General features: G+C 47.7%; 1 long non-coding RNA gene across 1 annotated transcript; it reads right to left on the bottom strand.

Annotated features, from left to right (window-relative positions):
* Positions 1-45,277: 45,277 nt before the first annotated feature.
* On the bottom strand, positions 45,278-47,071 carry LOC116410560. The gene is made up of 3 exons (XR_004222478.1): positions 47,033-47,071; positions 46,494-46,577; positions 45,278-45,379 (listed from the first exon to the last, which is right to left on the bottom strand). It is a non-coding gene; the product is annotated as an uncharacterized LOC116410560 (long non-coding RNA).
* Positions 47,072-58,156: the final 11,085 nt, after the last annotated feature.

The following is a 58,156-nucleotide window of genomic DNA, read 5'->3' as shown; positions in this document are numbered from 1 at the left end:
CAAATTATTGTTTTCATCCTGCAGCTTTCTGACTTCTGTCTCCTCTGAGATTTCTCCTGCGGTTCAAGATCGTCTCACATTCTTGGCTGCCAATTATAAAATATTGCAACAAACCATGACAAAGCTCAGGCCGATTTCAAAAACTTATCCGATCGAAAACGAAGGGGTGACTTAAATTTAAGTTTGAGATTGTGTTTGGTTGTCAGCAATGAATTTAAAGTTGTCATGTCCTACTAAGAAGCTTGGTCAACATTTTTGGGACCTTTTCCTATCATTCGTCAGATTAATGCAGTGACTTTCCAATTGAAACTGCTGGCTTCTTGGCGCATTCATCCAGTTTTCCATTCAGCTCTACTCAAACCCGTGGTCCCAAATGTTTTCCCAGGTCGGTATTCTCTTCCTCCTTCTCCAGTCATTGTGGATGGTCAAAATGAATTTGAGGTGAGAGTAATTCTGAACTCTCGAATTAAAGGCAGACAAGTATTGTATTTAGTCAAATGGAAGGGCTATGGTCCTGAAGAAAACTCTGGGAACCATTATCCAACATCCATGCACCACAGCTTCTGAAGGAATTTCACAGGAAACATCCTGGCAAACCGAATGCTATTACTTCTCTTTCAAGGAGAGAGGATTGGAAGTGTATCAAGGAGTCAGAACCAGCAGTGCAGAGAAGGGAAATGGACAGACACAGTGAAAGTTACACATAGCTATAAACCCAGTGAGAATGAGGAATGAATAGATATTCGGGAGTTTTACCAGGAGTCAGTACCAGCAGTGCAGAGAACAGAACGGGACAGGTGAGAATGAGGTGAGAATTCGGGAGTTGTATCAGAATTCAGAACCAGCAGTGCAGAGAAGGGAAAGGGATAGACAGACACAGTGACAGTTACACATAACTATAAACCCAGTGAGAATGAGGAATGAATGGATATTGGGGAGTTGTATCAGGAGTCAGAACCAGCAGTACAGAGAAGGGAAAGGGATAGACAGACACAGTGACAGTTACACATAACTATAAACCCAGTGAGAATGAGGACTGAATCGATATTGTGGAGTTGTATCAGGAGTCGGAACAAGCAGTGCAGAAAAGAGAAAGGGACAGACAAACACAGTGAGGGTTACACATAACTATAAACCCAGTGAGAGTGAGGACTGAATCGATATTGGGGAGTTGTATCTGGAGTCAGAACCAGCAGTGCAGAGAACAGAACGGGACAGGTGAAAATGAGGTGAGAATTCGGGAGTTGTATCTGGAGTCAGAACCAGCAGTGCAGAGAACAGAACAGGACAGGTTAGAATGATATTGGGGAGTTGTATCAGGAGTCGGAACAAGCAGTGCAGAGAGCGGAAAGGGACAGACAAACATAGTGACAGTTACACATAACTATATACCCAGTGAGAATGAGGACTGAATTGATATTGTGGAGTTTTATCAGGAGTCGGAACAAGCAGTGCAGAAAAGAGAAAGGGACAGACAAACACAGTGAGAGTTACACATAACTATAAACCCAGTGAGAGTGAGGACTGTATCGATATTGTGGAGTTGTATCAGGAGTCGGAACAAGCAGTGCAGAGAAGAGAAAGGAACAGACAAACACAGTGAGAGTTACACATACCTTTAAACCCAGTGAGAATGAGAAATAAATGGATATTGGGAAGTTGTATCAGGAGTCGGAACAAGCAGTGCAGAGAAGAGAAAGGGACAAACAAACACAGTGAGAGTTACACATAACTATAAACCCAGTGAGAAAGAGGACTGAAACGATATTGAGGAGTTGTATCAGGAGTCGGAACAAGCAGTGCAGAGAAGAGAAAGGGACAGACAAACACAGTGACAGTTACACATAACTATAAACCCAGTGAGAATGAGGAATATATTGATATTGGGGAGTTGTATCAGGAGTCAGAACCAGCAGTGCAGAGAAGGGAAAGGGACAGACAGACAGACACAGTGAAAGTTACACATAACTATAAACCCAGTGAGAATAAGGAATGAATTAGTATTGGGAAATTTTGTCAGGAGTCACAACCAGCAGTGCAGAGAAGTTGAAGGGACAGAAAGAGTGAGAGTTACACAAAACTATAAACCCAGTGAGAATGATAAATGAATGGGTATTGGGGAGTTGTGTCAGGAGTCAGAACCAGCAGTGCAGAGATGGGAAAGGGACAGAAACAGTGACAGTTACACATAACTATAAACCCAGTGAGAATGAGGAATGAATGGATATTGGGGAGTTGTATCAGGAGTCAGAACCAGCAGTGCAGAGAAGGGAAAGAGACAGACACGGTGACAGTTACACATTACTATAAACTCAGTGAGAATGAGGAATGAATGGATATTGGGAAGTTGTATCAGGAGTCAGAACCAGCAATGCAGAGAAGGGAAAGAGACAGACACGGTGACAGTTACACATAACTATAAACTCAGTGAGAATGAGGAATGAATGGGTATTGGGGAGTTGTGTCAGGAGTCAGAACCAGCAGTGCAGAGAAGGGAAAGGGACAGACACAGTGACAGTTACACATAACTATAAACCCAGTGAGAATGAGGAATGAATGGATATTGGGGAGTTGTATCAGGAGTCAGAACCAGCAGTGCACAGAAGGGAAAGAGACATACACGGTGACAGTTACACATAACTATAAACCCAGTGAGAATGAGGAATAAATAGATATTTACGAGTTGTATAAGGAGTCAGAACCAGCAGTGCAGAGAACGGAAAGGGACAGACACAGTGACAGTTACACATAACTATAAACCCAGTGAGAATGAGGAATGAATAGATATTCTGGAGTTTTACCAGGAGTCAGAACCAGCAGTGCAGAGAACAGAACGGGACAGGTGAGAATGAGGTGAGAATTCGGGAGTTGTATCAGAAGTCAGAACCAGCAGTGCAGAGAAGGGAAAGGGACAGACAGACACAGTGACAGTTACACATAACTATAAACCCAGTGAGAATGAGGACTAAATCGATATTGGAGAGTTGTATCAGGAGTCTGAACCAGCAGTGCATAGAAGGGAAAGGGACAGACAGACACAGTGACAGTTACACAAAACTATAAACCCAGTGAGAATGAGGACTGAATCGATATTGGGGAGCTGTATCAGGAGTCAGAACCAGCAGTGCATAGAAGGGAAATGGACAGACAGGAACAGTGACAGTTACACATAACTATAAACCCAGTGAGAATGAGGACTGAATCGATATTTGGGAGTTGTATCAGGAGTCAGAACCAGCAGTGCAGAGAAGGGAAAGGGACAGACACAGTGACAGTTACAATAACTATAAACCCAGTGAGAATGAGGAATAAATAGATATTCACGAGTTGTATAAGGAGTCAGAACCAGCAGTGCAGAGAACAGAACAGGACAGGCGAGAATGATATTGGGGAGTTGTATCAGGAGTCAGAACCAGCAGTGCAGTGAAGAGGTAGGGACAGACAGACACAGTGACAGTTACACATAACTAGAAACCCAGTGAGAAATACGAATGAATGGATATTGGGAAGTTGTATCAGGAGTCGGAACAAGCAGTGTAGAGAAGAGCAAGGGACAGACAAACACAGTGAGAGTTACACATAACTTTACACCCAGTGAGAATGAGGAATAAATGGATATTGGGGAGTTGTATCAGGAGTCAGAACCTGCAGTGCAGAGAAGAGAAAGGGACAGACAAACATAGTGACAGTTACACATAACTATAAACCCAGTGAGAATGAGGACTGAATCGATATTGTGGAGTTGTATCAGAAGTCGCAACAAGCAGTGCTGGGAAGAGAAAGGGACGGACAAACACAGTGAGAGTTACTCATAGCTATAAACCCAATGAGAATGAGGTCTGAATCGATATTGTGGAGTTGTATCAGGAGTCGGAACAAGCAGTGTAGAGAAGAGAAAGGGACAGACAAACACAGTGAGAGTTACACATAACTATAAACCCAGTGAGAATGAGGAATAAATTGATATTGGGAAGTTGTATCAGGAGTCAGAACCAGCAATGCAGAGAAGGGAAAGAGACAGACACGGTGACAGTTACACATAACTATAAACTCAGTGAGAATGAGGAATGAATGGGTATTGGGGAGTTGTGTCAGGAGTCAGAACCAGCAGTGCAGAGAAGGGAAAGGGACAGACACAGTGACAGTTACACATAACTATAAACCCAGTGAGAATGAGGAATGAATGGATATTGGGGAGTTGTATCAGGAGTCAGAACCAGCAGTGCACAGAAGGGAAAGAGACATACACGGTGACAGTTACACATAACTATAAACCCAGTGAGAATGAGGAATAAATAGATATTTACGAGTTGTATAAGGAGTCAGAACCAGCAGTGCAGAGAACGGAAAGGGACAGACACAGTGACAGTTACACATAACTATAAACCCAGTGAGAATGAGGAATGAATAGATATTCTGGAGTTTTACCAGGAGTCAGAACCAGCAGTGCAGAGAACAGAACGGGACAGGTGAGAATGAGGTGAGAATTCGGGAGTTGTATCAGAAGTCAGAACCAGCAGTGCAGAGAAGGGAAAGGGACAGACAGACACAGTGACAGTTACACATAACTATAAACCCAGTGAGAATGAGGACTAAATCGATATTGGAGAGTTGTATCAGGAGTCTGAACCAGCAGTGCATAGAAGGGAAAGGGACAGACAGACACAGTGACAGTTACACAAAACTATAAACCCAGTGAGAATGAGGACTGAATCGATATTGGGGAGCTGTATCAGGAGTCAGAACCAGCAGTGCATAGAAGGGAAATGGACAGACAGGAACAGTGACAGTTACACATAACTATAAACCCAGTGAGAATGAGGACTGAATCGATATTTGGGAGTTGTATCAGGAGTCAGAACCAGCAGTGCAGAGATGGGAAAGGGACAGACACAGTGACAGTTACAAATAACTATAAACCCAGTGAGAATGAGGAATAAATAGATATTCACGAGTTGTATAAGGAGTCAGAACCAGCAGTGCAGAGAACAGAACAGGACAGGCGAGAATGATATTGGGGAGTTGTATCAGGAGTCAGAACCAGCAGTGCAGTGAAGAGGTAGGGGACAGACAGACACAGTGACAGTTACACATAACTAGAAACCCAGTGAGAAATACGGAATGAATGGATATTGGGAAGTTGTATCAGGAGTCGGAACAAGCAGTGTAGAGAAGAGCAAGGACAGACAAACACAGTGAGAGTTACACATAACTTTACACCCAGTGAGAATGAGGAATAATGGATATTGGGGAGTTGTATCAGGAGTCAGAACCTGCAGTGCAGAGAAGAGAAAGGGACAGACAAACATAGTGACAGTTACACATAACTATAAACCCAGTGAGAATGAGGACTGAATCGATATTGTGGAGTTGTATCAGAAGTCGCAACAAGCAGTGCTGGGAAGAGAAAGGGACGGACAAACACAGTGAGAGTTACTCATAGCTATAAACCCAATGAGAATGAGGTCTGAATCGATATTGTGGAGTTGTATCAGGAGTCGGAACAAGCAGTGTAGAGAAGAGAAAGGGACAGACAAACACAGTGAGAGTTACACATAACTATAAACCCAGTGAGAATGAGGAATAAATTGATATTGGGGAGTTGTATCAGGAATCGGAACAAGCAGTGCAGAGAAGAGAAAGGGACAGACAAACACAGTGAGAGTTACACATAACTATAAACCCAGTGAGAATGAGGAATAAATTGATATTGGGGAGTTGTATCAGGAGTCAGAACCATCAGTGCAGAAAAGAGAAAGGGACAGACAGACATAGTGACAGTTACACATAACTATAAACCCAGTGAGAATGAGGACTGAATCGATATTGTGGAGTTGTATCAGGAGTCGGAACCAGCAGTGCAGAGAAGAGTAAGGGACAGACAAACACAATGAGAGTTACACATAACTATAAACCCAGTGAGAATGAGGAATAAATTGATATTAGGGAGTTGTATCAGGAGTCAGAACCAGCACTTCCGGAAAGAGAATGATACAGACAGACACGGTAACAGTTACAAATAACTATAAACCCAGTGAGAATGAGGAATGAATAAAGATTAGTAAGTTGTATTAGGAGTCAGAACCAGCAGTGCAGAGAATTGATAAACACAGACAGATAAACACAGTGACACTTACACATAACTATAAACCCAGTGAGAATGAGGAATGAATAGATATTCGGGAGTTTTATCAGGAGTCAGAACCAGCAGTGCAGATAACAGAACGGGACAGGTGAGATCGAGGTGAGAATTCGGGAGTTGTATCAGGAGTCAGAACCAGCAGTGCAGAGAAGGGAAAGGGACAGACAGACACAGGGAGAGTTACACATAACTATAAACCCAGTGAGAAGGACGAATGAATGGGTATTGGGGAGTTGTATCAGGAGTAAGAACTAGCAGTGCAGAGAACATAAAGGGACAGAGAGACACAGTGACAGTTACACATCACTATAAACCCAGTTAGAAAGAGGAATGAATGGATATTGGGATGTTGTATCAGGAGTCGGAACCAGCAGTAAAGAGAAAGGGACAGACAGACACAGTGACAGTTACACAAAACTATAAACCCAGTGAGAATGAGAAATGAATGGGTATTGGGGATTTGTGTCAGGAGTCAGAACCAGCAGTGCAGAGATGGGAAAGGGACAGAAACAGTGACAGTTACACATAACTATAAACCCAGTGAGAATGAGGAATGAATGGATATTGGGGAGTTGTATCAGGAGTCAGAACCAGCAGTGCAGAGAAGGGAAAGAGACAGACACGGTGACAGTTACACATTACTATAAACTCAGTGAGAATGAGGAATGAATGGATATTGGGAAGTTGTATCAGGAGTCAGAACCAGCAATGCAGAGAAGGGAAAGAGACAGACACGGTGACAGTTACACATAACTATAAACTCAGTGAGAATGAGGAATGAATGGGTATTGGGGAGTTGTGTCAGGAGTCAGAACCAGCAGTGCAGAGAAGGGAAAGGGACAGACACAGTGGACAGTTACACATAACTATAAACCCAGTGAGAATGAGGAATGAATGGATATTGGGGAGTTGTATCAGGAGTCAGAACCAGCAGTGCACAGAAGGGAAAGAGACATACACGGTGACAGTTACACATAACTATAAACCCAGTGAGAATGAGGAATAAATAGATATTTACGAGTTGTATAAGGAGTCAGAACCAGCAGTGCAGAGAACGGAAAGGGACAGACACAGTGACAGTTACACATAACTATAAACCCAGTGAGAATGAGGAATGAATAGATATTCTGGAGTTTTACCAGGAGTCAGAACCAGCAGTGCAGAGAACAGAACGGGACAGGTGAGAATGAGGTGAGAATTCGGGAGTTGTATCAGAAGTCAGAACCAGCAGTGCAGAGAAGGGAAAGGGACAGACAGACACAGTGACAGTTACACAAAACTATAAATCCAGTGAGAATGAGGACTGAATCGATATTGGAGAGTTGTATCAGGAGTCTGAACCAGCAGTGCATAGAAGGGAAAGGGACAGACAGACAGAGTGACAGTTACACAAAACTATAAACCCAGTGAGAATGAGGACTGAATCGATATTGGGGAGCTGTATCAGGAGTCAGAACCAGCAGTGCATAGAAGGGAAATGGACAGACAGGAACAGTGACAGTTACACATAACTATAAACCCAGTGAGAATGAGGACTGAATCAAAATTTGGGAGTTGTATCAGGAGTCAGAACCAGCAGTGCAGAGATGGGAAAGGGACAGATACAGTGACAGTTACACATAACTATAAACCCAGTGAGAATGAGGAATAAATAGATATTCACGAGTTGTATAAGTAGTCAGAACCAGCAGTGCAGAGAACAGAACAGGACAGGCGAGAATGATATTGGGGAGTTGTATCAGGAGTCAGAACCAGCAGTGCAGTGAAGAGGTAGGGACAGACAGACACAGTGACAGTTACACATAACTTTACACCCAGTGAGAATGAGGAATGAATAGATATTCTGGAGTTTTACCAGGAGTCAGAACCTGCAGTGCAGAGAAGAGAAAGGGACAGACAAACATAGTGACAGTTACACATGACTATAAACCCAGTGAGAATGAGGACTGAATCGATATTGTGGAGTTGTATCAGAAGTCGCAACAAGCAGTGCAGGGAAGAGAAAGGGACGGACAAACACAGTGAGAGTTACTCATAGCTATAAACCCAATGAGAATGAGGTCTGAATCGATATTGTGGAGTATTATCAGGAGTCGGAACAAGCAGTGTAGAGAAGAGAAAGGGACAGACAAACACAGTGAGAGTTACACATAACTATAAACCCAGTGAGAATGAGGAATAAATTGATATTGGGGAGTTGTATCAGGAATCGGAACAAGCAGTGCAGAGAAGAGAAAGGGACAGACAAACACAGTGAGAGTTACACATAACTATAAACCCAGTGAGAATGAGGAATAAATTGATATTGGGGAGTTGTATCAGGAGTCAGAACCATCAGTGCAGAAAAGAGAAAGGGACAGACAGACATAGTGACAGTTACACATAACTATAAACTCAGTGAGAATGAGGACTGAATCGATATTGTGGAGTTGTATCAGGAGTCGGAACCAGCAGTGCAGAGAAGAGTAAGGGACAGACAAACACAATGAGAGTTACACATAACTATAAACCCAGTGAGAATGAGGAATAAATTGATATTAGGGAGTTGTATCAGGAGTCAGAACCAGCACTTCCGGAAAGAGAATGATACAGACGGACACGGTAACAGTTACAAATAACTATAAACCCAGTGAGAATGAGGAATGAATAAGGATTAGTAAGTTGTATTAGGAGTCAGAACCAGCAGTGCAAAGAATTGATAAACACAGACAGATAAACACAGTGACAGTTACACATAACTATAAACCCAGTGAGAATGAGGAATGAATGGACATTGGGAAGTTCTATCAGGAGTCAGAACCAGCAGTGCAGAGAATTGAAAGGGACAGACAGACACAGTGTCAGTTACACAAAACTATAAACCCAGTGAGAATGAGGACTGAATTGATATTGGGGAGTTGTATCAGGAGTCAGAACCAGCAGTGCATAAAAGGGAAAGGGACAGACATACACAGTGACAGTTACACATAACTATAAACCCAGTGAGAATGAGGACTGAATCGATATTGGGGCGTTGTATCAGGAGTCAGAACCAGCAGTGCATAGAAGGGATAGGGACAGACAGACACAGTGACAGTTACACATAACTATAAACCCAGTGAGAATGAGGACTGCATCGATATTTGGGAGTTATATCAGGAGTCAGAACCAGCAGTGCATAGAAGGGAAAGGGACAGACAGACACAGTGAGAGTTACACATAACTTTTAACACAGTGAGAATGAGAAATAAATGGATATTGGGGAGTTGTATCAGGAGTCAGAACCAGCAGTGCAGTGAAGAGGAAGGGACAGACAGACACAGTCACAGTTACACATAACTAGAAACCCAGTAAGAAAGAGGAATGAATGGATATTGGGAAGTTGTATCAGGAGTCAGAACCAGCAGTGCAGAGAAGGGAAAGGGACAGACAGACACAGTGACAGTTATAAATAACTATAAACCCAGTGAGAATGAGGAATGAATGGATATTGGGGAGTTTTATCAGGAGTCAGAACCAGCAGTACAGAGAAGGGAAAGGGACAGACAGACACAGTGACAGTTACACATAACTATAAACCCAGTGAGAATGAGAAATGAATGGATATTGGGAAGTTGTATCAGGAGTCAGAACCAGCAGTGCATAGAAGGGAAAGGGACAGACAGACACAGTGACAGTTACACATAACTATAAACCCAGTGAGAATGAGGAATGAATGGATATTCGGAAGTTGTATCAGGAGTCGGAACCAGCAGTGCAGAGAAGAGAAAGGGACACACAAAAACAGTGACAGTTACACATAACTATAAACCCAGTGAGAATGAAGACTGAATCGATATTGTGGAGTTGTATCAGGAGTCGGAACCAGCAGTGCATAGAAGGGAAAGGGACATACAGACACAGTGACAGTTACACAAAACTATAAACCCAGTGAGAATGAGGACTGAATCGATATTGGGGAGTTGTATCAGGAGTCAGAACCAGCAGTGAATAGAAGGGATAGGGACAGACAGACACAGTGACAGTTACACATAACTATAAACCCAGTGAGAATGAGGACTGAATCGATATTTGGGAGTTGTATCAGGAGTCAGAACCAGCAGTGCAGAGATGGAAAAGGGACAGACACAGTGACAGTTACACATAACTATAAACCCAGTGAGAATGAGGAATAAATTGATATTGGGGAGTTGTATCAGGAGTCAGAAGCAGCAGTGCAGAGAACATAATAGGGACAGACAGACACAGTGAGAGTTACACATAACTATAAACCCAGTGAGTATTAGGACTGAATCGATATTGGGGAGTTTTATCAGGAGTCAGAACCAGCAGTGCAGAGAACAGAACGGGACAGGTTAAAATGAGGTGAAAATTCGGGAGTTGGATCAAGAGTCAGAACCAGCAGTGCAGAGAACAGAACAGGACAGGTGAGAATGATATTGGGGAGTTGTATCAGGAGTCGGAACAAGCAGTGCAGAGAACGGAAAGGGACAGACAAACACAGTGAGAGTTACACATAACTATAAACCCAGTGAGAATGAGGAATAAATTGATATTGGGGAGTTGTATCAGGAATCGGAACAAGCAGTGCAGAGAAGAGAAAGGGACAGACAAACACAGTGAGAGTTACACATAACTATAAACCCAGTGAGAATGAGGAATAAATTGATATTGGGGAGTTGTATCAGGAGTCAGAACCATCAGTGCAGAAAAGAGAAAGGGACAGACAGACATAGTGACAGTTACACATAACTATAAACTCAGTGAGAATGAGGACTGAATCGATATTGTGGAGTTGTATCAGGAGTCGGAACCAGCAGTGCAGAGAAGAGTAAGGGACAGACAAACACAATGAGAGTTACACATAACTATAAACCCAGTGAGAATGAGGAATAAATTGATATTAGGGAGTTGTATCAGGAGTCAGAACCAGCACTTCCGGAAAGAGAATGATACAGACGGACACGGTAACAGTTACAAATAACTATAAACCCAGTGAGAATGAGGAATGAATAAGGATTAGTAAGTTGTATTAGGAGTCAGAACCAGCAGTGCAAAGAATTGATAAACACAGACAGATAAACACAGTGACAGTTACACATAACTATAAACCCAGTGAGAATGAGGAATGAATGGACATTGGAAGTTCTATCAGGAGTCAGAACCAGCAGTGCAGAGAATTGAAAGGGACAGACAGACACAGTGTCAGTTACACAAAACTATAAACCCAGTGAGAATGAGGACTGAATTGATATTGGGGAGTTGTATCAGGAGTCAGAACCAGCAGTGCATAAAGGGAAAGGGACAGACATACACAGTGACAGTTACACATAACTATAAACCCAGTGAGAATGAGGACTGAATCGATATTGGGGCGTTGTATCAGGAGTCAGAACCAGCAGTGCATAGAAGGGATAGGGACAGACAGACACAGTGACAGTTACACATAACTATAAACCCAGTGAGAATGAGGACTGCATCGATATTTGGGAGTTAAATCAGGAGTCAGAACCAGCAGTGCATAGAAGGGAAAGGGACAGACAGACACAGTGAGAGTTACACATAACTTTTAACACAGTGAGAATGAGAAATAAATGGATATTGGGGAGTTGTATCAGGAGTCAGAACCAGCAGTGCAGTGAAGAGGAAGGGACAGACAGACACAGTCACAGTTACACATAACTAGAAACCCAGTAAGAAAGAGGAATGAATGGATATTGGGAAGTTGTATCAGGAGTCAGAACCAGCAGTGCAGAGAAGGGAAAGGGACAGACAGACACAGTGACAGTTATAAATAACTATAAACCCAGTGAGAATGAGGAATGAATGGATATTGGGGAGTTTTATCAGGAGTCAGAACCAGCAGTACAGAGAAGGGAAAGGGACAGACAGACACAGTGACAGTTACACATAACTATAAACCCAGTGAGAATGAGAAATGAATGGATATTGGGAAGTTGTATCAGGAGTCAGAACCAGCAGTGCATAGAAGGGAAAGGGACAGACAGACACAGTGACAGTTACACATAACTATAAACCCAGTGAGAATGAGGAATGAATGGATATTCGGAAGTTGTATCAGGAGTCGGAACCAGCAGTGCAGAGAAGAGAAAGGGACACACAAAAACAGTGACAGTTACACATAACTATAAACCCAGTGAGAATGAAGACTGAATCGATATTGTGGAGTTGTATCAGGAGTCGGAACCAGCAGTGCATAGAAGGGAAAGGGACATACAGACACAGTGACAGTTACACAAAACTATAAACCCAGTGAGAATGAGGACTGAATCGATATTGGGGAGTTGTATCAGGAGTCAGAACCAGCAGTGAATAGAAGGGATAGGGACAGACAGACACAGTGACAGTTACACATAACTATAAACCCAGTGAGAATGAGGACTGAATCGATATTTGGGAGTTGTATCAGGAGTCAGAACCAGCAGTGCAGAGATGGAAAAGGGACAGACACAGTGACAGTTACACATAACTATAAACCCAGTGAGAATGAGGAATAAATTGATATTGGGGAGTTGTATCAGGAGTCAGAAGCAGCAGTGCAGAGAACATAATAGGGACAGACAGACACAGTGAGAGTTACACATAACTATAAACCCAGTGAGTATTAGGACTGAATCGATATTGGGGAGTTTTATCAGGAGTCAGAACCAGCAGTGCAGAGAACAGAACGGGACAGGTTAAAATGAGGTGAAAATTCGGGAGTTGGATCAAGAGTCAGAACCAGCAGTGCAGAGAACAGAACAGGACAGGTGAGAATGATATTGGGGAGTTGTATCAGGAGTCGGAACAAGCAGTGCAGAGAACGGAAAGGGACAGACAAACATAGTGACAGTTACACATAACTATAAACCCAGTGAGAATGAGGACTGAATCGATATTGTGGAGTTGTATCAGGAGTCGAAACAAGCAGTGCAGAGAAGAGAAAGGGACAGACAAACACAGTGAGAGTTACACATAACTATAAACCCAGTGAGAATGTGCAATATATGAATATTGGGAAGTTGTATCAGGAGTCGGAACAAGCAGTGCAGAGAATAGAAAGGGATAGACAAACACAGTGAGAGTTACACATAACTATAAACCCAGTGAGAATGAGGACTGAATCGATATTGAGGAGTTTTATCAGGAGTCGGAACAAGCAGTGCAGAGAAGAGAAAATGACAGACAAACACAGTGAAAGTTACACATAACTATAAACCCAGTGAGAATGAGGAATAAATTGATATTGGGTAGTTGTATCAGGAGTAAGAACCTGCAGTGCAGAGAAGAGAAAGGGACAGACAAAAACAGTGAGAGTTACATATAACTATAAACCTAGTGAGAATAAGGACTGAATGGATATCGGGGCGTTGTATCAGGAGACAGAACCAGCAGTGCAGAGAAGGGAAATGGACAGACACAGTGACAGTTACACATCACTATAAACCCAGTGAGAATGAGGAATGAATAGATATTCGGGAGTTTTATCAGGAGTCAGAACCAGCAGTGCAGAAAACAGAACGGGACAAGGGAGAATGAGGTGAGAATTCGGGAGTTGTATCAGGAGTCAGAACCATCAGTGAAGAGACGAGAAAGGGACAGACAAAAACAGTGACAGTTACACATAACTATAAACCCAGTGAGAATGAGGAATAAATGGATATTGGGGAGTTGTATCAGGAGTCAGAACCTGCAGTGCAGAGAAGAGAAAGGGACAGACAAACATAGTGACAGTTACACATAACTATAAACCCAGTGAGAAAGAGGACTGAATCGATATTGTGGAGTTGTATCAGGAGTCGGAACAAGCAGTACAGAAAAGGGAAAGGGACAGACAAACACAGTGAGAGTTACACATAACTATAAACCCAGTGAGAATGAGGACTGAATCGATATTGTGGAGTTTTATCAGGAGTCGGAACTAGCAGTGCAGAAAAGAGAAAGGGACAGACAAACACAGTGAGAGTTACACATAACTTTAAACCCAGTGTGAATGAGCAATAAATGGATATTGGGAAGTTGTATCAGGAGTCGGAACAAGCAGTGCAGAGAAGAGAAAGGGACGGACAAACACAGTAAGAGTTAAACATAACTATAAACCCAGTGAGAATGAGGAATGAATAGATATTCGGGAGTTTTATCAGGCGTCAGAACCAGCAGTGCAGAAAACAGAATGGGACAAGTGAGAGTGAGGCTAGAATTCGGGAGTTGTAGCAGGAGTCAGAACCAGCAGTGCAGAGACGAGAAAGGGACAGACAAAAACAATGACAGTTACACATAATTATAAACCCAGTGAGAATGAGGATTAAATGGATATTCGGGAGTTGTATCAGGAGTCAGAACCTGCAGTGCAGAGAAGAGAAAGGGACAGACAAACATAGTGACAGTTACAGATAACTATAAACCCAGTGAGAATGAGGACTGAATCGATATTGTGGAGTTGTATCAGGAGTCGGAACAAGCAGTGCAGAGAAGAGAAAGGGACAGACAAACACAGTAAAAGTTACACATAACTATAAACCCAGTGAGAATGAGGACTGAATAGATATTGAGGAGTTTTATCAGGAGTCGGAACAAGCAGTGCAGAGAAGAGAAAATGACAGACAAACACAGTGAAAGTTACACATAACTATAAACCCAGTGAGAATGAGGAATAAATTGATATTGGGGAGTTGTATCAGGAGTCAGAACCAGCAATGCAGAGAAGGGAAAGGGACAGACACAGTGACAGTTACACATAACTATAAACCCAGTGATAATGAGGAATGAATGGATATTGGGGAGTTGTATCAGGAGTCAGAACCAGCAGTGCAGAGAAGGGAAAGAGACAGACACAGTGACAGTTACACATAACTATAAACCTAGTGAGAATGAGGAATGAATGGGTTTTGGGGAGTTGTGTCAGGAGTCAGAACCAGCAGTGCAGAGAAGGGAAAGGGACAGACATACACAGTGACAGTTACACATAACTAAAAACCCAGTGAGAATGAGGAATGAATGGATATTGAGGAGTTGTATCAGGAGTCAGAACCTACAGTTCCGGAAAGGGAAAGGGACAGACATACACAGTGAAAGTTACACATAACTATAAACCCAGTGAGAATGAGGAGTGAATGGGTATTGGGAAATTTTGTCACGTGTCACAACCAGCAGTGCAGAGAAGTTAAAGGGACAGAAAGAGTGAGAGTTACACATAACTATAAACCCAGTGAAAAAGAGGAATGAATTGAAATTGGGGAGTTTTATCAGGAGTCAAAACCAGCAGTGCAGAGAAGGGAAAGGGACAGACAGACAGACACAGTGAAAGTTACACATAACTATACAACCAGTGAGAATGAGGACTGAATCGATATTGTGGAGTTTTATCAGGAGTCGGAACAAGCAGTGCAGAGAAGAGAAAGGGACAGACAAACACAGTGAGAGTTACACATAACTTTAAACCCAGTGTGAATGAGCAATAAATGGATATTGGGAAGTTGTATCAGGAGTCGGAACAAGCAGTGCAGAGAAGAGAAAGGGACAGACAAACACAGTAAGAGTTACACATAACTATAAACCCAGTGAGAATGAGGAATGAATAGATATTCGGGAGTTTTATCAGGAGTCAGAACCAGCAGTGCAGAAAACAGAACGGGACAAGGGTGAATGAGGTGAGAATTCGGGAGTTGTATCAGGAGTCAGAACCAGCAGTTCAGAGACGAGAAAGGGACAGACAAAAACAGTGACAGTTACACATAATTATAAACCCAGTGAGAATGAGGAATAAATGGATATTGGGGAGTTGTATCAGGAGTCAGAACCAGCAGTGCAGAGAAGAGAAAGGGACAGACAAAAACAGTGAGAGTTACACATAACTATAAACCTAGTGAGAAAAAGGACTGAAGGGATATCGGGGGGTTGTTTCAGGAGTCAGAACCAGCAGTGCAGAGAAGAGAAAGGGACAGACAAAAACAGTGACAGTTACACATAATTATAAACCCAGTGAGAATGAGGACTGAATCGATATTGTGGAGTTGTATCAGGAGTCGGAAACAGCAGTACAGAGAAGAGAAAGGGACAGACAAACACAGTGAGAGTTACACATAACTATAAACTCAGTGAGAATGAGGCATGAATAGATATTCGGGAGTTTTATCAGGAGTCAGAACCAGCAGTGTAGAGAACAGAACGGGACAGGTGAGATTGAGGTGAGAATTCGGGAGTTGTATCAGGAGTCATAACCAGCAGTGCAGAGAACAGTACGGGACAGGTGAGAATGAGGAATGAATGGATATTGGGGAGTTATATCAGGAGTCGGAACAAGCAGTGCAGAGAAGGGAAAGGGACAGACAAACACAGTGACAGTTACACATAACTATAAACCCAGTGAGAATGAGGACTGAATCGATATTGGGGAGTGATATCAGGAGTCGGAACCAGCAGTGCAGAGAAGAGAAAGGGACAGACAAACACAGCGAAAGTTACACATAACTATAAACCCAGTGAGAATGAGGAATGAATAGATATTCAGGATTTTTATCAGGAGTCAGAACCAGCAGTGCAGAGAACAGTACGGGACAGGTGAGAATGAGGAATGAATGGATATTGGGGAGTTGTATCAGGAGTCAGAACCTGCAGTGCAGAGAACAGAAAAGGAAAGACAGACAGACATAGTGACAATTACACATAACTATCAACCCGGTGAGAATAAGAAATGAATGGATATTGGGGAGTTGTATCAGGAGTCGGAACCAGCAGTACAGAGAAGAGAAAGGGACAGACAGACACAGTGACAGTTACACATAACTATAAACCCAGTGAGAATGAGGAATGAATAGATATTCGGGAGTTGTATCAGGAGTCAGAACCAGCAGTGCAGAGAACAGAAAGGGACAGACAGACACAGTGACAGTTACACATAACTATAAACCCAGTGAGAATTAGGAATGAATGGATATTGGGGAGTTGTATCAGCAGTAAGAACCAGCAGTACAGAGAAGGGAAAGGGACAGACAGACACAGGGAGAGTTACACATAACTATAAACCGAGTGAGAATGAGGAATGAATAGATATTCGGGAGTTGTATCAAGAGTCGAAACCAGCAGTACAGAGAAGAGAAAGGGTCAGACAGACACAGTGAGAGTTACACATAACTATAAACCGAGTGAGAATGAGGAATGAATAGATATTCGGGAGTTGTATCAGGAGTCAGAACCAGCAGTGTAGAGAACAGAACGGGACAGGTGAGATTGAGGTGAGAATTCGGGAGTTGTATCAGGAGTCATAACCAGCAGTGCAGAGAACAGTACGGGACAGGTGAGAATGAGGAATGAATGGATATTGGGGAGATATATCAGGAGTCGGAACAAGCAGTGCAGAGAAGGGAAAGGGACAGACAAAAACAGTGACAGTTACACATAACTATAAACCCAGTGAGACTGAGGACTTAATCGATACTGGGGAGTTGTATCAGGAGTCAAAACCAGCAGTGCAGAGAAGGGAAAGGGACAGACAGACAGACACAGTGAAAGTTACACATAACTATAAACCCAGTGAGAATAAGGAATGAATGAGTATTGGGAAATTTTGTCAAGAGTCACAACCAGCAGTGCAGAGAAGTTAAAAGGACAGAAAGAGTGAGAGTTACACATAACTATAAACCCAGTGAATATGAGGAATAAATGGATATTGGGGAGTTGTATCAGAAGTCGGAACAAGCAGTGCAGAAAGAGAAAGGGATAGACAAACACAGTGAGAGTTACACATAACTATAAACCCAGTGAGAATGAGGACTGAATCGATATTGTGGAGTTGTATCAGGAGTCGGAACAAACAGTGCAGAAAAGAGAAAGGGACAGACAAGCACAGTGAGAGTTACACATAACTATAAACCCAGTGAGAATGAGGACTGAATCGATATTGTGGAGTTTTATCAGGAGTCGTAACAAGCAGTGCAGAGAGGAGAAAGGGACAGACAAACACAGAGAGAGTTACACATAACTTTAAACCCAGTGTGAATGAGCAATAAATGGATATTGGGAAGTTGTATCAGGAGTCGGAACAAGCAGTGCAGAGAAGAGAAAGGGACAGACAAACCCAGTAAGAGTTACACATAACTATAAACCCAGTGAGAATGAGGAATGAATAGATATTCGGGAGTTTTATCAGGAGTCAGAACCAGCAGTGCAGAGAACAGAACGGGACAGGTGAGAATGAGGTGAGAATTCGGGAGTTGTATCAGGAGTCAGAACCAACAGTGCAGAGAAGAGAAAGGGACAGACAAAAACAGTGACAGTTACACATAATTATAAACCCAGTGAGAATGAGGACTGAATCGATATTGTGGAGTTGTATCAGGAGTCGGAAACAGCAGTACAGAGAAGAGAAAGGGACAGACAAACACAGTGAGAGTTACACATAACTATAAACCCAGTGAGAATGAGGACTGAATCGATATTGTGGAGTTGTATCAGGAGTCGGAACAAACAGTGCAGAAAAGAGAAAGGGACAGACAAACACAGTGAGAGTTACACATAACTATAAACCCAGTGAGAATGAGGACTGAATCGATATTGTGGAGTTTTATCAGGAGTCGTAACAAGCAGTGCAGAGAAGAGAAAGGGACAGATAAACACAGAGAGAGTTACACATAACTTTAAACCCAGTGTGAATGAGCAATAAATGGATATTGGGAAGTTGTATCAGGAGTCGGAACAAGCAGTGCAGAGAAGAGAAAGGGACAGACAAACCCAGTAAGAGTTAGACATAACTATAAACCCAGTGAGAATGAGGAATGAATAGATTTTCGGGAGTTTTATCAGGAGTCAGAACCAGCAGTGCAGAAAACAGAACAGGACAAGGGAGAATGAGGTGAGAATTCGGGAGTTGTATCAGGAGTCAGAACCAGCAGTGCAGAGACGAGAAAGGGACAGACAAAACAGTGACAGTTACACATAATTATAAACCCAGTGAGAATGAGGAATAAATGGATATTGGGGAGTTGTATCAGGAGTCAGAACCTGCAGTGCAGAGAAGAGAAAGGGACAGACAAACATAGTGACAGTTACACATAACTATAAACCCAGTGAGAATGAGGACTGAATCGATATTGTGGAGTTGTATCAGGAGTCGGAACAAACAGTGCAGAAAAGAGAAAATGACAGACAAACACAGTGAAAGTTACACATAACTATAACCCAGTGAGAATGAGGAATAAATTGATATTGGGGAGTTTTATCAGGAGTCAGAACCTGCAGTTACGGAAAGGGAAAGGGACAGACAGACAGACACAGTGAAAGTTACACATAACTATAAACCCAGTGAGAATGAGGAGTGAATAAATATTGGGGAGTTGTATCAGGAGTCAGAACCAGCAGTGCAGAGAAGGGAAAGGGACAGAAAGAGTGAGAGTTACACATAACTATAAACCCAGTGAAAATGAGGAATGAATGGATTATTGGGGGAGTTCTTCAGGAGTCCAGAACCCAGCAGTGCAGAGCAGGGAAAGGATGCAGAACACGTGTGACAGTTACACATAACTATAAACTCAGTGAGAATGAGGAATGATGGGTATTGGGGAGTTGTGTCAGGGAGTCAGATACCAGCAGTGCAGAGAAGGGAAAGGGACAGACCAAACACAGTGAGGAGTTACACATACCTATCAACCCAGTGAGAATGAGGACTGAATCGATATTGTGGAGTTGTATCAGGAGTCGGAACAAGCACTGCAGAAAAGAGAAAGGGACTGACAAACACACGTGAGAGTTTTACACATAACTATAAACCAGTGAAATGAGGACTGAATAGTATTGTGGAATTTTATCAGGAGTCCGGAACAAGCAGTGCAGAGTAAGAGAAAGGGACAGACAACAACAGTAAGAGTACACATAAATCATAAACCCAAAGTGAGAATGAGGATGAATAGATATTCGAGTTTTTAATCAGGAGTCAGAACCAGCAGTGCAGAAAACAGAACGGGACAAGGGTGAATGAGGTGGAGAATTCGGGAGTTGTATCAGGAGTCAGAACCAGCAGTTCAAGACGAGAAAGGGACAGACAAAAACAGTGACAGTTACACATAATCATAAACCCCGTGAGAATGAGGAATAATGGATATTGGGGGAGTTGTATAGGAGTCAAAACCTGCAGTGCAGAGAAGAGAAAGGGACAGACAAACATAGTGACAGTTACACATTAACTATAACCAGTGAGAATGAGGACTGAATCGATATTGTGGAGTTGTAATCAGGAGTCGGAACAAGCAGTGCAGAGAAGAGAAAGGGGACAGACAAACACAGTGAGAGTTACACATAACTATAAACCCAGTGAGAATGAGGAACTGAATAGATATTGTGGAATTTTATCAGGAGTCGGAACAAGCAGTGCAAGAGAAGAGAAAGGGACAGACAAACACCAGTGAGAGTTACACATAACTTTAAACCCAGTGTGAATGAGCAATAAATGGATATTGGGAAGTTGTATCAGGAGTCGGAACAAGCAGTGCAGAGAAGAGAAAGGGACAGACAAACACAGTAAGAGTTACACGTAACTATAAACCCAGTGAGAATAAGGAATGAATGGGTATTGGGAAATTTTGTCAGGAGTCACAACCAGCAGTGCAGAGAAGTTAAAGGGACAGAAAGAGTGAGAGTTACACATAACTATAAACCCAGTGAAAATGAGGAATAAATGGATATTGGGGAGTTGTATCAGAAGTCGGAACAAGCAGTGCAGAAAAGAGAAAGGGACAGACAAACACAGTGAGAGTTACACATAACTATAAACCCAGTGAGAATGAGGACTGAATCGATATTGTGGAGTTGTATCAGGAGTCGGAACAAGCACTGCAGAAAAGAGAAAGGGACTGACAAACACAGTGAGAGTTACACATAACTATAAACCCAGTGACAATGAGGACTGAATCGATATTGTGGAGTTTTATCAGGAGTCGGAACAAGCAGTGCAGAGAAGAGAAAGGGACAGACAAACATAGGGAGAGTTACACATAACTTTAAACCCAGTGTGAATGAGCAATAAATGGATACTGGGAAGTTGTATCAGGAGTCGGAACAAACAGTGCAGAGAAGAGAAAGGGACAGACAAACACAGTAAGAGTTACACATAACTATAAACCCAGTGAGAATGAGGAATGAATAGATTTTCGGGAGTTTTATCAGGAGTCAGAACCAGCAGTGCAGAAAACAGAACAGGACAAGGGAGAATGAGGTGAGAATTCGGGAGTTGTATCAGGAGTCAGAACCAGCAGTGCAGAGACGAGAAAGGGACAGACAAAAACAGTGACAGTTACACATAATTATAAACCCAGTGAGAATGAGGAATAAATGGATATTGGGGAGTTGTATCAGGAGTCAGAACCTGCAGTGCAGAGAAGAGAAAGGGACAGACAAACATAGTGACAGTTACACATAACTATAAACCCAGTGAGAATGAGGACTGAATCGATATTGTGGAGTTGTATCAGGAGTCGGAACAAACAGTGCAGAAAAGAGAAAGGGACAGACAAACACAGTGAGAGTTACACATAACTATAAACCCAGTGAGAATGAGGACTGAATCGATATTGTGGAGTTTTATCAGGAGTCGGAACAAGCAGTGCAGAGAAGAGAAAATGACAGACAAACACAGTGAAAGTTACACATAACTTAAAACCCAGTGACAATGAGGACTGAATCGATATTGTGGAGTTTTATCAGGAGTCGGAACAAGCAGTGCAGAGAAGTAAAAGGGACAGACTAACACAGTAGAGTTACACATAACTATAAACCCAGTGAGAATGAGGACTGAATAGATATTGAGGAGTTTTATTAGGAGTCGGAACAAGCAGTGCAGAGAAGAGAAAATGACAGACAAACACAGTGAAAGTTACACATAACTATAAACCCAGTGAGAATGAGGAATAAATTGATATTGGGGAGTTGTATCAGGAGTCAGAACCTGCAGTTACGGAAAGGGAAAGGGACAGACAGACAGACACAGTGAAAGTTACACATAACTATAAACCCAGTGAGAATGAGGAGTGAATAAATATTGGGGAGTTGTACCAGGAGTCAGAACCAGCAGTGCAGAGAAGGGAAAGGGACAGACAGACAGACACAGTGAAAGTTACACGTAACTATAAACCCAGTGAGAATAAGGAATTGAATGGGTATTGGGAAATTTTGTCAGGAGTCACAACCAGCAGTGCAGAGAAGTTAAAGGGACAGAAAGAGTGAGAGTTACACATAACTATAAACCCAGTGAAAATGAGGAATGAATGGATATTGGGGAGTTGTATCAGGAGTCAGAACCAGCAGTGCAGAGCAGGGAAAGAGACAGACACGGTGACAGTTACACATAACTATAAACTCAGTGAGAATGAGGAATGAATGGGTATTGGGGAGTTGTGTCAGGAGTCAGAACCAGCAGTGCAGAGAAGGGAAAGGGACAGACACAGTGACAGTTACACATAACTATAAACCCAGTGATAATGAGGAAAGAATGGATATTGGGGAGTTGTATCAGGAATCAGAACCAGCAGTGGCAGAGAAGGGAAAGAGACAGACACAGTGACAGTTACACACAACTATAAACCCCAGTGAGAATGAGGAATGAATGGGTTTTGGGAAGTTGTGTCAGGAGTCAGAACCAGCAGTGCAGAGAAGGGAAAGGGACAGACATACACAGTGACAGTTACACATAACTATAAACCCAGTGAGAATGAGGAATGAATGGATATTGGGGAGTTGTATCAGGAGTCAAAACCAGCAGTGCAGAGAAGGGAAAGGGACAGACAGACAGACACAGTGAAAGTTACACATAACTATAAACCCAGTGAGAATAAGGATTCAGATAGGAGGAGTCAGAACCAGCAGTGCAGAGAACAGAACGGGACAAGTGAGAATGAGGTGAGAATTCGGGAGTTGTATCAGGAGTCAGAACCAGCAGTGCAGAGAAGAGAAAGGGACAACAAAAATAGTGACAATTACACATAACTATCAACCCGGTGAGAATAAGAAATGAATGGATATTGGGGAGTTGTATCAGGAGTCGGAACCAGCAGTACAGAGAAGAGAAAGGGACAGACAGACACAGTGACAGTTACACATAACTATTAACCCAGTGAGAATGAGGAATGAATAGATATTCGGGAGTTGTATCAGGAGTCAGAACCAGCAGTGCAGAGAACAGAAAGGGACAGACAGACACAGTGACAGTTACACATAACTATAAACCCAGTGAGAATTAGGAATGAATGGATATTGGGGAGTTGTATCAGCAGTAAGAACCAGCAGTGCAGAGAAGGGAAAGGGACAGACAGACACAGGGAGAGTTACACATAACTATAAACCGAGTGAGAATGAGGAATGAATAGATGTTCGGGAGTTGTATCAAGAGTCGAAACCAGCAGTACAGAGAAGAGAAAGGGACAGACAGACACAGTGAGAGTTACACATAACTATAAACCGAGTGAGAATGAGGAATGAATAGATATTCGGGAGTTGTATCAGGAGTCAGAACCAGCAGTGTAGAGAACAGAACGGGACAGGTGAGATTGAGGTGAGAATTCGGGAGTTGTATCAGGAGTCATAACGAGCAGTGCAGAGAACAGTACGGGACAGGTGAGAATGAGGAATGAATGGATATTGGGGAGATATATCAGGAGTCGGAACAAGCAGTGCAGAGAAGGGAAAGGGACAGACAAAAACAGTGACAGTTACACATAACTATAAACCGAGTGAGACTGAGGACTGAATCGATACTGGGGAGTTGTATCAGGAGTCAAAACCAGCAGTGCAGAGAAGGGAAAGGGACAGACAGACAGACACAGTGAAAGTTACACATAACTATAAACCCAGTGAGAATAAGGAATGAATGAGTATTGGGAAATTTTGTCAAGAGTCACAACCAGCAGTGCAGAGAAGTTAAAAGGACAGAAAGAGTGAGAGTTACACATAAATGAATAGATTTTCGGGAGTTTTATCAGGAGTCAGAACCAGCAGTGCAGAAAACAGAACAGGACAAGGGAGAATGAGGTTAGAATTCGGGAGTTGTATCAGGAGTCAGAACCAGCAGTGCAGAGACGAGAAAGGGACAGACAAAAACAGTGACAGTACACATAATTATAAACCCAGTGAGAATGAGGAATAAATGGATATTGGGGAGTTGTATCAGGAGTCAGAACCTACAGTGCAGAGAAGAGAAAGGGACAGACAAACATAGTGACAGTTACACATAACTATAAACCCAGTGAGAATGAGGACTGAATCGATATTGTGGAGTTGTATCAGGAGTCGGAACAAACAGTGCAGAAAAGAGAAAGGGACAGACAAACACAGTGAGAGTTACACATAACTATAAACCCAGTGAGAATGAGGACTGAATCGATATTGTGGAGTTTTATCAGGAGTCGGAACAAACAGTGCAGAGAAGAGAAAGGGACAGACAAACACAGTGAGAGTTACACATAACTTTAAACCCAGTGAGAATGAGCAATAAATGGATATTGGGAAGTTGTATCAGGAGTCGGAATAATGGGTATTGGGGAGTTGTGTCAGGAGTCAGAACCAGCAGTGCAGAGAAGGGAAAGGGACAGACAAACACAGTGAGAGTTACACATAACTATAAACCCAGTGAGAATGAGGACTGAATCGATATTGTGGAGTTGTATCAGGAGTCGGAACAAGCACTGCAGAAAAGAGAAAGGGACTGACAAACACAGTGAGAGTTACACATAACTATAAACCCAGTGAGAATGAGGACTGAATCGATATTGTGGAGTTTTATCAGGAGTCGGAACAAGCAGTGCAGAGAAGAGAAAGGGACAGACAAACACAGTGAGAGTTACACATAACTTTAAACCCAGTGTGAATGAGCAATAAATGGATACTGGGAAGTTGTATCAGGAGTCGGAACAAGCAGTGCAGAGAAGAGAAAGGGACAGACAAACACATTGAGAGTTACACATAACTTTAAACCCAGTGTGAATGAGCAATAAATGGATACTGGGAAGTTGTATCAGGAGTCGGAACAAGCAGTGCAGAGAAGAGAAAGGGACAGACAAACACAGTAAGAGTTACACATAACTATAAACCCAGAGAGAATGAGGAATGAATAGATTTTCGGGAGTTTTATCAGGAGTCAGAACCAGCAGTGCAGAAAACAGAACAGGACAAGGGAGAATGAGGTGAGAATTCGGGAGTTGTATCAGGAGTCAGAACCAGCAGTGCAGAGACGAGAAAGGGACAGACAAAAACAGTGACAGTTACACATAATTATAAACCCAGTGAGAATGAGGAATAAATGGATATTGGGGAGTTGTATCAGGAGTCAGAACCTGCAGTGCAGAGAAGAGAAAGGGACAGACAAACATAGTGACAGTTACACATAACTATAAACCCAGTGAGAATGAGGACTGAATCGATATTGTGGAGTTGTATCAGGAGTCGGAACAAACAGTGCAGAAAAGAGAAAGGGACAGACAAACACAGTGAGAGTTACACATAACTATAAACCCAGTGAGAATGAGGACTGAATCGATATTGTGGAGTTTTATCAGGAGTCGGAACAAACAGTGCAGAGAAGAGAAAGGGACAGACAAACACAGTGAGAGTTACACATAACTTTAAACCCAGTGAGAATGAGCAATAAATGGATATTGGGAAGTTGTATCAGGAGTCGGAATAAGCAGTGCAGAGAAGTAAAAGGGACAGACTAACACAGTAAGAGTTACACATAACTATAAACCCAGTGAGAATGAGGACTGAATACATATTGAGGAGTTTTATCAGGAGTCGGAACAAGCAGTGCAGAGAAGAGAAAATGACAGACAAACACAGTGAAAGTTACACACAACTATAAACCCAGTGAGAATGAGGAATATATTGATATTGGGGAGTTGTATCAGGAGTCAGAACCTGCAGTTACGGAAAGGGAAAGGGACAGACAGACAGACACAGTGAAAGTTACACATAACTATAAACCCAGTGAGAATGAGGAGTGAATAAATATTGGGGAGTTGTATCAGGAGTCAGAACCAGCAGTGCAGAGAAGGGAAAGGGACAGACAGACAGACACAGTGAAAGTTACACGTAACTATAAACCCAGTGAGAATAAGGAATGAATGGGTATTGGGAAATTTTGTCAGGAGTCACAACCAGCAGTGCAGAGAAGTTAAAGGGACAGAAAGAGTGAGAGTTACACATAACTATAAACCTAGTGATAATGAGGAAAGAATGGATATTGGGGAGTTGTATCAGGAATCAGAACCAGCAGTGCAGAGAAGGGAAAGAGACAGACACAGTGACAGTTACACACAACTATAAACCCAGTGAGAATGAGGAATGAATGGGTTTTGGGGAGTTGTGTCAGGAGTCAGAACCAGCAGTGCAGAGAAAGGAAAGGGACAGACATACACAGTGACAGTTACACATAACTATAAACCCAGTGAGAATGAGGAATGAATGGATATTGGGGAGTTGTATCAGGAGTCAAAACCAGCAGTGCAGAGAAGGGAAAGGGACAGACAGACAGACACAGTGAAAGTTACACATAACTATAAACCCAGTGAGAATAAGGATTGAATGGGTATTGGGAAATTTTGTCACGTGTCACAACCAGCAGTGCAGAGAAGTTAAAGGGACAGAAAGAGTGAGAGTTACACATAACTATAAACCCAGTGAAAATGAGGAATGAATGGAAATTGTGGAGTTGTATTAGGAGTCAGAACCAGCAGTGCAGAGAAGAGAAAGGGACAGACAAAAACAGTGAGAGTTACACATAACTATAAACCTAGTGAGAATAAGGACTGAAGGGATATCGGTGGGTTGTATCAGGAGTCAGAACCAGCCGTGCAGAGAAGGGAAATGGACAGACACAGTGACAGTTACACATAACTATAAACCCAGTGAGAATGAGGAATAAATAGATATTCGGGAGTTTTATCAGGAGTCAGAACCAGCAGTGCAGAGAACAGAACGGGACAGGTGAGAATGAGGTGAGAATTCGGGAGTTGTATCAGGAGTCAGAACCAGCAGTGCAGAGAAGAGAAAGGGACAGACAAAAACAGTGACAGTTACACATAATTATAAACCCAGTGAGAATGAGGACTGAATCGATATTGTGGAGTTGTATCAGGAGTCGGAAACAGCAGTACAGAGAAGAGAAAGGGACAGACAAACACAGTGAGAGTTACACATAACTATAAACTCAGTGAGAATGAGGCATGAATAGATATTCGGGAGTTTTATCAGGAGTCAGAACCAGCAGTGTAGAGAACAGAACGGGACAGGTGAGATTGAGGTGAGAATTCGGGAGTTGTATCAGGAGTCATAACCAGCAGTGCAGAGAACAGAACGGGACAGGTGAGAATGAGGAATGAATGGATATTGGGGAGTTATTTCAGGAGTCGGAACAAGCAGTGCAGAGAAGGGAAAGGGACAGACAAACACAGCGAAAGTTACACATAACTATAAACCCAGTGAGAATGAGGACTGAATCGATATTGGGGAGTTATATCAGGAGTCGGAACCAGCAGTGCAGAGAAGAGAAAAGGGACAGACAAAGACAGCGAAAGTTACACATAACTATAAACCCAGTGAGAATGAGGAATGAATAGATATTCGGGATTTTTATCAGGAGTCAGAACCAGCAGTGCAGAGAACAGTACAGGACAGGTGAGAATGAGGAATGAATTGATATTGGAGAGTTGTATCAGGAGTCAGAACCAGCAGTGCAGAGAACAGAAAGGGAAAGACAGACAGACATAGTGACAATTACACATAACTATCAACCCGGTGAGAATAAGAAATTAATGGATATTGGGGAGTTGTATCAGGAGTCGGAACATGCAGTGCAGAAAAGAGTAAGGGACAGACAAACACAGTGACACTTACACATAACTATAAACCGAGTGAGAATGAGGAATGAATAGATATTCGGGAGTTGTATCAAGAGTCGGAACCAGCAGTACAGAGAAGAGAAAGGGACAGACAGACACAGTGAGAGTTACACATAACTATAAACCGAGTGAGAATGAGGAATGAATAGATATTCGGGAGTTGTATCAGAAGTCAGAACCAGCAGTGCAGAAAACATAAAGGGACGGAGAGACACAGTGACAGTTACACATAACTATAAACCCAGTGAGAATGAGGAATGAATAGATATTCGGGATTTTTATCAGGAGTCAGAACCAGCAGTGTAGAGAATAGAACGGGACAGGTGAGATTGAGGTGAGAATTCGGGAGTTGTATCAGGAGTCATAACCAGCAGTGCAGAGAACAGTACGGGACATGTGAGAATGAGGAATGAATGGATATTGGGGAGTTATATCATGAGTTGGAACAAGCAGTGCAGAGAAGGGAAAGGGACAGACAAAAACACTGACAGTTACACATAACTATAAACCCAGTGAGAATGAGGACTGAATCGATATTGGGGAGTTGTATCAGGAGTCAAAACCAGCAGTGCAGAGAAGGGAAAGGGACAGACAGACACAGTGAAAGTTACACATAACTATAAACCCAGGGAGAATAAGGAATTAATGGGTATTGGGAAATTTTGTCAGGAGTCACAACCAGCAGTGCAGAGAAGTTAAAGGGACAGAAAGAGTGAGACTTACACATAACTATAAACCCAGTGAAAATGAGGAATGAATGGATATTGGGGAGTTGTATCAGGAGTCAGAACCAGCAGTGCAGAGCAGGGAAAGAGACAGACACGGTGACAGTTACACATAACTATAAACTCAGTGAGAATGAGGAATGAATGGGTATTGGGGAGTTGTGTCAGGAGTCAGAACCAGCAGTGCAGAGAAGGGAAAGGGACAGACACAGTGACAGTTACACATAACTATAAACCCAGTGATAATGAGGAAAGAATGGATATTGGGGAGTTGTATCAGGAATCAGAACCAGCAGTGCAGAGAAGGGAAAGAGACAGACACAGTGACAGTTACACACAACTATAAACCCAGTGAAAATGAGGAATTAATGGATATTGGGGAGTTGTATCAGGAGTCAGAACCAGCAGTGCAGAGAAGAGAAAGGGACAGACAAAAACAGTGAGAGTTACACATAACTATAAACCTAGTGAGAATAAGGACTGAATGGATATCGGGGCGTTGTATCAGGAGTCAGAACCAGCAGTGCAGAGAAGTGAAATGGACAGACACAGTGACAGTTACACATAACTATAAACCCAGTGAGAATGAGGAATGATTAGATATTCGGGAGTTTTATCAGGAGTCATAACCAGCAGTGCAGATAACAAAACGGGACAGGTGAGAATGAGGTTAGAATTCGGGAGTTGTATCAGGAGTCAGAACCAGCAGTGCAGAGAAGAGAAAGGGACAGACAAAAACAGTGACAGTTACACATAATTATAAACCCAGTGAGAATGAGGACTGAATCGATATTGTGGAGTTGTATCAGGAGTCGGAACCAGCAGTACAGAGAAGAGAAAGGGACAGGCAAACACAGTGAGAGTTACACATAACTATAAACTCAGTGAGAATGAGGAATGAGTAGATATTCGGGAGTTTTATCAGGAGTCAGAACCATCAGTGTAGAGAACAGAACGGGACAGGTGAGATTGAGGTGAGAATTCGGGAGTTGTATCAGGAGTCATAACCAACAGTGCAGAGAACAGTACGGGACAGGTGAGAATGAGGAATGAATGGATATTGGGGAGTTAAATCAGGAGACGGAACAAGCAGTGCAGAGAAGAGAAAGGGACAGACAAACACAGTGAGAGTTACACATAACTATAAACCCAGTGAGAATGAGGACTGAATCGATATTGAGGAGTTGTATCAGGAGTCGGAACAAGCAGTGCAGTGAAGAGAAAGGGACAGACAAACTCAGTGACAGTTACACATAACTATAAACCCAGTGAGAATGAGGAATAAATTGAAATTGGGGAGTTGTATCAGGAGTCAGAACCTGCAGTTCCGGAAAGGGAAAGCGACAGACAGACATACACATTGAAAGTTACACATAACTATAAACCCAGTGAGAATGAGGAGTGAATAAATATTGGGGAGTTTTATCAGGAGTCAGAACCAGCAGTGCAGAGTACAGAACAGGACAAGTGAGATTGATATTGGGGAGTTGTATCAGGAGTCAGAACCAGCAGTGCAGTGAAGAGGAAGGGACAGACAGACACAGTGACAGTTACACATAACTAGAAACCCAGAATGAATAGATATTGGGGCGTTTTATCAGGAGTCAAAACCAGCAGTGCAGAGAATGATGAATGAATAGATATTCGGGAGTTTTAATGGGAATGAATGGATATTGGGGAGTTATATCATGAGTTGGAACAAGCAGTGCAGAGAAGGGAAAGGGACAGACAAAAACACTCACAGTTACACATAACTATAAACCCAGTGAGAATGAGGACTGAATCGATATTGGGGAGTTGTATCAGGAGTCAAAACCAGCAGTGCAGAGAAGGGAAAGGGACAGACAGACACAGTGCAAGTTACACATAACTATAAACCCAGTGAGAATAAGGAATTAATGGGTATTGGGAAATTTTGTCAGGAGTCACAACCAGCAGTGCAGAGAAGTTAAAGGGACAGAAAGAGTGAGACTTACACATAACTATAAACCCAGTGAAAATGAGGAATTAATGGATATTGGGGAGTTGTATCAGGAGTCAGAACCAGCAGTGCAGAGAAGAGAAAGGGACAGACAAAAACAGTGAGAGTTACACATAACTATAAACCTAGTGAGAATAAGGACTGAATGGATATCGGGGCGTTGTATCAGGAGTCAGAACCAGCAGTGCAGAGAAGTGAAATGGACAGACACAGTGACAGTTACACATAACTATAAACCCAGTGAGAATGAGGAATGATTAGATATTCGGGAGTTTTATCAGGAGTCATAACCAGCAGTGCAGATAACAAAACGGGACAGGTGAGAATGAGGTTAGAATTCGGGAGTTGTATCAGGAGTCAGAACCAGCAGTGCAGAGAAGAGAAAGGGACAGACAAAAACAGTGACAGTTACACATAATTATAAACCCAGTGAGAATGAGGACTGAATCGATATTGTGGAGTTGTATCAGGAGTCGGAACCAGCAGTACAGAGAAGAGAAAGTGACAGTTACACATAACTATAAACCCAGTGAGAATGAGGAATAAATAGATATTTGGGAGTTTTATCAGGAGTCAGAACCAGCAGTGCAGATAACAGAACGGGACAGGTGAGAATGAGGTGAGAATTCGGGAGTTGTATCAGGAGTCAGAACCAGCAGTGCAGAGAAGAGAAAGGGACAGACAAAAACAGTGACAGTTACACATAATTATAAACCCAGTGAGAATGAGGACTGAATCGATATTGTGGAGTTATTTCAGGAGTCGGAACCAGCAGTACAGAGAAGAGAAAGGGACAGACAAACACAGTGAGAGTTACACATAACTATAAACTCATTGAGAATGAGGAATGAATAGATATTCGGGAGTTTTATCAGGAGTCAGAACCAGCAGTGTAAAGAACAGAACGGGACAGGTGAGATTGAGGTGAGAATTCGGGAGTTGTATCAGGAGTCGGAACCAGCAGTGCAGAGAACAGTACGGGACAGGTGAGAATGAGGAATGAATGGATATTGGGGAGTTATATCAGGAGTCGGAACAAGCAGTGCAGAGAAGGGAAAGGGACAGACAAACACAGTGACAGTTACACATAACTATAAACCCAGTGAGAATGAGGACTGAATCGATATTCGGGAGTTATATCAGGAGTCGGAACCAGCAGTGCAGAGGAGAGAAAGGGACAGACAAACACAGCGAAAGTTACACATAACTATAAACCCAGTGAGAATGAGGAATAAATATATATTCGGGATTTTTATCAGGAGTCAGAACCAGCAGTGCAGAGAACAGTACGGGACAGGTGAGAATGAGGAATGAATGGATATTGGGGAGTTGTATCAGGAGTCAGAACCAGCAGTGCAGAGAAGGGAAAGAGACAGACATGGTGACAGTTACACATTACTATAAACTCAGTGAGAATGAGGAATGAATGGATATTGGGAAGTTGTATCAGGAGTCAGAACCAGCAGTGCAGAGAAGGGAAAGAGACAGACACGGTGACAGTTACACATAACTATAAACTCAGTGAGAATGAGGAATGAATGGGTATTGGGGAGTTGTGTCAGGAGTCAGAACCAGCAGTGCAGAGAAGGGAAAGGGACAGACACAGTGACAGTTACACATAACTATAAACCCAGTGAGAATGAGGAATGAATGGATATTGGGGAGTTGTATCAGGAGTCAGAACCAGCAGTGCAGAGAAGGGAAAGAGACAGACACGGTGACAGTTACACATAACTATAAACTCAGTGAGAATGAGGAATGAATGGATATTGGGGAGTTGTATCAGGAGTCAGAACCAGCAGTGCAGAGAAGAGAAAGGGACAGACAAGCACAGTGAGAGTTACACATCACTATAAACCCAGTGAGAATGAGAACTGAATGGATATTGGGGAGTTCTATCAGGAGTCAGAACGAGCAGTCACTGAGGGGTTCTGTGCCCATATAAAGGCACAAGGCTGCAGGCTGAGTTATACAGGGAACTCTGAGTATTACTCATATATTATAGGGGATAATGTACCCCCTACTGTGATTGGTTAATCCTGGGCACTTAATAGGGGAGCAGTCACCAGTAAGAGAGGGAATACACCTTCTAAACATGTTATTATTCCCCTTCTGGAACCAGGGTGTCGGGGGGGTCAGTGTTATGTCTCCCCTCTAACGTGTCAGCAGTTAGCGAGCTGCATAGGAAGTCATTAGCAGCGACGGAGGGAAGAAGGGCCTTCAGTTCATTTGCCCCAGGCATGGACAAGGAATTCCGTGCCCCCACTGCCTGAGCCTGGGATTTACCTCTCTACCTCTGTACCAAATCCTCCCTTTTTCCCCACCAGGTACAATGTCTGGACAAAAGGGCACGGCCCCACAAACATATATATAACATATGACAATATAATTCTTTCACATATGAATGAAGGGGGATATCCCTACAGTGAGCACCAACCATTTGGGGTTTTGCTGCGCTACCTCCATTAATGTGGGGGATGGTCTTGTGATAACATGGGTGTGGTTTGAAGTGGGTGTGGTTTTAAAAGGGGGAATGGTCAAAACTGGCTTCCATTATCGGCCCTCCACCATGTAGGCCAGAAAAATTCCAGTCCTCGGTACCACAGAAGTTGGACAGCACTGAGTTACTGAGAGCTATTAACAGCAGTGGGGATTGGATACACTGGGAGCTGAAGTCTGAACTTCCTCCCGGTCCATCCAATCCCCACACGGCTTGTCCGGGACTTAAACTTTGATGAAAAACCCAGCAGGACAGAGAGCTGTGCAGGGGAAAGAAGATGCAGGGATTCCTGTCAGAGGGAACATGTATGTAAGGGGGGAAGGGAGGGGGGAGTGAGGGGCACAGAGAAGGGAAAACAGGAGAGACTGGCACCTTTAGTGGGTACATGGAGGGGCATATGCCATATGTGTGCCCCCCCCCCCTCCCCAAGTAAAAACACCTGCTCCTGCCTTTGTGGCTCATTGGCTTTAAATTTGGAATGAGATTAAAAAAATAGCAAATAATTCCCTCTACCATTTAATTCTTGAACCAACAAATGTATTTTTGTAGTTGTTTTATCAGTGTGTAGGCGCCAGTAGAGCTAATAGGAGCTAAGCAGGGTTTCTCCTATTTGGGTGCTATTCTCCTGCCTACCACAAGGTGGGGCTATTGAGAACATTGGGCAGCAGGAAAGATTTCTGAACCCTTTCTGAACTCTATCATGCTGAGATCTTCAGGCAAACCTTAAGGCAGCCTTCTGGAGACCTGATTTTTGGAAGGGTAATAGGATCTGGGGTTTCAAAGATCATTTGCTTTCATTGTATTTAATTAATTTGGTGATTAGGTTCTCGCTGCTTCTCACCGTGTGTATTTAATGTATTTTGTGTGAAGTTAATGAAGTGCTTATTTCCCATTTTCCAGGGATCGTACCAGCACTTGTGGAGTTAATGGAGCAGTACATCAGGGTAGGGGCCCATTTCTGGCCAGACTATGCAGGTGGGGGCACATACCATGAGCAGGAGAGAAGGAGGATCAGAGAGGAGCGTCAGCAGGTGAGTATGGAGAGGAATTCATCTATATTAACCCTTAGCAGTGTGTTTGCTCCCTGCTGTGTCTCATAAGCCCCCCCTCTGCCTCTGTCCCCTACCAACTCCCAGGTTAGGATAATGGCACACTAGGCATTATACATGGTGTTGGCACTGTGTATATACTTCCTATGTGCCCTGTGGGCATTATATATGGTTTTGGCACTGCGTATATACTGGCTGTGTTCCCTTTGGGCATTATACATGGTGTTGGCACTGCGTATATACTTGCTGTGTGCCCTGTGGGCATTATACATGGTGTTGGCACTGCGTATATACTGGCTGTGTGCCCTGTGGGCATTATACATGGTGTTGGCACTGCGTATATACTGGCTGTGTGCCCTGTGGGCATTATACATGGTGTTGGCACTGCGTATATACTGGCTGTGTGCCCTGTGGGCATTATACATGGTGTTGGCACTGCATATATACTGGCTGTGTGCCCTGTGGGCATTATACATGGTGTTGGCACTGCGTATATACTTGCTGTTAGCCCTGTGGGCATTATACATGGTGTTGGCACTGCGTATATACTGGCTGTGTGCCCTGTGGGCATTATACATGGTGTTGGCACTGCGTATATACTTCCTATGTGCCCTGTGGGCATTATATATGGTTTTGGCACTGCGTATATACTGGCTGTGTTCCCTTTGGGCATTATACATGGTGTTGGCACTGCGTATATACTTGCTGTGTGCCCTGTGGGCATTATACATGGTGTTGGCACTGCGTATATACTGGCTGTGTGCCCTGTGGGCATTATACATGGTGTTGGCACTGCGTATATACTGGCTGTGTGCCCTGTGGGCATTATACATGGTGTTGGCACTGCGTATATACTGGCTGTGTGCCCTGTGGGCATTATACATGGTGTTGGCATTAGAGTTCAGTAGGAATACTTATATAGCAGGTAGGGTGCCCTCATATCTGTATCTATGGCTCCCTGTATCTTTCAGCCCCATCAGGTACATATTAACCAATTATGTCCCTCAGCAGAACCCACTCAACTCCCTGCAGAGATCTTAACCCATTTAATTTTTCAACTAAAGCTCTCTGTCAGCAACACCGCCCAGTTTTACCCCAACCTGCCATTTTTATCAGCCCCCCCAGCAGTATTAATTACCCCGTTACACAATTGGTCACCTTAAGCAGAATGAGGCATGGGAGACCCCCAATATTCACCATAGGGATTCAAGAAAAACACAGAGACATATTTATGGGGAAACCTGTTGGTGGGCACAGGATTTATTTAGATGTAGATAAGTGGGGGTTGGGCATTCCTAAAAGCCAGTGATCCAGAGGAAGGCAAAAAATCCCTGGCACTGGGCCAATTTGTACCGAGGGTAAAAATTCCTTCCTGACCCCTAGAAACGGCAGTCGGGTTTACACCCTGGATCAGGGCTTTATATGTTATGGCGGGGGCTTTGGTGGAAGGGGCGGACGGGGGCATTGCTGGAAGGGACGGGCGGGGGCTTTGGTGGAAGGGGTTTTTGGTGGTAGGGGTTTTTGGTGGTAGGGGTTTTTGGTGGAAGGGGCGGGCAGGGGGGGGATTTAATGGAAGAGCGGGCGTGGATGGGGAGGGCGATGTAGTGGATGGGGCGGGCGGGCGGGCCCCCCCAGCAGTATTAATTACCCCGTTACACAATTGGTCACCTTAAGCAGAATGAGGCATGGGAGACCCCCAATATTCACCATAGGGATTCAAGAAAAACACAGAGACATATTTATGGGGAAACCTGTTGGTGGGCACAGGATTTATTTAGATGTAGATAAGTGGGGGTTGGGCATTCCTAAAAGCCAGTGATCCAGAGGAAGGCAAAAAATCCCTGGCACTGGGCCAATTTGTACCGAGGGTAAAAATTCCTTCCTGACCCCTAGAAACGGCAGTCGGGTTTACACCCTGGATCAGGGCTTTATATGTTATGGCGGGGGCTTTGGTGGAAGGGGCGGACGGGGGCATTGCTGGAAGGGACGGGCGGGGGCTTTGGTGGTAGGGGTTTTTGGTGGTAGGGGTTTTTGGTGGAAGGGGCGGGCAGGGGGGGGATTTAATGGAAGAGTGGGCGTGGATGGGGAGGGCGATGTAGTGGATGGGGCGGGCGGGCGGGCGATGTAGTGGATGGGGCGGGCGGGCGGGCGATGTAGTGGATGGGGCGGGCAGGGCGGGCGATGTAGTGGATGGGGCGGGCGGGCGAGCGATGTAGTGGATGGGGCGGGCGGGCGGGCGATGTAGTGGATGGGGCGGGCGGGCGGGCGATGTAGTGGATGGGGCGGGCGGGCGGGCGATGTAGTGGATGGGGCGGGCGGAGCGGGCGATATAGTGGATGGGGCGGGCGGGCGGGCGATATAGTGGATGGGGCGGGCGGGCGGGCGATATAGTGGATGGGGGCGGGCGGCGGGCGATGTAGTGGATGGGGCGGGCGATGTAGTGGATGGGGCGGGCGGGCGATGTAGTGGATGGGGCGGGCGGGCCGGGCGATGTAGTGGATGGGGCGGGCGGGCGGGCGATGTAGTGGATGGGGCGGGCGGGCGGGCGATGTAGTGGATGGGGCGGGCGGGCGGGCGATGTAGTGGATGGGGCGGGCGGGCGGGCGATGTAGTGGATGGGGCGGGCGGGCGGGCGATGTAGTGGATGGGGCGGGCGGGCGATGTAGTGGATGGGGCGGGCGGGCGATGTAGTGGATGGGGCGGGCGGCCGATGTAGTGGATGGGCGGGCGGGCGATGTAGTGGATGGGCGGGCGGGCGGGCGGGCGATGTAGTGGATGGGGCGGGCGATGTAGTGGATGGGGCGGGCGGGCGGGCGATGTAGTGGATGGCGGGAGGGCGGGCCGATGTAGTGGATGGGGCGGGAGGGCGGGCGATGTAGTGGATGGGGCGGAGGCGGGCATGTAGCGATGGGGCGGGAGGGCGGGCGATGTAAGCGGATGGGGCGGGAGGGCGGGCGATGTAGCGGATGGGGCGGGAGGGCGGGCGATGTAAGCGGATGGGGCGGCAGGGCGGGCGATGTAGCGGATGGGGCGGGAGGGGCGGGCGATGTAGCGGATGGGGCGGGAGGGCGGGCGATGTAGCGGATGGGGCGGGAGGGCGGGCGATGTAGCGGATGGGGCGGGAGGGCGGGCGATGTAGCGGATGGGGCGGGAGGGCGGGCGATGTAGCGGATGGGGCGGGAGGGCGGGCGATGTAGCGGATGGGGCGGGAGGGCGGCGATGTAGCGGATGGGGCGGGAGGGCCGGCGATGTAGCGGATGGGGCGGGAGGGCCGGCGATGTAGCGGATGGGGCGGGAGGGCGGCGATGTAGCGGATGGGGCGGGAGGGCCGGCGATGTAGCGGATGGGGCGGGAGGGCCGGCGATGTAGCGGATGGGGCGGGGGGCCGGCGATGTAGCGGATGGGGCGGGAGGGCCGGCGATGTAGCGGATGGGGCGGGAGGGCCGGCGATGTAGCGGATGGGGCGGGAGGGCGGGCGATGTAGCGGATGGGGCGGGAGGGCGGGCGATGTAGCGGATGGGGCGGGAGGGCGGGCGATGTAGCGGATGGGGCGGGAGGGCGGGCGATGTAGTGGATGGGGCGGGAGGCGGGCGATGTAGCGGATGGGGCGGGAGGGCGGGCGATGTAGCGGATGGGGCGGGAGGGCGGGCGATGTAGCGGATGGGGCGGGAGGGCGGGCGATGTAGCGGATGGGGCGGGAGGGCGGGCGATGTAGCGGATGGGGCGGGAGGGCGGGCGATGTAGCGGATGGGGCGGGAGGGCGGGCGATGTAGCGGATGGGGCGGGAGGGCGGGCGATGTAGCGGATGGGGCGGGAGGGCGGGCGATGTAGCGGATGGGGCGGGAGGGCGGGCGATGTAGCGGATGGGGCGGGAGGGCGGGCGATGTAGCGGATGGGGCGGGAGATGTAGCGGATGGGGCGGGAGGGCGGGCGATGTAGCGGATGGGGCGGGAGGCGGGCGATGTAGCGGATGGGGCGGGAGGGCGGGCGATGTAGCGGATGGGGCGGGAGGGCGGGCGATGTAGCGGATGGGGCGGGAGGCGGGCGATGTAGCGGATGGGGCGGGAGGGCGGGCGATGTAGCGGATGGGGCGGGAGGGCGGGCGATGTAGCGGATGGGCGGGAGGGCGGGCGATGTAGCGGATGGGGCGGGAGGCGGGCGATGTAGCGGATGGGGCGGGAGGGCGGGCGATGTAGCGGATGGGGCGGGAGGGCGGGCGATGTAGCGGATGGGGCGGGAGGGCGGGCGATGTAGCGGATGGGGCGGGAGGGCGGGCGATGTAGCGGATGGGGCGGGAGGGCGGGCGATGTAGCGGATGGGGCGGGAGGGCGGGCGATGTAGCGGATGGGGCGGGAGGGCGGGCGATGTAGCGGAGGGGCGGGAGGGCGGGCGATGTAGCGGATGGGGCGGGAGGGCGGGCGATGTAGCGGATGGGCGGGAGGGCGGGCGATGTAGCGGATGGGGCGGGAGGGCGGGCGATGTAGCGCATGGGGCGGGAGGGCGGGCGATGTAGCGGATGGGGCGGGAGGGCCGGCGATGTAGCGGATGGGGCGGGAGGGCCGGCGATGTAGCGGATGGGGCGGGAGGGCCGGCGATGTAGCGGATGGGGCGGGAGGGCCGGCGATGTAGCGGATGGGGCGGGATCGCTACATCGCCCGCCCTCCCGCCCCAACCGCTACATCGCCCGCCCTCCCGCCCCAACCGCTACATCGGCCGCGCCCCTCCCGCCCCAACCGCTACATCGCCCGCCCTCCCGCCCCAACCGCTACATCGCCCGCCCTCCCGCCCAACCGCTACATCGCCCGCCCTCCCGCCCCAACCGCTACATCGCCCGCCCTCCCGCCCCAACCGCTACATCGCCGCCCTCCCGCCCCAACCGCTACATCGCCCGCCCTCCCCGCCCCAACCGCTACATCGCCCGCCCTCCCGCCCCAAACCGCTACATCGCCCGCCCAACCGCTACATCGCCCGCCCTCCCGCCCCAACCGCTACATCGCCCGCCCTCCCGCCCCAACCGCTACATCGCCCGCCCTCCCGCCCCAACCGCTACATCGCGCCCTCCCGCCCCAACCGCTACATCGCCCGCCTCCCGCCCATCCGCTACATCGCCCGCCCTCCCGCCCCATCCGCTACATCGCCCGCCCTTCCCGCCCCATCCGCTACATCGCCCGCCCTCCCGCCCCATCCGCTACATCGCCCGCCTCCCGCCCCATCCGCTAATCGCCCGCCTCCCGCCCCATCCGCTACATCGCCGCCCTCCCGCCCCATCCGCTACATCGCCCGCCCTCCGGCGCCCCATCCGCTACATCGCCCGCCCTCCCGCCCCATCCGCTACATCGCCCGCCCTCCCGCCCCATCCGCTACATCGCCCGCCCTCCCGCCCCATCCGCTACATCGCCCGCCCTCCCGCCCCATCCGCTACATCGCCCGCCCTCCCGCCCCATCCGCTACATCGCCCGCCCTCCCGCCCCATCCGCTACATCGCCCGCCCTCCCGCCCCATCCGCTACATCGCCCGCCCTCCCGCCCCATCCGCTACATCGCCCGCCTCCCGCCCCATCCGCTACATCGCCCGCCCTCCCGCCCCATCCGCTACATCGCCCGCCCTCCCGCCCCATCCGCTACATCGCCCGCCCTCCCGCCCCATCCGCTACATCGCCCGCCCTCCCGCCCCATCCGCTACATCGCCCGCCCTCCCGCCCCATCCGCTACATCGCCCGCCCTCCCGCCCCATCCGCACATCGCCCGCCCTCCCGCCCCATCCGCTACATCGCCCGCCCTCCCGCCCATCCGCTACATCGCCGCCTCCCGCCCCAACCGCTACATCGGCCCGCCCTCCCGCCCCAACCGCTACATCGCCCGCCCCTCCCGCCCCAACCGCTACATCGCCCGCCCTCCCGCCCCCCAACCGCTACATCGCCCGCCCTCCCGCCCCAACCGCTACATCGCCCGCCCTCCCGCCCCAACCGCTACATCGCCCGCCCTCCGCCCAACCGCTACATCGCCCGCCCTCCCGCCCCCAACCGCTACATTCGCCCGCCCTCCCGCCCCAACCGCTACATCGCCCGCCCTCCCGCCCCAACCGCCTACATCGCCCGCCCTCCCGCCCCAACCGCTACATCGCCCGCCCTCCCGCCCCAACCGCGACATCGCCGCCCTCCCGCCCCAACCGCTACATCGCCCGCCCTCCCGCCCCAACCGCTACATCGCCCGCCCTCCCGCCCCAACCGCTACATCGCCCGCCCTCCCGCCCCAACCGCTACATCGCCCGCCCTCCCGCCCCAACCGCTACATCGCCCGCCCTCCCGCCCAACCGCTACATCGCCCCGCCCTCCCGCCCCAACCGCTACATCGCCCGCCCTCCCGCCCCAACCGCTACATCGCCCGCCCTCCCGCCCCAACCGCTACATCGCCCCGCCCTCCCGCCCCATCCGCTACATCGCCCGCCCTCCCGCCCCATCCGCTACATCGCCCGCCCTCCCGCCCCATCCGCTACATCGCCCGCCCTCCCGCCCCATCCGCTACATCGCCCGCCCTCCCGCCCCATCCGCTACATCGCCCGCCCTCCCGCCCCATCCGCTACATCGCCCGCCCTCCCGCCCCATCCGCTACATCGCCCGCCCTCCCGCCCCATCCGCTACATCGCCCGCCCTCCCGCCCCATCCGCTACATCGCCCGCCCTCCCGCCCCATCCGCTACATCGCCCGGCCCTCCCGCCCCATCCGCGGGCGGGAGGGGGATTTAGTGGAAGGGGCGGGTGGGCGGGCAGGAGGGGGATTTAGTGAAGGGGCGGGTGGGCGGGCAGGAGGGGATTTAGTGGAAGGGGCGGGCGGGATGGGGATTTAGTGGAAGGGGCGGGCGGGAGGGGGATTTAGTGGAAGGGGCAGGCGGGCGGGAGGGGGATTTAGTGGAAGGGGCGGGCGGGAGGGGGATTTAGGGGAAGGGGCGGGCGGGAGGGGGATTTAGTTGAAGGGGCGGGCGGGCGGGAGGGGGATTTAGGGGAAGGGGCGGCGGGAGGGGATTTAGGGGAAGGGGCGGGCGGCGGGAGGGGGATTTATTGGAAGGGGCGGGCGGGAGGGGGATTTAGTGGGAAGGGGCGGGCGGGCGGGAGGGGGATTTAGGGGAAGGGGCGGGCGGGAGGGGGATTTAGGGGAAGGGGCGGGCGGGCGGGAGGGGGATTTAGTGGAAGGGGCGGGCGGGCGGGAGGGGGATTTAGTGGAAGGGGCGGGCGGGCGGGAGGGGGATTTAGTGGAAGGGGCGGGCGGGCGGGAGGGGGATTTAGTGGAAGGGGTGGGCGGGAGGGGGAGTTAGTGGAAGGGGTGGGCGGGAGGGGGATTTAGTGGAAGGGGCGGGGGCTTTGGTTGAAGAGCGGAGGGCTTTGGTGTGGGCGGTGGCTTTGTTAGAAAGGAAGGGAGGGCGGGGTCTTAAAAGGAAGGGGCGAGAGGGCTGCGGCCCGGAACGATGCGGGGGCGGAAGGGGGCTTGTATGGAACGAAGGGGTGGTAGAGCGGGGGCCTGGAAGTAAGGGGTGGGAAAGTGGGTGCTTGGAAGTAAGGGGTGGTAGGGCAGGGGCTTTGAAGGAAGGGGTGGGAGGGCATGGGCTTGGAACTAAGGGGTTGGAGGGCGGGGCTTGTGTGGAAGGAAGGGGTGGGAGGGAGGGGTCTGGTGTCGAGGAGGGCAATGGAAGCTAGATGTTGGCAGGATACTGCCCTGAACAGTCTTCCGGTCGAGCGCTGAAAAAAATAGAGAAACATTTTAGAAATTGTTGAAATAAGGTAAAAACTACAGACAAATACTTGTTCTTTAGATATAAAATGCTGGGGCTACAGAATATCTGCTACCTGTAATGGTACCTTTCATTCTTGTATTGGTTACCTGGCGCCTGTGGGAAAACCCATTTGGTAAGGTGGATATGTAAGCCAGCGCTACAGCAGCCGTTTGTGCCTCACCCCCCATTGGCCACCAGGGAATCAGCAGTGATATCTGTAGGGCAGATCGTTACTCAGTCACAGGAATGTGAAATGGCCACAAAGGCCAGCACATGATACAGTTGGGCTCATTCATCAACACTGGGCAAAACTGCACCTGGGCAGTAACCCATAGCAACCATATAGCTATTACCTTTGTTCAGTCAGTTACAGGTAGAACTATGAAAACAAACATCTGATTGCCCGCCCTCCCGCCCCAACCGCTACATCGCCCGCCCTCCCGCCCCAACCGCTACATCGCCCGCCCTCCCGCCCCCAACCGCTACATCGCCCGCCCTCCCGCCCCAACCGCTACATCGCCCGCCCTCCCGCCCCAACCGCTACATCGCCCGCCCTCCCGCCCCAACCGCTACATCGCCCGCCCTCCCGCCCCAACCGCTACATCGCCCGCCCTCCCGCCCCAACCGCTACATCGCCCGCCCTCCCGCCCCAACCGCTACATCGCCCGCCCTCCCGCCCCAACCGCTACATCGCCCGCCCTCCCGCCCCAACCGCTACATCGCCCGCCCTCCCGCCCCAACCGCTACATCGCCCGCCCTCCCGCCCCAACCGCTACATCGCCCGCCCTCCCGCCCCAACCGCTACATCGCCCGCCCTCCCGCCCCAACCGCTACATCGCCCGCCCTCCCGCCCCATCCGCTACATCGCCCGCCCTCCCGCCCCAACCGCTACATCGCCCGCCCTCCCGCCCCAACCGCTACATCGCCCGCCCTCCCGCCCCATCCGCTACATCGCCCGCCCTCCCGCCCCATCCGCTACATCGCCCGCCCTCCCGCCCCATCCGCTACATCGCCCGCCCTCCCGCCCCATCCGCTACATCGCCCGCCCTCCCGCCCCAATCCGCTACATCGCCCGCCCTCCCGCCCCATCCGCTACATCGCCCGCCCTCCCGCCCCATCCGCTACATCGCCCGCCCTCCCGCCCCATCCGCTACATCGCCCGCCCTCCCGCCCCATCCGCTACATCGCCCGCCCTCCCGCCCCATCCGCTACATCGCCCGCCCTCCCGCCCCATCCGCGGGCGGGAGGGGGATTTAGTGAAGGGGCGGGTGGGCGGGCAGGAGGGGGATTTAGTGGAAGGGGCGGGTGGGCGGGCAGGAGGGGGATTTAGTGGAAGGGGCGGGCGGGATGGGGATTTAGTGGAAGGGGCGGGCGGGAGGGGGATTTAGTGGAAGGGGCAGGCGGGCGGGAGGGGGATTAGTGGAAGGGGCGGGCGGGAGGGGATTTAGGGGAAGGGGCGGGCGGGAGGGGGATTTAGTTGAAGGGGCGGGCGGGCGGGAGGGGGATTTAGGGGAAGGGGCGGGCGGGAGGGGGATTTAGGGGAAGGGGCGGGCGGGCGGGAGGGGGATTTATTGGAAGGGGCGGGCGGGAGGGGGATTTAGTGGAAGGGGCGGCGGGCGGGAGGGGGATTTAGGGGAAGGGGCGGGCGGGAGGGGGATTTAGGGGAAGGGGCGGGCGGGCGGGAGGGGGATTTAGTGGAAGGGGCGGCGGGCGGGAGGGGGATTTAGTGGAAGGGGCGGGCGGGGCGGGAGGGGGATTTAGTGGAAGGGGCGGGCGGGCGGGAGGGGGATTTAGTGGAAGGGGTGGGCGGGAGGGGGAGTTAGTGGAAGGGGTGGGCGGGAGGGGGATTTAGTGGAAGGGGCGGGGGCTTTGGTTGAAGAGCGGAGGGCTTTGGTGTGGGCGGTGGCTTTGTTAGAAAGGAAGGGAGGGCGGGGTCTTAAAAGGAAGGGGCGAGAGGGCTGCGGCCCGGAACGATGCGGGGGCGGAAGGGGGCTTGTATGGAACGAAGGGGTGGTAGAGCGGGGGCCTGGAAGTAAGGGGTGGGAAAGTGGGTGCTTGGAAGTAAGGGGTGGTAGGGCAGGGGCTTTGAAGGAAGGGGTGGGAGGGCATGGGCTTGGAACTAAGGGGTTGGAGGGCGGGGCTTGTGTGGAAGGAAGGGGTGGGAGGGAGGGGTCTGGTGTCGAGGAGGGCAATGGAAGCTAGATGTTGGCAGGATACTGCCCTGAACAGTCTTCCGGTCGAGCGCTGAAAAAAATAGAGAAACATTTTAGAAATTGTTGAAATAAGGTAAAAACTACAGACAAATACTTGTTCTTTAGATATAAAATGCTGGGGCTACAGAATATCTGCTACCTGTAATGGTACCTTTCATTCTTGTATTGGTTACCTGGCGCCTGTGGGAAAACCCATTTGGTAAGGTGGATATGTAAGCCAGCGCTACAGCAGCCGTTTGTGCCTCACCCCCCATTGGCCACCAGGGAATCAGCAGTGATATCTGTAGGGCAGATCGTTACTCAGTCACAGGAATGTGAAATGGCCACAAAGGCCAGCACATGATACAGTTGGGCTCATTCATCAACACTGGGCAAAACTGCACCTGGGCAGTAACCCATAGCAACCATATAGCTATTACCTTTGTTCAGTCAGTTACAGGTAGAACTATGAAAACAAACATCTGATTGGCCACCGTTTATTACCTCCCCAGTGCAGAGTGTTGGTAGTTACAACCAAATCTCCTCCTCCTCCTCCTCCTCCTGGAGGGTGGGGCTTGATTGGATGGAAGGGGTGGGAGGGAGGGGGCTTGGAACAAAGCGGGGGGCGGGTGGGGGCTTGTGTGGAACGAAGGGGTGGGAGAGTGGGGGCCTGGAACTAAGGGGTTGGAGGGTGGGGCTTGATTGGAAGGAAGGGGTGGGAGGGAGGGGGCTTGGAACAAAGCGGGGGGCGGGTGGGGGCTTGTGTGGAACGAAGGGGTGGGAGAGTGGGGGCCGGGAACTAAGGGGTTGGAGGGTGGGGCTTGATTGGAAGGAAGGGGTGGGAGGGAGGGGGCTTGGAACAAAGCGGGGGGCAGGTGGGGGCTTGTGTGGAACGAAGGGGTGGGAGAGTGGGGGCCTGGAACTAAGGGGTTGGAGGGTGGGGCTTGATTGGTAGGAAGGGGTGGGAGGGAGGGGGCTTGGAACAAAGCGGGGGGCGGGTGGGGGCTTGTGTGGAACGAAGGGGTGGGAGAGTGGGGGCCGGGAACTAAGGGATGGGAGGGCGGGGCTTGAGTCGAATGAAGGGGTGGGAGGGAGGGGACTTCTGTAGAGCAGGGCCAGGGAAGATAGATCTAGGCAGGATACTGCCCTGATCAATCTTCCTGTTGAGCGCTGAAAAAAATAGAGAAACATTTTAGAAATTGTTTAAAATAAGGTAAAAACTACAGACAAATACTTGTTCTTTAGATATAAAATGCTGGGGCTACAGAATATCCGCTACCTGGAATGGCACCTTTCATTCTTGTATTGGTTACCTGGCGCCAGTTGTTGCCCAGTGGGAAAACCCATTTGGTAAGGTGGATATGTAAGCCAGCGCTACAGCAGCCGTTTGTGCCTCACCCCCCATTGGCCACCAGGGAATCAGCAGTGATATCTGTAGGGCAGATCGTTACTCAGTCACAGGATTGTGAAATGGCCACAAAGGCCAGCACATGATACAGTTGGGCTCATTTATCAACACTGGGCAAAACTGCACCTGGGCAGTAACCCATAGCAACCATATAGCTTATACTTTTGTTCAGTCAGCTACAGGTAGAACTATGAAAGCAAACATCTGATTGGCCACTGTGGATTACTGCCCCAGTGCAGAGTGTTGGTAGTTGCCCTTCCCCCACATAGGAAACATTTAATCAGTGCCGGGAGGTAATTAAACAGCCCCAAACCCAAAATGAAATGAGTCAGGGGCACAAGGAATGTGAGATGGGGGCAGTTGTTTGTCTGAGCGCCCACTCGCTCTCTGTTGGAGATTTCAGGCTGGCAGGTGTTAATGCCAGATTCCTGTGATATCTCCTATTTGTTGTTATATGAACCCAACCCTCCATCTTAAAGTAGAACTGCAACACCCAAATGTATATGTTTGTGCCCATAAATAAGTGGAGACAGCAGAGCTTGGGGTGGGGTTGATGCTTGTTATGTTTTGCAGTGTCCTTTCTTTTATACCCCTCATTGCTCTAAATTGCAGGACTATGTATAGTGAAGCCTTCCTGCATCTTGGCTTTAGTCTGCATGTTCTAGAAGGGCAATGAGAGATGTGGAAGGTCTGAGTGGCTTTAACAGAGGCAAAAAATGGTGACCCACCACCCCACTGAGCACTTGTGACATTCAGGTAAGAGTGGAATGGGGCCTTCATAAGAATTTGCATGATGTGGTGGGATTGGGGGCTGCTCGGAGGTTTAAAATGGTCTAATAATATATTGAGTGAAAAAATATTAAATTCAGCTCAAACCTCCTCAAGGTCCTCCTCCTGGCTCAGTTGCTCGTCTGAGCTCTCTTCCTGGCCGGTGTCGTGGCCAGTTTGGAATGGTGACTCCTGGGAAATATAAATACAGTTTTGCAACATTAGTATGTACAGAGCCCCACTGGCTCCCTGCTCCCTTATTTGCACATTTGATTGGTGGATTCTCGGCCTGTGCATAAACTCAGGCTGAATATCTTCCCCCTGTACCCCAAAAAGCTTATTGCCGTGCCTGCACCTGGAGCCATTGTGTTGGCTGGAGCTATACTCAGGAGTTTCCCACCAAAATCCACTCTGTTTGCCTGAACCCAAGGCAGCGCAATGGCTCGGGGTGCCGGCACATCAAGAAGCATTTAGGGACATGGGGTCGGATTCCCAGCCCGTGTTTATCCGCAGGCCGAGAAGACTGCTAAGTAACAGATACTGACTGTTAGGTAAATATAATTATTATCCTTTACAGATATTATCATGAACCCTGTAGCTCAAATAAAAACACATTGGGACCCCTGCAAACTTTTTGGCCCCCGTACCTCACAGGTGTTTAAGGAAGGGTCTCCACGCTCTTCCAAGGGTTCCTGGTTATGAAAAAAACCCTCAGATCAGCAGAGAAGATGATAAAAATGCATCTTTTCCATTCATGTGTTACTTTCTGCTTACCTGTGAGTGGCAGGGGCCGGTGTCACTGCTCTCCTGCCCAATCATGTCTTCCTCCTGTTTAAAACCGAAAAAAATATTGTAAAACAAATTCTCATGGCTGAAAGTAAAGTTTGGGAAAGTCTTATTTGATATAAATATATGAGAAATAGAAGGTGTATGTTGCTGTGTAACACAGGGCATTATAAGGAGGTGGGACAGACTCACCAACGCTGAAGTAGGCGGTGCCTAACAAATTGCCCCCCCAAAGTTAATCTAAAATATCTTTCTCTATTGTGACCCTATTATTTTTCCTTACCTGACAGATGTTCGTGTTCAGGATGTCTGGAGTCTCCTGGTTAAAAAAAGGTAAGAGAAGGATGTTGCTCGTTGTAATAAAGAAGCTAATATACAGTCTAGTATAAAATATAGGGAGATTTTTATTTGCCCCTACTCTCCCCTCTCTTATGCTTACCCGGCAGTTGTCTATGGCCGGCTTCATTTCTGGCTCTGGGATCTCCTCCTAAGAGAAATAAAGTTACCCGATCAACTTACTATAACTTGTATATACTTGTAGTTTAGTATCTAAAAAAGACCTTGTACAAAGCAAATTCACTAAACTTCCAAAAAGCAAACCATTTCATGTATGTTTATTTTTTACTACTTACTTGGCAGGTGTTTTTGCCGGGGATTTCTTGTTGTTCCTGGTAAAGAGATAAAAGTCAAAAAGTGAAAATCAATTATATGTAATATTCAGGGACTGGTGTTTTATTATTGCATTATTTGCTATTCATGTGGCAAACGGCGTTGCCAGATCCAACCGATGGTACCAGCTTAAACCTGGCGCACCTTTTGGCAGTCAAAAAAAGTCATATAAAGTTTTATACGTTCAAAAAAACCCGAATTTTTAGAGAAAATACTCCAAATTATCTTAAATGTTTCGAGACAAAAAAAACAAACGTTAAAAAATTGCAAGCATGTCTCAGAAAACCTTAGTACAGGTATTGGACCCTTATCCGGAAACCCATTATCCGTAAAGTTCCAAATTACGGAAAGGCCATCTCCCATAGACTCCATTTTAATCAAATAATTCATATTTAAAAATGATTTCCTTTTTCTCTGTAATAATAAAACAGAACCTTTCACTTGATCCCAACTAAGATATAATTACCCCTTATTGGGGGCAGAACAGCCCTATTGGGTTTATTTAATGGTTAAATGATTCCCCTTTCTCTGTATTAATAAAACAGTACCTGTACTTGATCCCAACTAAGATATAATTACCCCTTATTGGGGGCAAAACAGCCCTATTGGGTTTATTTAATGGTTAAATGATTCCCTTTTCTCTGTAATAATAAAACAGTACCTGTACTTGATCCCAACTAAGATATAATTACCCCTTATTGGGGGCAGAACAGCCCTATTGGGTTTATTTAATGGTTAAATGATTCCCTTTTCTCTGTAATAATAAAACAGTACCTGTACTTGATCCCAACTAAGATATAATTACCCCTTATTGGGGGCAGAACAGCCCTATTAGGTTTATTTAATGGTTAAATGATTCCCTTTTCTCTGTAATAATAAAACAGTACCTGTACTTGATCCCAACTAAGATATAATTACCCCTTATTGGGGGCAGAACAGCCCTATTGGGTTTATTTAATGGTTAAATGATTCCCTTTTCTCTGTAATAATAAAACAGTACCTGTACTTGATCCTAACTAAGATATAATTACCCCTTATTGGGGCAGAACAGCCCTATTGGGTTTATTTCTTGGTTAAATGATTCCCTTTTCTCTGTAATAATAAAACAGTACCTGTACTTGATCCCAACTATAATTGATCCTTATTGGAGGCAAAACAATTTTACTGGGTTTAATTACTTTTTAAATAATGTTTTTAGCTATCTTTAGTTAGGAGATCCAAATTACGGAAAGACCCCAGGTCCCGAGCATTCTGGATAATACCTGTAAATGGGCCCCTATGTACATAGTGCATCAAGGTTATTGTGCATAGAAATCTATAGGCAAGGAAATAACACGGCTTTGATAACACAAGTAGTTAGGAAAATGGTGTTTAGGAAATGATGTTGCCCAGTTCTTACCATGACAGATTCCGTGCTGGAATTATCTGCCCGCTTTCGTTTCCTCTGTAATGAAGAAAAAAAGTTTTATCAGAGAAAATAAATGCACAAATAGGAAAACTATAATGAAATAAATGGAGGATTGAGTATTCAGTGACACATGAAGGATTTGGTGCAAACACAAGTATGACACTGTGTATCCCCTACACTAAAGCGGAATCAGCACTATTGATAGTTGGGGGCACAATTAGGCTTTCCACCTTTTGTTATGTCTAATACCGGCCAGGGTGGGGGCATGTTTGCTAGGGGGCGACACCCAGTATAAGGGGCATGATGCAAATAGGGGCGGAGTAATGATATCCCCGCCCACATCAAGTGAACCTAGCAGTGCAGGGTAGCGAGGCAAGTTGGGGGAGGGAATTGGAGGTGACGGGGTGGATCAGAGGCGGATCGGGGGTTGGCTGGGGCCCGAGGACTAATTATTATAAATTTACAAGTACAAGTACATTGCCGGTACATTTGCTGGCGAGATCCTGTAGAAGTCACTGGGAAGTGTCATAGTGAAACATTCCAACTATTCCAGTATGAATTTTTTGAGCTTTGCGACCCATTAAAAAATATGTTAAAATGACAAATTTTAGGTATTCGCGTTGTTTCGATCTTTGATCACATTTTTAATAAATGGATTTTTTTAATAAATACGGTAACATCCGCAGTTAGTGAGTTTAGTCGAAGTAGGAAAAATTGCAAAAACGACACAAATATGAAATATGCCCCTTAGTTTGAGCTGCGAGCAGTCTATCAGGTCATGTGATTAGGTGTTCCCTTTCCATTTGCCCCTCCATGAAGTTTCCCACAGAATGAAATATGTCCTGTTACAGCAGAAAGAAATGAAGCCCTTACCTTGCCGAAGCAAGAGAAACAGCACTTCAGCCGCTTGAACATGTTGTTTCTATGAAGACAAAATGAAAAACATCACTTTAGTATTTCCCAATACAGGTATGGGATCTCTTATCCGGAAACCCATTATCCAGGAAGTTCCGAATTACGGAAAAGCCGTCTCCCATAGACTTATTTATAAGCAAATAATTCTAATTTTTAAAAATGATTTTCTTTTTATCTGTACAGGTATCGGACCCCATATCCGGAAACCCGTTATCCAGAAAGCCTCCCATAGACTCCATTTTAGTCAAATAATTCAGAATTTTAAAACTGATTTCCTTTTTCTCTGTAGTAATAAAACAGTACTTGTAATTGATCCCAACTAAGATATAAATAATCCTTATTGGATGCAAAACAACCCTATTGGGGTTAATTAACGTTTTATTAATTTTTTAGCAGACTGAGGGGCTGATTTACTAACCCACGAATCCGACCCGAATTGGAAAAGTTCCGACTTGAAAACGAATATTTTGCGACTTTTTCGTATGTTTTGCGGATTCTGTACGAATTTTTCAGATCCAATACGATTTTTGCGTAAAAACGCGAGTTTTTCGTATCCATTACGAAAGTTGCGTAAAAAGTTGCGCATTTTGCGTAGCGTTAAAACTTACGCGAAAAGATGCGCATTTTTCGTAGCGTTAAAACTTAACGCTACGAAAAATGCGCAACTTTTCGCGTAAGTTTTAAGGCTACGCAAATTGCGCAACTTTTTACGCAACTTTCGTAATGGATAGGAAAACTCGCGTTTTTACGCAAAAATCGTATTGGATCCGAAAAATTCGTAAAGAATCCGAAAAAATCGCAAAGTACCGATCATTACGAAAAAAACGCAATCGGACTCCATTCGACCCGTTCGTGGGTAAGTAAATCAGCCCCTGAGGGTATGAAGATCCAAATTACGGAAAGACCCCTTATCCGGGATACCCTTGGTCCCAAGCATTCTGGATAATGGGTCCTATACCTGTAATAATAAAACAGTACCTGTACTTGATCCCAACTAAGATATAATTACCCCTTATTGGGGGCAGAACAGCCTTATTGGGTTTATTTAATGGTTAAATGATTCCCTTTTCTCTGTAATAATAAAAAAGTACCTGTACTTGATCCCAACTAAGATATAATTACCCATTATTGGGGGCAGAACAGCCCTATTGGGTTTATTTGATGGTTAAATGATTCCCTTTTCTCTGTAATAATAAAACAGTACCTGTACTTGATCCCAACTAAGATATAATTACCCCTTATTGGGGCAGAACAGCCCTATTGGGTTTATTTAATGGTTAAATGATTCCCTTTTCTCTGTAATAATAAAACAGTACCTGTACTTGATCCCAACTAAGATATAATTACCCCTTATTGGGGGCAAAACAATCCTATTGGGTTTATTCAATATTTAAATGATTTTTAGCAGACTTATGGTATGGAGATCCAAATTACAGAAAGATCCCTTATCCGGAATGCCCCAGGTCCTGAGCATTCTGGATAACAGGTCCCATACCTGTACTGTGTTCTATGTACAGTTAATTTTTTGATGCTGGGGAGACTTGCTGTAGGAGAAATCATAAACTGTATCACTGGATTTGCTACATTACCTCTCAAATGAAGCTCCAGGTGATGGAAAAAAAAAGATGGAACGGCGGGGGGGGGGCCGGCCCAGGGCCGGAGGACCCTCAGGGGCCCCCTCAATAGGTGCTGGCTCTCCTCAAGGCTCGCTCAACTAAGGGTGGAAAAGGTGAACTGAGGAGAAGCCAGAAAAAAAATCACTATCCAAAAAGCTGGATAATCGCCAAAGAGTCGCCAAAGAGTCGCACACTGCAGCAATCTGTATAGAGACGGGAATAAAAAGGGCAAGTCAGCTTCACGGATAATGCATTTACCCTTTTAAGGTGCAACATTGGATCAGGGGCCCCATTCAAAGTGTTCCCCCCAAATCTCACGCTTACTGACACTCAGGCTGGGATTCCATGTGGTACCTAAGGGGTTAAATTGGTACTAGGGCTCATTTACTAACATAGGTGCCTAGATGCAAGTTGCAGTGGCCAATAGCAACCAATCAGTAACTAGCTGTTACCATTCCCCTTAGGGGCATCACCATCATTTCAGAAGCACTGATTTAGATTTACCCCCTGCAATAGTAAGAAATAGTAAATCAGGCCCTGTGTCCATGGTAAGTGCAAGTGACAGTTGGAAAGTGTGGGAGGCAGAAAGGGGCAAATACAGTTGGGCTCATTTATCAACACTGGGTAAGATTGTACCTGGGCTGTAACCCAAACCAACCAACCAGTGATTAGCTTTGTTCTGTCAGCTGCAGGTAGAACTATGAAAGGAATGACATGATTGGTCAATCGATTACTGCCCAGGTGCAGATTTGGCCAGTATTGATAATTGCCCCCTATAGGAAACATTTAATGCAGTGCACGGAGGTAAATGAAAAGCCCCAAAGCCAAAATGGAATTAGTCAGGGGGCTGATAGCACAAGGAATGTGGCATGGGGGCAGTAAGTGCTCAGGGGGCAACTAGGCCGTAGGACTGTATTACTGGGTTACTGTAAGGAGTAGCGCTTAAACATTGCTTTATTCAATACTGCCCCCCACAGCCGGGAGAGCCGGGAGACTTAATAATAAATATTATTCTGTAAAAGGAAAACGTATTGGTATTTATTGCCTTACATTCAGTTACACATTAAGGTTGGTACATAAGGGCAGGGCAGATACCCGGGGCAGAGGGGCAAAACTCTTAGCAGCCTGTCAGTACTGCCCAACCCTGGGTCTGTGTCTCCCAACCAGCGCTAGGAGTAAAGGCGCCTGCAAAGCCCATTTTAGGGGAAAATTCTCCCAATTCACTAAAATCGTTGACAGGAGCGACATCCCCTAGTCTGGGGGGGGGAGTCACCCAACTATTGCCCCTCTTTTTTAGCTAAAATAAGGGTTTTTAGGCAAAACCTCTACCACAGGAGAGATGCTTGCTTACCTCTCCCCGCAATGGCAACCAATGGACTCTACCAACTGTCACTTTCCTAGAGTGAAGGCAGCTCTCATCATATGACAAATTTGTATGGGCTTTATTTGCCCTTAGATGTGCAGTACATACATTGTATGTACTTATTGTGTACCCAGGTTGGTACATAAGGGCAGGGCAGATACCCGGGGCAGAGGGGCAAAACTCTTAGGAGCCTGTCAGTACTGGGAACAACAAGCCCATTTTAGTGGAAAATTCTCCAAATTCACTAAAACCAGTGACAGGAGCAATATCCCCTAGTCTGGGGGGGGGCGTCACCCAACTATTGCCCCTCTATTTTTTAGCTAAAATAAGGGTTTTTAGGCAAAACATCTATCAGAGGAGATGTACACTTACCTCTCACCACAATGGCAACCAACGGACTGTACCATCTGTCACTTTCCTAGGGTGAAGGCAGCTCTCATCACAATGTCATCACATGACAGGCGCTGCTGTTAAAGGGGAAGTGTACCCTGTTGATGAGTGAGGTTTATATGGGCTTTGTTTGCCCTTAGATGGGTAGTACATACATAGCTTATTGTGTACCCAGAGCATTGCCTTGTACGTGTGGCCTATTGAGTCAGCCCAGTTACTGTGCTGCCATATCTGCTGGAAAGATCCACTCATTTGTCATCCATGGTTTCACTCACTGCTGCTGTTGCTAAGTGTGTGTAACCGGGGGGCCCTTAGCTTGTAGGGTGTCCCCTCCTTAGCCTTAATAGTGGGGAGAGATGGGGGTGACTCTCAGCCTCAACAATAGGCCGGGCTTTGTCCTTAGTAGGGGAAATGGTAAATACAGGTATGTAGGGGGGGCAGGTTGGCAGATGGGTGGGGCACAAATCATTCATTACTCTGGCAGTGACCGGGCTGCTTGACTGTTGGGCCTTAAACTATTCTCTAAGTAGAACCTGTTGCATCTTGGGAAACAGGAAGTGGCACCGCACCCAGACTGATGCCAGTAACACAATATGCCCTGCATGTTACACAAACCCCCATAGCACAGGGAACCCTTAGTTGGTTACTCCCCCCTATCCCAGTCACTCAGCCCTCTTTGGCATAAAAAGTGAGTGAGTGTGAGAGACAAAGAGAAAGTGAGTGAGTGATAGAGTGAGTGAGAGACAAAGAGTGAGTGAGAGACAAAGAGAGAGTGAGAGACAAAGAGAAAGTGAGAGAGTGAGAGTGTGAGAGACAAAGAGAGAGTGAGTGAGAGACTGTACTGAGGTAGGGGCAAAAACTGAAATAGATTGGAAGAAACCTATTTGTTCCTTTCCATGATGCCCCTCCCCCATCCCCCCCCAACCCTTTGCCTGATATTTGCTCCTATAGTGGCGCCAGTGACCAGCTTGGGGCCCCTGAACAGACACTGGCCCACTGGTCACTGACCCATCCCCTAATGTTGCCGCTTACAGGCAGAGCAAGTACCATTTGGTTCAACAGCAGTCACAGATGCATATTTTCTCATAGTCTGTACAGAGAGATCCCATAAAACTATGGCAGAATAGGGATTCCCCTGTACTAAGCACAAAACAGCCCCCTAAGTTTGCTCATAGCCTGTACAGAGAGATACCATAAAACTATGGCAGCATAAGGATTCCCCTGTACTAAGCACAATTCAGCAGGAACAGCCCCCTAAGTTTGCTCATAGCCTGTACAGAGAGATACCATAAAACTATGGCACATAGGGATTCCCCTGTACTAAGCACAATTTAGCAGGAACAGCCCCCTAAGTTTGCTCATAGCCTGTACAGAGAGATACCATAAAACTATGGCAGCATAGGGATTCTCCTTACCTACATACCCCACAACCCCACAAATGCCATTCTGTCCCTACCCAATAAACTCCCCAGCCCCACAAGTGCCTTTCTGCCCCTACCCTAAATGTCAAAGAAAGCCGTCCTCTAGTGTGAATTGAACTGTGTATACAGCTGAACCTCCAGCACACCTTAACCGTGATTGTCTTGCAATAATCTTGAAAATTAACAGGTTAATTATTAATACTCACTAGCAAGAAAATATTGATATTGGTGTTCTAGTAATTTAGCTGCTTGTTTTTGTTATTAAATATATTTGCCTAAAATCAGGATGTAAACTTATAAAATGATTTAGCAGCCAGTAGTCGGCATAACAATGTGTGTGGCCAATGGCCACTCCTCTCTGGTACATAGAACTGGATACAAACTGGAACAGCACTACTCTTGATCAAGCTTGATAAAGGGCCATACAAAGCCTGAAATGTTGTTGTAATCCACTGAATGTGTGCAATAAATGCATTTTATTTTAAAAGAATAAAGGTGGCCATACACGCTAAGATCCGCTCGCTTGGCGAGGTCACCAAGCGAGCGGATCTTCTCCCGATATCCCACCTACGGGTGGGCAATATCGGGTGAATTTAGGCTAATTCGGTTGTTTGGCCCTGGGGCCAAATTAAAACAACGGTAATGGGCGCAGTTGGTTCGGGGACTGCTTCAACGAACCCATGCAGTCCCCGATCTGACTAGATTTTCTAACTTGCCGGAATGATATCTGCCCGATTTCAGGCCAGATGTCGGTCGGGCAGGCCCGTCGTTGGTGCCCCTGCACTGGACCTACATCAGCAGCTAGAATTGGCCTGTGTATGGCCATCTTATGAGTGGTGCTATTTCAGATTGTATCCTGTCCACTGTTCACTACATTCAAGCAGAGAGTTTTGTTGGCAATCATAATATAAAGGGTACAGCTGTGAATAAGAACATCCTGTTTTAATGTCCAGTGTGAATTTTTGCAAAAGTCACTCACTCTGTCCCAAAGATGGCTTCCTTTTCTGCTGTTAAAATTGTGGAAACCTTGGGGCAGTAATATGGTCCATCTCATCATCATTATCAAAGTTAGCATTCCCTGACACCAGTGCCTATCTGGCAGTACATGTTTAATTTATGAACCTGACATGGGTGCCAGTGAGTTTTGGTTATACAGATTTGATTCTCTAATATATTTTCTATTGACTTAACTGCAGCTCCAATATTTTTGAAAGGTACCGTGGCCCGCTATTTTTCGTAATAGAGTCTTCTTTTATTTCTCTGCCCTCCATCTTCAACAAGTTATAATAGATTAATCACATTGTGTATTGTTCTCGGGCCTCCAAAAACCTCGTTTGGTAGCCTGAGGCCTCCAACAGTCTTATTTTTCATTGTTTAAGGGGTCCATTCATTAAAGTAGTTTTTACTGACCACGATAATATTGTTAAAATAGTACGACTTTTCCATGGAACATACATTCTTCCACGAAAATGTTGTACTTTTTCGTTATTCATTCAAGCTTCGGTATTGTGACTATCTTTTGGCCGGTTGGAGCTGCAGAGTGCCATTGAGCCCTATGGGAGACTTTCCTTGGGCCGGGTTGGAGCTGCAGAGTGCCATTGAGCCCTATGGGAGACTTTCCTTGGGCCGGGTTGGAGCTGCAGAGTGCCATTGAGCCCTATGGGAGACTTTCCTTGGGCCGGGTTGGAGCTGCAGAGTGCCATTGAGCCCTATGGGAGACTTTCCTTGGGCCAGGTTGGAGCTGCAGAGTGCCATTGAGCCCTATGGAAGACTTTCCTTGGGCCGGGTTGGAGCTGCAGAGTGCCATTGAGCCCTATGGGAGACTTTCCTTGGGCCGGGTTGGAGCTGCAGAGTGCCATTGAGCCCTATGGGAGACTTTCCTTGGGCCGGGTTGGAGCTGCAGAGTGCCATTGAGCCCTATGGGAGACTTTCCTTGGGCCGGGTTGGAGCTGCAGAGTGCCATTGAGCCCTATGGGAGACTTTCCTTGGGCCGGGTTGGAGCTGCAGAGTGCCATTGAGCCCTATGGTAGGCTTTCCTTGGGCGGGGTTGGAGCTGCAGAGTGCCATTGAGCCCTATGGGAGACTTTCCTTGGGCCGGGTTGGAGCTGCAAAGTGCCATTGAGCCCTATGGGAGACTTTCCTTGGGCCGGGTTGGAGCTGCAGAGTGCCATTGAGCCCTATGGGAGACTTTCCTTGGGCCGGGTTGGAGCTGCAGAGTGCCATTGAGCCCTATGGGAGACTTTCCTTGAGCCGGGTTGGAGCTGCAGAGTGCCATTGAGCCCTATGGGAGGCTTTCCTTGGGCCGGGTTGGAGCTGCAGAGTGTCATTGAGCCCTATGGGAGACTTTCCTTGGGCCGGGTTGGAGCTGCAGAGTGCCATTGAGCCCTATGGGAGGCTTTCCTTGGGCCAGGTTGGAGCTGCAGAGTGCCATTGAGCCCTATGGGAGACTTTCCTTGGGCCGGGTTGGAGCTGCAGAGTGCCATTGAGCCCTATGGGAGACTTTCCTTGGGCTGGGTTGGAGCTGCAGAGTGCCATTGAGCCCTATGGGAGGCTTTCCTTGGGCCGGGTTGGAGCTGCAGAGTGCCATTGAGCCCTATGGGAGGCTTTCCTTGGCCCGGGTTGGAGCTGCAGAGTGCCATTGAGCCCTATGGGAGACTTTCCTTGGGCCGGGTTGGAGCTGCAGAGTGCCGTTGAGCCCTATGGGAGACTTTCCTTGGGCCGGGTTGGAGCTGCAGAGTGCCATTGAGCCCTATGGGAGGCTTTCCTTGGGCGGGGTTGGAGCTGCAGAGTGCCATTGAGCCCTATGGGAGACTTTCCTTGGGCCGGGTTGGAGCTGCAGAGTGCCATTGAGCCCTATGGGAGACTTTCCTTGGGCCGGGTTGGAGCTGCAGAGTGCCATTGAGCCCTATGGGAGACTTTCCTTGGGCGGGGTTGGAGCTGCAGAGTGCCGTTGAGCCCTATGGGAGACTTTCCTTGGGCCGGGTTGGAGCTGCAGAGTGCCATTGAGCCCTATGGGAGGCTTTCCTTGGGCGGGGTTGGAGCTGCAGAGTGCCATTGAGCCCTATGGGAGACTTTCCTTGGGCCGGGTTGGAGCTGCAGAGTGCCATTGAGCCCTATGGGAGACTTTCCTTGGGACAGGTTGGAGCTGCAGAGTGCCATTGAGCCCTATGGGAGACTTTCCTTGGGCCGGGTTGGAGCTGCAG

This window comes from Xenopus tropicalis, chromosome 4 (assembly GCF_000004195.4).
Source record: "Xenopus tropicalis strain Nigerian chromosome 4, UCB_Xtro_10.0, whole genome shotgun sequence".
Lineage (NCBI taxonomy): Eukaryota > Metazoa > Chordata > Amphibia > Anura > Pipidae > Xenopus > Xenopus tropicalis.
This window is presented reverse-complemented; position numbering and strand designations above follow the sequence as displayed.